The sequence below is a fragment of the Gossypium raimondii genome, chromosome 6 (assembly GCF_025698545.1).
Source record: "Gossypium raimondii isolate GPD5lz chromosome 6, ASM2569854v1, whole genome shotgun sequence".
NCBI lineage: Eukaryota > Viridiplantae > Streptophyta > Magnoliopsida > Malvales > Malvaceae > Gossypium > Gossypium raimondii.
The window spans coordinates 51273763-51345851 of NC_068570.1; the positions used below are offsets into that span (position 1 = coordinate 51273763).

A 72089-nucleotide genomic window follows, 5' to 3' on the forward strand; every position below is an offset into this window, starting at 1 on the left:
AAATTCAAGACCTAGAACTTAAAAGAGAATACCTTTTGAAATTAAAATCCTCATTAAAAGATAAACCAAAAAAGAAAAAGAAATTATTTGTAGTCAATCACAAATGTATAATATACAAGATATAATATTTAATAAATATGAAAAAATAAAACCAAGACAAATTACAAATTCTGAATTACAGTTGGAAATAAAACAAATTAAATTAGAACTTTCTCAACTTAAAATAGAACAACAAGAAATGAAAGAACAAATGTAGACCTTAAAACACGAAACCTTAGAAAAAAGTTCGTCAGAAACTGAACCTGAACTTGAAGAAAATACACAGGAATATATGATGGTTCTAACTGAAGTATCTATTCAAAGATATTTAATAAAAATAAATATTGTCGTAAACAATGAATTCCAATTAGTAACAATAACCCTTTTTGATACAGAAGTAGACCAAAACTACATTAGAGAATGGATAATTCCAACAAAATATTATAACAAAACATCAGAATCTCTTAAAGCTGCAAATGGTAAAAACTAAAATTGCTTACAAAATTCCCAATGCGAAATATCTAACAAAGGTATAAAATATCAAACATATTTTTAATGGTAAAAGATATTACCCAAGATGTCATATTAGGAACCCCATTCATATCCTTACTCAAACCTTATAAAGTAACAAATAATTCTATCTCCACCAAAGTTTTAAACACTAAAGTAGAATTTCCTTTTGTAGAAAAACCAAAAATAAGAAATCTCAACTTATTAAAATCTTTATCCATCCATAATGAGCAAATTAATAATTTAATTAATCATAAATGTAAGCAGATCTCTTTTCTAAAAGAAGAAATATGCTTTAAAAATTGATTGAACAATTAGGAATAAGAGAAGTACAAAAAGGATAAATCAAATTAAAGAAGAAATAAAATCAACAATTTATTCTGACATTCCTAATGCCTTTTGGAATAGAAAAAACACGAAGTAATATTACCATATATGAAAACAATTTTGATGAAAGACAAATACCTGCAAAAGCAAGACCCATACAAATGAACAAAGAAATGGAAGAATTTTGTAAAAAAGAAATACAAGACTTTCTTAATAAAAATTTAATTAGGAAAAGCAGTTCTCCTTGGAGTTGTTCAACATTCTATGTAATAAAAAATGCAGAACTCGAAAGAGGAACGCAAGATTAGTAATTAATTACAAACCTCTCAATCAAGCCTTAAAATGGATTAGATGCCCAATACCAAATAAGAAAGATTTGCTACAGAAACTTTGTAATGCAAATATTTTCTCAAAATTTGACATGAAATCTGGATTTTGGCAAATCCAAATAAAAGAAGAAGAAATATATAAAACGGCATTTACTGTACCATTTGGACAATATGAATCGAATGTAATGCCTTTTGGGTTAAAAAAATGTTCCATCTGAGTTTCAAAGAATAATGAATGATATTTTTTACCAATATTCTCAATTCAAAATAGTATACATCGATTATGTATTAGTGTTTTCAGAAAATTTAGAAAAACACTTCAAACATTTATCGATCTTTATAAAAGTCATAAAAAATAATGGTTTAGTAGTTTCTAAATACAAGATAAATTTGTTCTAAACCAAAGTAAGGTTTTTAGGTCATTACATTACCCAATGAACCATTACCCCAATAGAACGGTCTATAGAGTTTGTTAGCAAATTCCCAGACCAAATCCTTGATAAAGTCCAATTACAAATGTACAACCCAAATTTACCCCAGCCCAATAATAACCCAACTAAACCCTAGCCCAAACCCATAGCAGAAAAAACAAAAAAATTTCAAACCCTAGGCGCCGCACCTAAGGCCTTCTACCTCCCTGCTGCCCGCCACCCTCTACCACCGCCACTGCTGCGCCAGACCGCCACTTGCACCTGCAAAATCAGAAAGAAGCGACAGAAAGCAGAAAAGAGGAATAAAAAATATGTAAAAATGGCTATATAAAAGCCATTTGAAAATGTATAATGAGAGATTTCTTTTTTGAAAATAATAAAAGAGAAAACGTTTCAAAAAAAAAAGATCAAAGATTCAAGGTTGTTTTCTTGTTTTTGTTTTGTTTTTATTTTCTTCTTGATTTTTTATTTCGAAATATTTATTAAAAACAAAAAAAGAGAAGCCTTTTACCTTTTTTGTTGTCACCAGAGCGCTAAGGAGGCCGAGGAGAGGCGTCGAAGAGAAAAAAAGGGAAACTTTTGGTCTCCTCGCAGCCGTGCACCACGGCGCCGGCGTCAGCGACCGGCGGCCAGCACGGTGGCCCATGGTCGGGCCCTTGGCCGGAGAATAGAGAGAGGGGAGAGTGTTTTTTTGAAGTTTTTTTTGAAAAGGAGAAGGAGAATGAAAATTTAAAAACAAAAACTGACTTAAATGCTTCCAAAATGACGTTATTTTGGGCAGCCTTCTCAGGCACCAAAACGGCGCCGTTTTGGTCATGACCCGCGCGCCGACCCGATCCACCCGGAGGATCCGCGTGTTTTCTTAAAAGGGGATATTTGCGCGCGCAATCCCTCTGACTTTGCAACCCGTTGCAATTAGGCCCTTTTATGTTATTTTCTTTTATTTTAATTTAGCCACAAAGTTTTATTTTTGTCTCATTTTGGTTCATTGCAGCACTGCGTTTTGGGGGCTTTGGTTTATTTACCATTTTGGTCCCCCCTCTTTCGGCACGTGTCACAATTTAGTCCTTTTCGTCTTTTTAATTTCGAATTTTTTTTTGTTTTTACTTCGATTTAGTCTTTTTAGCAATTTTATTATTTTGTTCATTATTTTAATGTTATTATCATTATTATTATTATTATTAATTATTATTAGTTTTATTTTCCTTTTATTTATTTGTTATTGTTATATTAATATATTAATTAGTTTTATATTATTTTTAGCTTTATTTTTATCCTATGTAAATACATATATGCATTATGCATGTACATATTTTTATAATAACTTATTTTTACATACATACAAACGTATATATATATATTTTTTTATTCTATAATTTTTATACATATATATATGTGCACATCTATATACATCTATACGCATTTTTTATATATACATGTATATAAAAATATGCTTTTGTACACCTTTATATATATATATATATATATATATATATATATATATATATATATATATATATATATATACTTACGTATTCTTTATACTTTGAAAATATATTTTGTTTGTATTCTTTATACTTTCAAAATATATTTTGTTTATATTCATTATATTTTATGATTCATATATATACCTACTTATATATACTTTTATATATTTGATGATGGTTCCATACGTATACATGTACGTGCATACATGCTTACATATATTTTCGTGTATAAAAGTTTTAAATATGTGTACATGCATATGTTTTTCATATTTTATGATTATATATATATGTATATGTATCTTTTATATTTTTATAATTTTGTTAATTTTGTTCATTTATTTATTCACATGTCTCATTATTGTTATTTTCCGCTTTAGTTTTTACTGTTTATTATTTGTTATTGTGCTTGCACGATTGCTCTTTATATTAGTCTTATTATTCGTGTATATTTTGTTTTGCTCATGTTATTTTATTCACATTATCATCTTTATCATTATTTTACATCCATCTTTACTCGGATTTGTCAAAAAAGGGAAATTTTAAAAATATAAGTAATACTTGGTATTTGGGATCTTCGAGAGAATCGAGCCCTAACGTATTGAGTTCCGATTTTCTTCATTGAATCTAAATAATCGAGATTACTCTTTTAAAATATATATAATAAAAAACTCATTATCGAGAATTCAATACGTTGTGTCCTAACGCATTGGATATGACACGTTGTTTTCTCGAGACGAGGATTTTTCTAAAAATGCAATATTCAATGTTTAATATTTTGAGAAGTTGTACCCTAACGTATTGGGTTTCAATTTTTTCACATGACTTAAAACAATTGAATACCCCTCTAAATTTTATTGTGCAAGTTTTTAGACAAGCTCATTTCTGAAGAGGTAAAATACCATGCCCTAACGCATTGGGTGTGACGATTACTCTTTCTGAAAGGAGAGGGTCTTAACGAGCAACTTGATTTATATAAGTTTTCTTTTTTTTTTTTTTAAAATAAGGATCATATTTTTAAAATTCTTCAAAGTTTTCAATTTTCGACATTAAGACATTAACTAATCAACTAGGTACCAATTTTTTGGGCGTTACGAGGGTGCTAATCCTTCCTCGTACGTAACTGACTCCCGAACCTGTTTTTTCTAAATTTTGTGGACTAAAATCGTTGTTTTAATAAAATTAAATCGTTTATTAAAAACAACCACTTTTCAAGGTGATCCGATCACACCTTATCAAAAAGGATTGGTGACAACTCCCGTTTTCGTTTTCGTTTTCGAAATCCAAGTCGACCCCGTTTTTAACAAAAAAAATGGTGTCAACACATAAACTTTTATCCAGGTCTTAGCAAATGATGTAAATCATCATATGATAGGCTCAAAAAGAATCCACAACCTTGGACAAATAACCACACCGATATTATCACCCAAATCAAAAAACAAATCACTAAGCTTCCTTGTTTATATTTAGCCAATCCAAATGCCTTCAAGATTGTAGAAACAGATGCTTCTGAAATAGGATATGGTGGGATCCTAAAATAAGTTAAAGGAGGAAAAGAGCAAATAGTCCAGTTTACTTCCAGACATTGGAATCCTACTCAGCAAAATTATAGTACTATTAAAAAAGAAATTTTATCAATTGTTTTGTGCATTACAAAATTCCAAAGTGATTTATTAAATAAAAAATTTCTTTTACGAATCGATTGCAAATCAGCAAAAGAAGTTTTACAAAAAGATGTTCAAAATATTGCCTCAAAACAGATTTTTGCAATATGGCAGGCAATTTTGAGCATATTTGATTTTGATATTGAATACATCAAAGGAGAAACTAATTCTTTACTTGATTTTCTCACCAGAGAGTTTCTTCAAAAATGCCACCCAAACTCCGAGACAAAGGAAAATAGAAAATAAGAGAGTCATCCAAAACCCAAATTTCTTCAAAACCAATTAAGTCATGGTATGAAATTTGCCATGGAGAAGAAAATGAGAAATCATCATCATCGTCAAAATCCTCCAAAAATACAATAATTCAAGATGCACAAGATCCAAATGAAATTGATTCTCAAATCAAAAAATGGATTGAGTCCCTTTCTCAATCCCGAGAAGTAGCATTGGCCTTTTTACAAATGAAAGAGGAAACTCCTCTCAAACAAATTGCTACTGAAGCAGCAAAGATTTCAAAAAATAAAGAGATTGTTTTACACAAACCAAAATCTCTCAAAAATGTTTTAAAAGGGACTTCTCTCCAATATGTTTTTTCAAAAGAGATAGTAGTGTCTCCACAAACTGCTACACAAAAATCTTCACAATATTTTCCAAACAAATATTTTGAAAAAATTCTTGTTATGGAGGAAGAATTTTCAGAAAAACCTCCACATATACTTGCAAAAGAACTTTTCAATGGATGCCATTTCAAACCATTGGATTCTCAAAAACCCCAATAGTATTATGAAAACATACTGGTTCAAACTGAATAAGTATTGTTCAAACATTACACAGACCCAAAAGATCTAAATTTTATTACCCATTCAACAACCTAAATACTAAAAATTCTTCGACCAAGAGATTGGAGTGAAAACCCAAATTCTCCAAAGAATTTCCCGCCAAATTTACCACCAAAATAGACCACTACCCATATTTTAAATATTGGGATTACCAAATGGCATGGTACAATGCCTTCTTAATAAACAACCAACAAATGAGATACTCTGGGATCATATATTTCAAATACGACACCCAATTCAAATTCCCAAACTGGTTCCATGAATGGTGGAATTGGTATGGACCATCATCCTTTGAGATACTATCAGAAAAAATTCAAAACTTATGGCCCAAATTCTTTGACAAATTTTAGCCTGAACCAGACCAAAAACATATTTACAGGACAATCTATTTTTTCTCAAAACTGCGCATTTCTTGGATTGTTTCATGGAATTATTCTTATGAGCAAGATCAATATACTGGAATTCCATTACTAGTTCGGAACTATAGGGCTAAATGGTGGGACAAATTTAATGATGAAAAATATGATTCAATTTTCAAAAAGAATCCAAGATTATGTAAGTCTGTAGCCCCGGATCAAACCACAGCAAAATTCCTTCAAGCAAAGTCGACAGCTAGTGCGATGTTAGCTCAAGCCAAGACCAAAAAGGAATACAAAAAACTCATGGTTGAAATGCTCAGCTCATTGGATTCCGAATCCAAAGATGAGAAATCTTTAGCATCCTTAATCAAGACGGTGGATCTTGCAGATGATACCACTTCAATGACCATCACCAGGACCAAGAAAAAATGATGCAAGAAAAGACAAGTGAACAGGAAATATTCTTTGACGAAATATTCCTACAAGAAAAGACGAGTGAACAGTAAATATTCCCTTACAAGGAAAGATGCATGAATAGTAAATATTCTCTGTAATTTGTATTTTTGTAATCAGAGAATATATTCTCTGAAAAGTTTTAATCAAAGTCTTAAATGTAATGATGAAAGGGAAAATTTCCTGGTTCAAATGATGTAAAGAGATAATAGCCCTCTATAAAAGGCTATCAAATTCAGAATGAAAAACATGACTCGAAATACCCATTTCAGAAATCAAAACTCATTTCTCCAAAGTTTCAAAGTTTCTCCAAAATTTTAAGTTTTCAAAATTTAAGTTTTAAAATTTTTATTACAAATTTCAAATTACGATTACAGGACTCTAAATACCCATTTCAGAAATCAAAACTCGTTTCTCCAAAGTTTCAAAGTTTCTCCAAATTTTAAGTTTTCAAAATTTAAGTTTTAAAATTTTTATTACAAATTTCAAATTACGATTATCATATATTTAAATTTTTAATTTTTTAAAATTTTAAATATATTAAAAATGTTAAGTATAACCAATTTTAAAATTTTAAAATTTAATATATTTTAATAGGTAAAGAGAAAAAGATTTTTAATATATTTAAAAATTTAAAACTTAAAACTTAAAAATTTTAAATATGTTAAAGAAAATGTTGAGTATAATCAATTTTAAATTTTAATATACTTAATATATTAAAATTGTAAACATATTAAAAAAAATTAAGTATAACCAATTTTAAAATTTTAATATATTTTTTAATAGGTAAAGACATAAAAAAAAAGGTTTTCTTAATATATTTAAAATTTTGAAAGGAAAAAATGGCGAGCAACTTAGGAAACGGGTGCGCCAATTTATTTGGTTCCACAAAAAAAGGAAAATTTTTTAAAGTCCCTCTATTTTCTAGAAATTACAGTATTTTGCTAGTATTTATACAGTTAACGTCATTCTACATGACTTTACTAAAAAATTAATTTTTTTTATCCTGATTGCTGACGTGACATGTTGGTGGTGTCAGACTCTTTGGCTCCACCAACTTTCACTATAAATTTTAGGTCATTACGTGTTTAATTAAAAAATGAGTCATTTATGTAATTAATTAAATTTTTTGAGTTAATTTTATAAAAAAGCTTGAATAATATTAAAAGTTAAAATATTTAGATAATTTTATTTAATTTTCAAAACACTGAATTTCAAAAACTGTATTCATACAAGATTAGACATCAATACTTTGAGAAAGATATGAAACTTTATTAAAAGTATCGATATATATTTTTTTGTTCAATTTTCCTAAATTTTGAATCTCAAATGGGTATTGACAAAAGCGAATCTAGAGGGCTGGTAGGGACCGACCCCCTAAAATGAAAAAATTTTTAATTTGGTCCCTTAAAATTTTTAAAATTTTAAATTAATAAAGATAAAATTATACTTTGACCCCCTAAAATTGATACAATTTTAATTTAATCATTTAAAAATTATATTTTTATTATCGTAAAAATCACAATTTAATTTTGACCCCCTAAAATTTTTTTTTTGCTTCGCCCCTGAGTATCAATATTTGGATTGTGATATCGATACCTTATAGAAGGGATCGATACTTTTGATCTTGACAACAGTTTCACACGATAAAAAGCATTTGAAAAAAAAATTATCATTTTGAAAGTTAAAAATATTTTCTAAGCATCTGAAAGATAGATTTTAAAAGTTTCTCTCTTATTATCAAGTTTTATTAAAGAAAATTATATTTATTATATCAAAACATTTATCAAATAAAACTGAAGAATAAGATTGAGAATAGATTTTGCTCATTCAAGAAGAGACTCCACTTTCATGAACCTCCGTTGATCTTCTTTCCAAGCTCATTGTCCATCATCAACTGTAATAAATCAAAGTGTAGAAGTAAAGGTTTAATTACTAAACAAGAGTCTGAAAGTTTACAATTAAAACCAAAGTAAAAAAATGCAGAGAAACTAAAACCAATTCTGATTTCTATCTTCTCCCCTTTTTTTCTCCTTTCCTGTTATTCTACTAAGGGTAATATTTGTACTAAATGGATTAAAAAGAGTTGAAATAAAGGCTAAAAAGTAAAAAATTTCAACAAACGTGGAAAAGATAAAAGAGTGCTACAAATCAACTATATAAAATGAGGAATGCCAACTACAAAACTGGACCTTGTATGAAATGAAAAACAGAATTTTATGTCAACAAATTGATGCGTATAATGGCAGCTAGACTGTGTCTTCTTCTGATCTTTCTAATATGAAGATGTTCTCTTTATCATCTCTCCCTATCCTCATCGTGTCATCTACATACCTGTAGTGTTCAACCCAACTCAAGGAACAACAATGTGAAGTTACAATATTAATAGCACAAAACATCCACCAAAGCACTAGGAGAAATAGTAAAGGATACGTTATCTCCAGCCACCCATCCGGATTGAAGATAGCAAGCAGAACATCATAATTTTTCGAGAACACATTCAACAGCTATGCTTTCACCAAAACAAATTAAGCTTCAAGTTTGGGAAATTTTGAGTATTTCTCTGTGATGTACACAACAGTTTACAGCTTACCTGATCAGGAGTGACTGTCGAGTTATCGTAACTTACATCAACTCTCTGCAGATTTTGAAACAAAAATACACTTGAATCATGATCCAGGTTTTGTATGTTGGTGGAATATATAAGGAAAAGGCAGAAAGAAAGAAGGTTTAACTGATTTGGATGCGATCTTGAAGGAAGCTTCAATTGTGAGCTTCCCATTTAACAATTTCAATCCTCTGGCATTGAACTTTATCACGTTAACTGCTTTGCTCTCCATTTTCCCATCACCAAATGCTAATGTTAGTAAAACACGAATCACATCACAAATCCAGCTTCATATAGAAAAAATGGCACACCAGTTTTTATTTCACTACTAGGATGAGAATCTGGATATTTAAATCATTCAGTTATGGTATAAGTCCCAGAAAAGGTTTAATTCATAGTTTAGTACCTAAGTTTGGCATTTTTTTCTAAACTGGTACTTGTTTTTTTTTTTTGAGTTTAACTGGTAACTGTATTTGACAAAGTTATACAATTTGATACCTGAAGAAAACAGTGTGTTAATCTTTTAGTATTTAATTGGTTTTAGAGTTTATTTCATGAAAATTCATAATTAACTAATAATATTAGCAATTAGCTTTCATCAAATCAATCCTAAATCCTGAATTAAACCACATCAATTGTACTGTATTTGACAAATTAAACAAATTCACAATTAACACTAAATTTATTCTATTACCAAAATCATAAAACATTCACACCTAATAGTATTAGTAATTAACTTTCATCAAATCAACCTTAAAACATGAGTATTTAGAGTGCATAAGAAACTCAGGCACCAAATAATATATTAAACTTTCTTGAAATTTCTCAAGCAACTCAGTATTTAGAGTGCATAAGAAACTCTTAGATGTATACAATACCTTTTCAATATCAATGATCTGGAAAAACTCTCCCAAAGTGATGAAATCCCTCAACCCAAGCTTTGTTCTCTTGGAACCCAAGATTGTAATAGTACTATAAAGTAGCTTCCAGCAACCACCTACCTTCATCCCATTTATAGAAAAAAAAAAAAACTCTAAAACCATATCCTTAACTTTATTTCAACAAGTAGAATATAAGTTCAAGTTCACCTTTTCTAGATTCAAGATAGGATCTGGAGTTGGATTGTGAGATTCTAGCAGCTTCACCAGAGCTTCAACGTCAGATTTCTTTGAGGATGGGACTCCAAAAATCCCTCTATTGATTCCTTGGAACACATATACAGAAAAAAAAAAATTATCTCAGGAGTTGTTCACCATGTTATCCTGAGGTAAATATAGAGGAGGACCATACCTTTGAGTTGCTGTAAGAGTTCAGTTTTGAGGTGAGAAAGTGTGTTAGGATCCTGTAATACATCATCCTCATCGCCGATTAAGTCAGCGTTAGGTTCAGCCACTTTAGTGATGAAACAGGGGTTGAATCTAGAGGTGATAGCCATTGGATATGTGGTTGAGATGGCCCTGCAGCAAGCTTTCATCTTTCCATTGATTCTGGATATGGAAGGAAGCAAAGGGGGAGCATGGAGTAGTGGAGGGTGGATAAGCTTGTTGGAAATGGGTGGTGCAAACAAGTTTTGTTTCCTTCGTGTTGTGGAAAGAAAATGAAGCCCAGAGCTATCGGAATCCTCGGGGGAAAACCCAAGCTCTGGCATCAACTTTCTAACCTTAGCATCAACCTCATCCAAATTCACAGCCTGAGCCCTCCTCTGCAACAAATCAAACTCATCCAAAAGCATTCCCATCAACTCCAAATCCTCGGTAGCCCCTTCTATCGCCTTCTGTACCCTCTCTAACCAGTCAGAAATCTCCATTTCTTCTTTAAAAGCACTCAAAAACTCCTCCCTCACCGTCCTGCTCATCGAAACCTCAAATTCTTGGTTCAAAAATGCATTTTTCATGTTTGATTTGGCCTTTATAACGTTCCCCGAATCGGGTTCTTCTTGTCCCGTTATAATTCTCAACCGGGTCGTTTTCCCTGCTGCATTTACTCCAACCAGTCCAATTTTCTCGCCTTTTTTCACTTCCCAACTCACATCTTTCGAAACAGTTACTCCTTTATAGCTCTTGCTAATGTTTTCAAGCTTTACACCGGAGGAAATACCCGAAGCACCGGCATTGGATTGCTTGTTGAAACGTTTCCGATCAATTTCTTCTGTATTGGAGGAAAACAGTGATTCAATGTCGCTTTCTGGGTCCTTAACGGAGGTTTCAACGCTGAGAGTGGAAACTTGGGCAGTTATTTTAGTTGGTCTAAATTTAAAGGTTTTGGGGGAGACTAAAGAGGAGGAATTGGGAGTAAACGAGGGGCAAGGAGAGGTGAAGAATGTTGAACGAAGGTCAAAACGGTGGAGTTTTGTGGAGAGCACCATGTTTGGGCGGTGGGAAAGTGAAGGAAAGTATGGAAATGAAAGGAAAAAAGGACAAAGAACAGAGGTGTGAAGAAAGGCAATGGGGGAGTTTCTCAGCCAGTAGAGTAAAAGAGAAACTCTCAGCCCACCAGTTGAGATGAGATGAGATGAGCGGGGGAGACGGATGATATACAGGTGAAAGAGGGAGATTTCTAACCTCTATACCTTGCTATTTGTGTTGCACGTAATACACAAATAAATAAAGATAAGTATCTAATTTTTGTCTGTCACATATGTTAGAAAAATATAAAAAGATGGGGGCAATTTACCAAAAAAGTCGTTTTTTTTAAATTTATTGAAATAGATCGATTTTTTGATTATTTACCGGAATAGGCCATTTTTCGGAAAATCGCGTCCACGTCGGTAGCGATGTCGAGTGCGTGGATGCGATGTCGACACGCACCACGACATCGCTATTGATGTGGACGCGATTTACCGGAAAATAGCCCATTCCGGTAAATAATAAAAAATCGGCCCATTTCAGTAAATTTTGAAAAAAACCGACTTTTTTTGGTAATTTGCCCAAAAGATGGATCACTTTTTTACAAGTGAAACATAATATTTGAACTTAAAATTCGGTAAAAAATAAAAAAAAAAACTCATTAGTTACTTTAATCCATGCTTGAACTCTTCATTGAATTGATATTTTGTTTTTTGAATAAATAAATTTAACCGATTGATGGATTACTTAATTTGATTTTACTGTTTTAATTCAATAAAGATAACTATGAAAATGTATGGTTTTTTAGGTTAAAATGGAAACGAAAAGTAAAAAGAAAGAAGACCAAGGATTCTTTTTTCTAGTTTAAAGATTAATTTGATGCATAGGTTTTGATTATTTTGAGAAACTAAATTAACATTTTCCTTTAATTAATTTAGAAAATTTAATTAATTAAATTTAATTAATTAAAAAATCAATTAATTTAGTTGGTTGGACATTTAAGTTGACATTTAAAACTTATTTTAAGTGTCACGTCAGATTGTCATTTGGGAGATAACATATCTTAATGGCAGAGTGACCATTTCGTAACAAAATGATAACGTAAGTGACTAAAACGTAACATTTCAAACATAGATGACTAAAATGTAATCTGAGGCAAATAAAAATAACTATTTTGGTGGTTTACTCATAAATAAATTAAAATATCTACTTTTATTTTTCTCATAAACAAATATACAAATATAACTAAAATTTTTCACAATGATGGTATTAATTAAAGTTGACCCTCAGGTTTTTTTTTTCAAAAAAAGAAAAAGAATATAAGTATGGTTTAAAAATAACATACAACAAATAATAAAATGTACTATTTAAAATTAATAATAATAACAACACACATGTAATATCTATGAAATTAAAAAAATAGTTTAAATTGTGAGTAAAAATTAAATAGACCAATATATCATATTAAGAATAATAAATACACTCCAATTATTTCATGGTATTGTCATATTTCTAGCACATAAAAAGTTATCATTCCAGTGAAAGGAAATCAATATTACATATCTAATTATAAAAATTAAATATCTAGTTGACTTTTGACACTGATTTATGAAAATATTGGTGTAGTGGTAAAGAAATTATTTATAAATCTATTGAACATGTATTGGATCCTTGGATATGTTAGTTTTAATTTTTATTTAAAATTTAGTTTTAATTTTCTTTTAAAATTATATAAAAGTATGGAAATATAAAACGTTATCAAAATAATAATAGCAATCATTTAAAAGAAAAGGTAAATTAGTCTTTTTCCAATTGAGTTGGTATCTAATTAACCCATAACACTAATTTAGTCACAATTTAAATATTTTATAGATACGGGATGAGGGTGAGAAAATATTTTTGTAAAAAAATCATTTGCTTAAAATGTATTTAATAATAAATATTGGTGTAGTAGTAAAGAACTTGTTTATAAATTCATTGAACAAGTGTTTAATCATTGATATGCTAATTTTTAATTTTATTTAAAATTATATAAAAATATGAAAAGATAAAACCCCATCAAAATAATAGAAATGATAAATTAGTCTTTTTCCAACTGAGTTGTTACCCAATTAACCGTGACACCAACTCAATCGGAGTTTAACTAATAGTGAATTTAGATACACAATGTGAGTGAGAGAAAACATTTTATATAAAATATTTTTTTAAAATTACTCAATAATAATTATTGGTGTAATAGTAGAATTTATGGCTAGCTCAAAAGGTAAATGGTATCTTTTCATTGACATTGCATTAATTATGAAATAGGAATATGGTCATGGGTTATTCGATTAGGACAAATGATTGTTATTACTGTTTGTTAGAAATAATCTTTTTCATTGTGGAAGATGCAATGCTGATCATGAGATAAAATATGATCATATTGTGTAAATGAATTTAATTAAAATAACTCAAGGATATATTATGAGAGTAACACACAAATGACAAGGCCATTGAATAAAGCATAAGTCTAAGTTGTTTTCGTAATTGTATATAATGGGGAGTTCATTCATGACACTTTTAGTGGATTGACTTTATGACTAAATAATGTTGTAATTAATAGATGAAGAGTAGTGTAACAACCTGATTTCAGTGGTATCAGAGATAGTGGTTTTGAGATCACAATTTCAACGTATGAGTCCGTAAATATTATTTATTTAATATTTACGAGGGTATTAGAGTGTCATATTAAAATTTGGTTCGATAATTTTGATGTTTGGATAGTTAATTGAGGAAAAGAACTAAATCATAAAAATTGCAAAAATTACTTTATTAATTAAATGACTTAAATAGTAAAAGTGGGAGATTTTATGTTGAAATTAGACCATAATTAAAATATTATGGACAGTTGGTGATGTTTTATTTTAAAGTTTATTAGTTAAAATGTAATTTACAAAATAAAGTAATTAAAACCATAAAATGAATGATCATCATCTTCCACTTACACCATGTTTGGTTCTCTATAATGGAATAGAGCTGTTGTAATGGAATAGAAGCTGTAATCGATAATTCAATTGTTTGGTTGAATGGAATGGAATAGAACTATAATGGTATTCTTGTGTTTGGTTGAATGGAATAATGTTGTAATAGCATAAGAAAAAACTAAAATGACCAAAACACCCTTAATAGAATTTTTTAAGTAAGATAATTTTTGTTATTAAATTTGTAATGGCCCAAATTCAAGTTTATCGGAATAGTGGTTTCAGAACCACAAATCCAATTTAAGGATAAATTTATTTTAATATTTTTGCATGAATATTGGTATGATAGGAAAATAGTGTGAAAATATAGATAGAAAAATTTTACCGATTTAGTGGTTAGTTAGAAAAAGAAATTATAGAAGAAATTGGGTAAAAATAAGGTATCGAGACCTCAATCTCGTAAAACCGAGTCAAAAATATTTTTATAAATATTTATGAAGTGTTAGTAATATGGTATTAAAATTTCGTTAGAAATTTTAATGTTTGGGTAGTCAATTAAGTAAAAAGGACTAAATTGAAAAAGGTGTAAAAGTTACTAGAGGGATTAAATAGCTCAATTGTGAAATGAGGAGGGACATAAATTTCAAATAACCCCAAAAGGAGATATTTTGGGCGGCATACGCTGAGAAAAATCAGGAGAATTGAAGAAATAAGGGTAAAATTGGAATATTACAAAATTTGCTTTAAAAGTTAGGACTAAAGAATCTAGATTTCTCTTTATTTTTCTGCATTCTCATCAGCCAAAAAACGTCCTAAGGGTTTCTCCAAGCTGGTTTTTCATATTTTCTGCACCAAGTGAGTTAATCCTTGCCTTTTTCTTGTAATTTATGCGTTTCTAAGACTTTTACAACTAGGTCCTATTACTAAATTCATTAGTTTTTGATTTTATGAATGATATTGAAAGTTGATATGAATATGTGCTGGAAGTTTATGAGGAAATAGGATGAAATTGATGCTTTAATTTGTTTATGAGATGATTTTATTAGGTAATTCCAATAGAAATTGATTTGTAGGACCTAATTGTGAAAAAGTTTGGAATTAAAGTTTAGTGCTGAAATTCTGATTTTCAAAGGTTATAAGGTAGTTTAAAGTGATATAATAAAGTGTTGATTGAGAAAAATCAGCTCAATTGAGAGGTTAATTGAGCAGGGACGAAATTATCATTGTTGAAAGTTAAAGGGAAAAATGGTAATTAACACCATGCACTAAAACAGTTTTAGACAGCAGCAGTACTCTGACTTTGAAAATTCACCAAAAATTGTAGAGATCGAATTAGAGGATGAATAAAATATTAAATTAAAGCTTATTGAGTCTAGTTTCTTATAAAAGAAACGGTGTAAGCAATGGAATTGTAAATCATGAGATATAATAGATTTTGTGAGACAAGGTCAGAATGAATTTGGGTTCCCCTGTTCTGACTTTGGAAAATCATTAAAAATTGTACAAAAATGATTATGAGTTATAATTTATATTCTTAGAATTCTTAATGAATCTATTTTCTGAATAAATAAAGGGAAGCATCATCCTAATTCTGTACAATGAGATAATTAATTTTTAGTGAAGAGGGGTCAGAACTGTCATATAGTGAAACAAGGGAAACTTTAAGGAATAAACTGTACTTATTGGCTAAACCAAAAATTCTGAAATTTTTATGGTAATAAGATATGTGAGTCTAGTTTTAGGTAAAATTAACGGATCTTAATTTGGAGTTCTGTAGCTCAAGATATAAATAATTTAGTGACTGTGACTCAGTGAGGCAGCTTTGAATGCACTATAAATAATAATGGAATTGTAGAGAAAGTTACATATGAACATGAAATGTATGAGATTAATGATTAAATTTATTTATTTAGATCCGGAAAATTCAAATACTGAAGCAAGATCGAGGAAAAGAAAAGTTCGGGATTAGTAGATTTTGGTTACGAACAAGTGTCGAGGTAAGTTCGTGTAACTTGAATTATATTCATAAATGCTTGAAATGTTTGTTATTGATGTGAAAATGAGTTGGATGTTTATTGTATGATAATTGATGAAGTATTGATATTCTTGATGAAAGAGAAATAAATCCCGGTTGAATGAAAGGAAAATTCGATGGATCTCTGAAAAGGAATTGACGGTAAAAAGGATCTAGCCCGGACGGGTGATCCTATCCTGATATAGCCCTCCCGAAGAATATGTGGAAAATGGATTTAGCCCGGACGGGTAATCCGAATTAGGGTCTGAATTTAGCCTGGACTGGTAATTCAGATCCAAGCTCATTAGAGTAATTGTCGTTGCAGGGGATTTAGCCTGGACTGGTAATCCCGACAATACTCTGTGAGTTTATATTACAGGGGATTTAGCCTGGACTGGTAATCCCGTTGTAAGGATGAGGTTCGCGGGAGTGTGCTCTCTGAAATGGAAATGTGCGCACATGAATATGAATTGACGGACCTGGATTTGTACACTTAGGTGTACCCCTGAATATCCATCGAAATTCCAAGTATTTCAACGGGATAAATATGGAAAAATAACAAGGAAATGGAAATCATGGAATTGATGAGCTCATCAATCATTTATCTTTGTAATGAATTTGTATGAGGTTGAGTTTGTATGTGATAGGTATATGTTTATGTGAATTGGATGTGTGCTTGTGTTATTAAATGATGGATGTATAAGTATGGTAAGTATAACTCCTGTTGCATGAACTTACTAAGCACAAAGTGCTTACCCTGTTTCTTTTTCCCCTGTTTGTAGAGTTAAGAGCTCGGAAGTCAGATTTGGTCGGAGACACATCACACTATCAATCTCGAGATCTCGGTACATAAATGAACTTTATTTTGGAAATCAATGGCATATATAAGCTAGTGAATTAGATGTTAATGTGAAATGAATGTATGGTTAGCCATTGGTGTGGCTAACAAATTTTGGTTTTCGTATGTGATGAAATTACCTTATGAATATGATAAATCTATCTTGAAAAAAAAAATTCGGTAAAATCTGGTAATACCTCATACTCTATTTCAGCGACGAATACGGGTAGGGGGTATTACAAAATTTACTAGAATTATTATTAAATTTAATAATAAATAATTTACTTATATTTTAATATAATTATTACCAAATATAATTTAATAAAAATAAAAATAAAAATAAATAATTTAATAACATTCTTAATATAATTATTATTAAAATATGAATTAATAAAAATCATAACATAATCTCATGGGATCATAGTTGCCAATATTACAAATATTGATCCAAAAACAATAATTATTCTCATTTTTATATATATGAAAAATATTAAACATCTATACACCAAACAAACCCCAGCAAGCAGAACTCTATTTTAACTTCTCTATATTTTTCCCTAACCTATTAACATCAATTCCAAAAATATTCCCCCAAAAATATCAAAAAAGAAAAAGGGTCATGTTGCTGCCATTGATGTATCTTCAATCTAAATCACTTTCCATACTCCCCATGGCCTTCAATTAACTTGATCTCTGCATCTTGCCAAAACCCCACATCAGAAACATGAATCGGCTTTTTCCACAAACCTATAATAGAAAGCAAAATGTCAAATCATGGCACCTTGCTGGCAAAAAAGCAATGAAGAAAAAAATCACCTTTAAAATATATACACATATATATACACACACAAAAATAAAAAGTGGGTGGAGGATAACAATAAGACTTAAGCTAATTTAGAAACAAACTACAATGAAATAGTTCTAAATAGAAGTCAACAAATTTAAGTTAATAGTAGTAATAAGATATTCATGCCAATGAGTTTATAACAAAAGATCGACAAAAACACTATGATTTGTCAATAACCACAAAATTGTTATAAGTGACACTGCAATTAGCCTCAAAACAAATCTTATGCCACCATAAAAAAAGATACAAGGAGAGGCTCTATCTACTTGGTTCTAGATCCAAATGGTAAGAATAGAAGACATGATAATGGATCACATTAGGAATGAGGTGCATTTTAATAGAGTTTGAATTGCCAAATTTAAGATATATTCTTATCACATCGAGTATGAGGCGCATCTTAATAGAGTTTGAATTACCAAATTTAAGTTATAAATCAGGTTGCTAAATCAAGATTAGATACGATTTATCCATCTAACAGTGCTAGGATTTACTTGTATCAAAAATCAAATCAGGACCAATCCAGAAAGAACTAATAACTTTCATAATAATATAAGCAAATCCATACTCCTAGGGGTGTGCAAAATTCGGGTAAAACCGAAAAAATTCAGTTAACCGACCGAATTCGGTTAATCGGTCGGTTAACCAAATTTTTTTGATTGGGGTCGATTAATTATTTTTTATTTTTGGTTAACGATTAATTGATTCGAAACCGGTCGGTTAACCGAATTTTTTTGGTTTAACCGAAAAAATTAATAAATAAAATTATAATATATAAATAGGTCCACTATTCACCTAAACCCAATCCAAACCCAATTACCCAACCCAACTCAATTACCCAACCCAACCCAATCATAAAAATTACAAATAATTTAATAAATAAAAAAAAATTCTAAAACTAAAACTAAAACTAAAACTAAAGTCTAAAAATAATTTAATTATGTAGTGATTCAATTCGGTTAATTCGGTTAATTCGGGTAATTCGGTAATTCGGTTAATTCGGTTAATTTTTAACCAAAAATAAAAAACATATACTTTTTAGTTAATTCTGTTAACCGATCGAATTAACCGAAAAAATTTTGGTTCGGTTAATTTTTTTGAAAAAATTTCGGTTCGGTTAACGGTTAAAGATATTGAAAGGTTGGTTAATTTGGTTAATGTTATTTCGGGTCGGTTAACCGGTCAGTTAACCGAATGAACACCCCTACATACACCATGCTCAACACTTGTAACCAAGTTTTTCTTGCCTATGTTTAGGTTGTTTAAAAGGTTGCAATTTTGAACATGTTTTCTAGTATAGAATTTTAAGAAGCAATAAAAAGATATAGGACCAAAGTGCCCTGGCAACAAAATACCAGTAAACGTAACTAATACAAGTTACAATGAAGCCCATCATACTGGAGGCAGAACAAGTTCATCTTCATCCTCCCATGATTCCTTGATATCAGAGTCATCAATATCTTTATCATCCCATTTGCTTTTAAGTTGTTCCTTTGTAAGGAGAGGTGGAATCTCATCCTCTGCAACAATAGCATACAACTTCTTGAGCAAAAAAAGGGGGGGTTTCAAGAAAATGAAACCATGAATAAAATGAATGACATAATGCAATAGGTTCTCCAACTAAGATTGGAAACATACCATAATCTTTAGCACTTATTAACAACTTAGAAACATATGAAATACATAATAGAAATGAATCTTCTTTAAGGTCTCTTTACACTTTAAAACTCCTATACAAAACTACGAGGCGACCATCAGATAATGTTTCAAGAAAAGAACTAGTGAATCCCAGCAATTGAAGCCAATACTAAATTCCTAGGATGTTGCCACAATTACTGATCTTCCACTACATGCAGTTTTTCTTTTTAATCGAAAGAAAAAAAAACCCTAAATTTCTCTTTTTGGTCTGGTAACACCATAGCCGATCTCCCAAGAAACTCAAAGCAAACACCTTTGAAACATCTCAACTCAACCTCATAAAATCCAAAACCAAAAACAAGTAAAAGCCTTAAATTTCAATAAACCCAATAAACATTTAGCTCTAAAAAAAAAAGAAGTTTCCCACATTCAAGTTCATACATAATAAAACATACAAAAGAAAATAGAATCACTTATCAGTCAAAGCCCTAAGAATTAACAACAAATTCGGGCTAAAATTAAAACTTATCCTAGTCTTCCATCTTTACTTAACAACAACTTGCCTTGTTATCTTTCCAGCATTTGTGAAATAAAAGCAATGAAATCAAATAGGAGAAATCAGAAATGCAGTGAAAAAGTAAAAAAAAAAAAAAGAAGGAAAAAAGGGTTGCAACTCTGCAACCAAAGGGTTTTATTGGCTTAAAAGGAATGATGGCTTCAATAGATTGACCTAGGTCTCCTCTGTAATCAAAGGGAAAAAAAAGGAAACGTAGAGATGGGAAGAAAAGAAAGTTACAGTTTCTTCATTATTTCGGCAAATGTGAGGGGAAAAATTAAAATTGGGGGAAAAATAATCTTATTCCATGCATTGAATGACAATTCAGCGATGAGCGAAGGGAATGGCTATTCAGCCAATTCCTGTAATAGACCCTGAATCAATTTAGGCTCGTAATACCATTACAGTTAACCAAACTAATATCAGGTGATGGGACCGCCGGGCTAGAATCTACTCATAAACCCCTAACCAAACATGTTATTAGTCTTTCACCATTGAAATAAGAAAAAAAAAATCTTGAGAAACCATTGTTAAGCCTCCAAGGTTTGGCTAGGACCTTTGCATGTAAGTTAATTTTATACCCATTTTTTATGAATTTTATATTTTTGAAATCATTGTATTTTAATTTAGCTAGCCCATGGACTATTTTGAAATATTGTTAAAGTTTTTAAAGTTACTATTGATGTTCTTGAAGCTTTTTAGATTTTAATGGTTGAGTTTGAAGCTTGGTGTTGAAATAAGACTATTTTGTAAAGTGGATTTGGATAGATTTAAGTTTAAGGACTAAATCGAAAGTATGTTAATTTTGGCATGAATTTCTTGTAAAATTTCAGTACTTGAGGGTTTTATAAGGATGGTAATGAATTCGACATGATGGTTTAGGGCTTAATTGTGAAAAGTAAGCTTGTTTCGATTTTAAGGGATAAATTGAACAAAATGTAAAATTTTAGGGAATTTGTGAAAATGTTAATAGGAAGTCATAGGCATTAAATTGAATGTTATAATGTAATTGAGGCTGATGAATTGAAATAAAATTACTGTATAGATCAAGAACTGGTAGGTAATCGTGGAAAAGAGAAAATCGCATACTAGTCCCTGATACTCCTATCTTTATTGGTTGGCCTTGGTAAGTTCATAAAATATTGTCTTGTGTATTTTAGTAATGTTTTTTTTATTGAATTTTGTATTTTGGGGATATTAAATGTGAACTTAAATGCTACAATTGATACAAGGTGAGAAAATGAATTGAGATGGAAATGTCTGTTATATGTAATGAGCTCGGATGAACATAGGATATGATACAATTGGCATGCCAATAGGTTATATTGTGTGCTTTACGGGATTGATATGTGCTGAGATGATGACAGATGATATGATATTATACATTAAATGTATCAAAATCCATCATTTGTTGTGGATTACCGAGTTATATTTATAGTGATCTAGGGGAGGATGTAAAGCCTACGAGCTTGGCAATTGGTGCCCAGACGTGTTTCTAAAGGGATGTTAGCCTTTGGGCTAGGCCTAAGCGCCCAGGCATGTTCTCGGTTGGATTAACTCGACTGAGCATTCTAGCGTGTTTTTGGTGGATAGTCGCGTATCGATAGTTCATATCAGTTCATCGGGCTGAATCTTAATTGTTAAACAATTTAATGACTTGTATGGATATATGGTGATGAATCTTGATGAAAAAAATTGAAAATGTGTTTATATTTATAGATGTTGTATGATGATTTGATATTGAATTAACTCGTTTACTTGAAAGTTCATATGGCTTGAATATGAAGTACCCACCTCTTGATATGGTTGTGGTGACAGGGTTAAGTATAGTTAATTGTTTGTTATTTAAAATTTAAATAAAAGGTATGTTATATTGTTTTAACCTATGAACTTACTAAGCTCAATTGAAGCCCACTTTGCTTTGTTTTTCTTTTTTTTTTTGTAGTTGTTGTGTTGCGGAACCAGGTAATCAGATCACACTATCCAGCCATTTTTTAGTAGACTTTGAAAATGTTATATTTTGGTTTTGTGGCATGTAATAAGAGTAATTTGTATATGAACTTGTGTGGTTGTAATGTATATATGTTGGTGTTTGCACAAAATGAAGTGTGGTTAATGGTTAAATGGTATGGTTGCTCATGGTTTGATGTGGTAATCTTGAATGTGAAATTGAGCTTAGTATATGATGAAATAAAATAGGTAATCGGTCGGTTGAAATATGGTATGAAATGAATTGCTAAGTGAGATTTTGGTTGAACATAAGGCATAATGGTTTTACATTTGATCTGGATGTTATTTAGGTGTTATGTATAATGGTTATTTTGTTAGCAAATGCATCGGTGAATATACCTTGGTATGTGGTTGTTGGTTAGTGATAGAAGTTATGATATCTTTGATGATTCATATGGTAATTGCTTAGCTATGCTTAATCTTGAATGATGTTTGTGATGATGTCTTATGGCATATTGGTTAGGCAATACTAGGATGTATTATATCATGTTTTGGATTGAGTTCATGAAGTGTTTTAGGTAAGAATTTAAAGAAATTGTAAGGTGCTATATGTGTATGTATGTATCCTTAAAATGGTATGTGATTTGAGCATAAAATGAACTTTAAAACTCATGATTTTGACAATTTTGATAAAAGTATCGATGTTAGGGACTAAGGTATCGATACTGGACCAAATGAACAATTTTAAAATCGACAGAATTCTAATTTGGCGTCGGAATTTTTCAATAAGTATCGATAATTCTTTAAAAACATCGATACCTTTTAGAGGTATCGATAAAATGATTTGAACCAAATTTTCCAAATTTGACAGAATTTCAAACTAGTATCGATATTTAATTTGGTATTGATATCAAACTCAAAAATACCGATACCTATTACAAAAATATCGATACCTTATCCAGTTTTTGAAAATTTTATAATTTGGTCATTTTTCATGCTCAAATCTAACCCTTTGTATTTAAAACTCGATTTTAGTTCCGTTCTCATTTGTAATAATTATTGTGTGTATAAATAGAATCATTCAATGTTTTAAATTTTACATGATTATTTCGTTTTATTTGTAGCATCTTATAGCTTAGGTCCAATGACCAGACCGAGTATAGGGTGTTATAAGTGGGAACTTATTACAAATTATTTAATCCCTTGTTATATATGTCTAATTGACCCCAAGTTGAATTTATCCTCGATCTATTTATGGATTCATTCACTTGTGGCGTTCATGGTGTGACCTACTGTTAGCTCAATCGATTAACTAAAATAGCCAAGAAGGGGTGAATTGGCTATTAAAATTTTTTGTGGAAGCAAGGATAAGAAAATGAGACCTAGAACACAATGATTTTAGATTTGTTCAGCCCCGATTGCCTACTCTACTACCTTAGCTTTCCACCACTAAGGATTGTCCTAAATTCACTAATTTGATGAACCTTTGAGGACAATGCTTAACCTTACAACTCCCATAGGATTTGTACCAGCCTGTTTTTCAGTGGTGTCGGAAACAGTGATTTTGGGACCAAAAATTCGATGAGTAAGTTCATATAATTAGTATTTAAATTATACGAGTCAATAGTAATTTTTATATTGAATTTTGATTTGATGATTTTAAATAATTGAATTAAAGGTTAGTTTAAGTGATTTAGTTCAAAAGTCAAGTGGTTATTGAAAACGAGCTATTAGGACCTCGTTTCTGTAATATAAAGTCGTAAATATTTTTATTAAATATTTACAGAGTCATATTATACATGAATTGAAGTTGGGTCCGGTAATTTTGATGATTTTTTTGCTTAATTGAGGTAAAAGAGATTAAATTGTAAAAGAAGTAAAAGTTAATTGCTATAGATTTAAAATAGTAAAAGGATCAAAATGGAAATTGAACCATGGTAAAAGAGTCCAAGCGGTGGTGGCATGATAAAATCTACTAACTTTTGGGGCTATTTGCTCATTTAGTCCTAATTAGTTTAGGATTAAATTGAAAATAAGCTAGTTTAGTTAAAATTTAAAATAATTGAAGAACCAATTGTGCAATTAAACCCTCATTAATTAGAAATTATACCATTTGAGTAGATAATGCACAGTTTGCAAGGCTAATTACATGAAATTTTATTGAAATTGTAAGGTTATAATAGTAATTTATGAAATTAGGTAAAATGAAAATAAAGCAAAAGCCAAAATTGGCTATCATATTTTTGTTTCTTCCTTAAAAATTTGAATCTACCATTGTTGAGAGGAGAAACCTTCGACCAAGCTAGGTTTCGTCAATTGAGTAGGTAAATTTTGCCCCTTTTCAGTAATTTTTATGTTTTTGATCTCGTATTAGCTTAATCTAGCTAACTCGGGGATTAATTTGTAAAGCTATCAAATTTTTTGGATTATGCCATTGAATCTTGAAGTTTTATGGTAGAATATGAAGCTTGGTTTCTAGATAAGACTATTTTGTAAAGTAATTTTTGGTAATTTTAATGTTTAAGGACTAAATCATTAAAGTGATAAAATTACAGAAACTTGTTGTGTAATAACAGAAATTATAGGCTGTAGAGAGGCCTTATATAGTTCAGATAAACTTTATTTTATTCGAAATTGGTTAAATTGCTTGTTTTGGGCTTAGGGACTAAATTGTATAAAAGTAAAATGTTGGGGGCAATTTTGTAAAAATGTAAAAAATAACTTAATTGCATAAAATGAATAAATGTTGCTGTTAGAAGTAGTGATTTGTATGGAATTATTATTTTATATCCTATACGAGTGGAAAATCGAGGATAAGAGGATATTACCAAATAGCCCCTGTACTTTGTCGTTGTTATAGTTTAGTCCGCTAAGTTCGTACGGTTTAATTTTAGTACATATTTAAATCTATTATAGGAACTTAATTGCATAATATTGGATTATATTGATGTGTGTAATTGGAAATGGAAATAATGAATTGAAATGACATTGATCACTAATTTAGATATTATGAGTCGTTACTGTAAATCAATCCTGTAAGTTCAAGCATTTATAAATGCTTCTAATAATCCTTATACTCTTTCTTAGTATACTATTATTGAATGTTATATTATATACTGAATGAGATTAGCAAGCGTTACCCACTGATATATTGATTGGTGCTCAGACGAACGATACCTACTGAATCTACTGAAACGTATGCGCTTTCGAGCCATACCTACTGAATTTACTGAAACGTATGCGCTCTCAAGCCATACCTACTAAATCTATTCAAAATAATGCTCTATTGAATAAAAGAATCTACTGATATACTGAATAAATCTCCTGTAACGTTATCCACTGATATACTGAAGAAGCTCAATCGAGCGAAATCTAGTGATATACTAAGTAAAGCTCAAAGGAGCATTATCCACTGAATATATTGAACTACTATACTGATAGCTAATTTATGATAAATGTTGTGTTTTATGGAATTTTAACATTTAATTTTAATTGATTACTATGTTTAATTGGAAAGGTTTATCAATATATACAAATGAACTTACTAAGCTTTATTCAAGCTTACCTGTATTTGTCTTATTTTGTAGATTACGTTTTGAAGGCTTAGAAGTTCAGATTAACACAAGAAATCACACTATCCGGGAGATCTTTGGTAGACTTTGTTTTAGTTTGGTATATAGGGTGTAACACCCCAAACCCGGCCTAAAAGTTATGGCCGAATTTGGCGGTGTCACATTGAGTTGTTTAGCGTAAAACTTGTTGTTGTTGAAATCTTTAAAATCAATTAATCATTTTGTTATTAAGCGGTGACTCCAAAACGAGTTGTTCATTTCCAAGCGTGCACCATTAAAAACTAATCACGGTTAAAACGTTATAAATTTTCCAAAATCTCATTTATTGCGAAAATGTGGTGTCTTTGAAAACGGTTACCTTTTGAAAACCCGTCTTATTCTACAACTATCAGTTTATATCAAACTAAATAAATAAAAACCCCAATTTGAAGTTTTAAACTTTAAAGAGGCCTTTTTACATGAAAATATCCGAATTTAGTTACTTATAAATCAAAAGCTAAAAACAAAAGTTGATGCGGTTGTGTGGCCACCTCCGAGTCCCTCGCAGCACCAAATCAACTATGGCTGAGGATTACCTACACAGTTAAGAGGAGAGGGTGAGTTTACAAAACTCAGTGTGTAATCCCTTATCAAACAGTTGGCATACAAAATATAATCAGTCTAGGCCAGAGCCCTTTAACAGTAACAGTACAGTGTGGGCCTTAGCCCAATACAAAAACAGTGTGGGCCTAAGTCTGATTCAGTATCAGTATGGTGCAAGTATGCAAACCCATCCCAATCTAGCCAACACACCTGTACCAACCCAATACACCATGTGGGGACAGAGTCGACCCACTCAACCCTTACACCAATATCGCAGCATAGCTACCAGTAGTAATAATGCCGCAGCGCTGCCAGTAGTCAGAATGGCTAAGATCCGTAAATAGGATAGTTATAAGCTATAAATAGAATGGCTACAAGCCAGTAGTACAATAATGTGATTGGCACAAAGCCATCAGTAGCAGTGATATGATCGACACACAGCCATGAGTAACGGTAACATGATCCGCACAAAGCCATCAGTAGCTGTGATATGATCGGCACACATCCATCAGTAACAGTGAAATGATCGGCACACAGCCATCGGTAACGGTAATATGATCGGCACAAAGCCATCAGTAACAGTACTATGATCGACACAAAGCCATCAGTAACGATACTATGATTGGCACAAAGCCATTAGTAGCATCGCGACAAAGTCGCGACAACGATATTAAACAAAAGCGCGACAGCGATATTGCAGCAAAGCTGCCAGTAATAGTATATGTGGCCAAGCCACCAGTAACAGTGATTGTGGCAGAGCCACCAGTACAATACTTCCTCCATAATAGTATCCCAACCCCATGCAGTATGTCGTGTATGTAGAATGCGCTGCTTAGAATTAGTCATTCAAATCACAAACAAATCAGTCATACCAAACACAGACAAATCAATCATTTGACCTTGAGGGGAAAAAATAGTCATTTACCCACCAGGGCATTACGGTTATTTTACCTTACAGGGGTATTACGATCATTTGACCCTACAGGGGCATTACGGTCATTTTATCCTACAGGGGCATTATGGTCATTTTATCCTATAGGGGCATTACAGTCATTTTACCCTACAGAGGCATTACGGTCATTTTACCCTATAGAGGCATTACAACCATTTTACCCTACAGGGATATTACGGTCATTTTACCCTACAGGGGTATTATGGTTATTTTACCCTACAAGGGTATTATAGTCATTTTATCCTACAGGGGTATTTTGGTATTCTACCCTACGGGGGTATTTCGGTTATTTTACCATATGGGAGCATTTCAGTTTTTTTACCCATCGAGGGTATTTCGATTATTTTACCCTATGGGGGCATTTCAGTCATTTTATCCTACCGGGGCATTACGGTCCAGATATTGACCTATCGAAAGGTTCGCAGTTGCCTTGAGCGACTCAGGTAACCTAATTGGTCACAACAGTGTAAATTGACCCAAGGCCCATTACTCGGCCCAAGTGGGCCGACACGCTTGTGTAGCCTGTTCAGCCCAGAATTCACCATGGTTATGAGATCTACATAGTCCAATCTAGTATTTGCCACAAATAGTGGGTTTCATCTGTGTGGGGCCCACAAGCCCATTGAGCCCACACGGCCCAACGTGGCCCATTACGGCCTAAGCCCATTAAAATGCTCATGGAGGCCTCCACAGTTTATCGCCCAAGATTCAGAACAAGGAACAAATGAGATGTGATATATAGTAGCTCTCCACAACAACAACCTCCCCAAATCCCAATATTCTCTCCTCAAATCTCTCCAAATATCCCTCATTGATATCCTCCATAACAACCTCCAAGACCCATTCAAACTCTCACCCAATAGAGTTCGAAACCACCTCAAACTCCTGCCGCCTCATGCTAGCAAAATAAATATCCTTTTTGCTTGCAATGAGATTCAAACCCAAGCTCTAACATTAGCCAATTCACTCCACTTGCCTCTTTGCCACAAGCTCTTTTTGTGTCACATTTTGTCTTCAATTAATTAAAAGGTCAAAAGGCCAAAGTCCAGGTTCCTTTAAAAGAATAACCAAAATAAATTCCAAGAGCCAAGACTTGAACCCAGCCTCCCTTGTAACCTTTAATGAGGCCACAACCACTAGGCCACATGCTTCCTTGTGACTTTTTTTAACACAATAATTTAAAAGGCTTACATCCAAGCATCCAGGGTTTTATGCACTTAAAACCAAAATTTTTGCTAAAGCCTAGGTTTGAACCCAAGACTTTTCCAACTCCTCTCAGGACCTTTAACCACTAAAGCAGACATACTTTTGCACACAGTTTCCAAATTGTTCCCTTGCTCAAGGCCCAATACTTCTAGGCCCGAATTCTAGGGCGTTACATATGGCATGTACTAGGACCTCTTTGTATGTATGATGTTGAATCCTAGTTTGAGCAAGTTTACTTAAGTTTGTGGTATGTGTTGTGACAAATGAAATTATGCATGTTTCATCTAAGTTTAAGTGTTAAGCTTGATGGTGGAAAACATTAAAAATATGTGAGATTATGGTTTGAAATGAATTGATGTTTTGATGTGTAACTATATCTTGTATATGAAACCTTGAAGATGAAATGTTATGAAATGATTTGAGGTGTCAATGAGGGCACACTGGTTTGATAAATAGGTTGAATCCATCGACATGTTTTGAATGTGTTTGAAGATGGTTTTTAGCCTATGAAAGTGTGTATTTGAATGTGTTTAAACTCTTAAGCAAATAGGTGAAAATTTAGCTTGGAATTGGTCATTTTTGGTCTCACACGGCTTGGGACACGGGCTGTCACATGGCCGTGTGCCCAGAACGTATTTAAAAAAAGTATAGGTGTAGTTCTCACATGGGCAGACACACGGCCTGAGACATGACCGTGTGAGGGTATTTCGAATGTTACATGGGCTGGCACAAGGCCTACGACACGATCGTGTGATCCAAATTAGAGAGTTACATGGTTCATGCACACGGGCATATGAGGTCACACACGGGCGTATAGGTTAACCACACGATCATGTTTGGAGCGACACGGGTTGGACTCTGTCACACGACCTAGACACATAACTATGTGACCTCTGACTTGAAAATTTTCAAAATTTTCCTAAAATTTTTAATTTGTTCTGATTTGGTCCCTGAATGTTTGTAACTTATTTTTAGAGCTTCGAAAGCTCGATTTAATACTTGAAATAGAATGATCTCTTTCATTGACTGTTCCAACTTGACTGCTAACATCCGGTATCCTATTCCAAAAACAAAAACGGGGTATGGATGTTACAAGATTTCTACCCAAACCTTAAGACACAAACCATTTCAAAAAAGCAAACAAATAAGCAAATAAAGAAACAATCCTTACAAGATTAGACTGTTTGCAAATGAAGTACACACTCAATAAAAACACTTGATCTAAGAAAATACAATGAATGCTCGCAAGAAAAATTTAAGCACAAATGGTTGGTTATAGATTTCTTGATGTTTTTTGATAGCTCTTAAACCCCTGTAATCTCTCTTGTTTTTGTAGAAGCTTTGGAAGCTAGTATTTATAGACTTTCATTGATTTCCAACTATTTGGGTTGTTGGAAAAATGAATTGATTCTTTAAAGGTGTAAAAACTAAAGCATTAATGACTCCTGCAACAAAAGGTATCGATACTTTAGGCATTTAATGCCCAAATTTAGTGATCGTTAAGCGCCTATAGTATCGATACGATAGGGAATGTATCGATACTTGATGTGAAATATCGACACCTTGGGGAGGGTATCGATAATTAGGAAATTTTTCTTTAATTTTCAAAACATCGAACCTCAAAATGGTAATGATACAAAGCATTTCAAACCATAGACATGATATATAACATTTCTCGGGTCTTATACAAACTTATGTATGCTCTAAAGTTAGTCTTAGATTGAGCAAGGACTAATTTGTAAAAGTTTCAAAACTTTAGGTCAACGTCGTGACATGAGAGAGTTCCTCGTTGCAATTTGTCACGACGTGACATACTGACTTGGCCTCATTGTGATGATAGGTGTAACACCCCTGACTTGTATTTGACGCCAGAACAGGCTTACGGAACACTACCGGACTTATAACCCAATCAAGCAAACATTTCATGTACATTTCTCATTCAAATAAAAAAACCATTCTATTTCATTCATATAGTCCCTAATATGAGCCCTCGAGGCCTCAAATAGACATTAAAAATAGTTCGGGACTAAATCCAGCACTCAAGAAATTTTTCGAAAAGCATGTAAAATTTTCAAATGTACAGGGGATACATGCCAGTTAGGGGTGTTCATTCGGTTAACTGACTGGTTAACCGACCCGAAATTGTTATAACTGAATTAACCGACCTTCCAAAATTTTTAACAGTTAACCGAACCGATTTTTTTTAAAAAAATTAACTGAACCAAAATTTTTTCGGTTAATTAGGTCAGTTAACCGAATTAACTGAAAATTATGTGTTTTTTATTTTTGGTTAAAAATTACTCGAATTACCCGAAAATTACCCGAATTACCTGAATTACCCGAATTACCCGAATTGTATCACTACATAATTAAAAACATTACATAAGTCTTTGAATCACTACATAATTAAAAACATTACATAAGTCTTGAAATTAACACATAATTGAAATGTAAGTCTTTAATATTCTCCATTTATATCCATTTCATCTCTCCAAAAGATCTCCATTTGCATTAAACCTACAAAAAACATATGCAAAAATTTAGCATATAATAGAAATATACTGGATTTAAAAAAATCAAATAGTATAAACAAACGAATAGATTATAAATTAACAAGAATAAGATAGTAAGCATACCCTTCAACTTACAAAAGCTCATGAATCTAGGGTAGGCTCTACTGCATTCCAATAAATGTCTAAACATTGAATCAATTAAATAAGTAGGAGTGATATGGTAAAAAAATTGAAACTATTAAAATAAAACAATAAATATACCATTTTCAATCTTGTCAAGCTCTTGGATTTTTTATTCAATCTTTTTTATGTCTTCTTGTGATGATGATTTTCGAATCCAATCTTGAGTACACACAAGAGCTTGTACAATTTTAGGAGTTAAAGAACTCCTATATTGATCAAGCACACGTCCCCCGGTGCTAAATCCAGACTCTGAAGCAACCGTAGAAACCGGTATAGCTAGCACATCTCTAGCAATTTTTGAAAGAGTGGGAAATCTAGGGCTATTCACTTTCCACCACAATAAAATATCAAAATCTTCAAAAAATTACTCATTAGCCTCAGCTAGATATTTATCCAACTCAGATGGTTTATCCTCACCACAAATTTCCAACTCACGCTTTTTATACAAAGCTTGCATTCGCCTTTTCATTTTTTGTTGTGGTTCACCGAAAGAAACATGTGTTGGCACACTCGATTGGCTACAAGTACTATGAAGTGGAGGCTTATACTCATCAAATAATTCATACAAAGATTCTTTCAATTTTTGCATCATGTCACAATCTTTTTCAAAATTAGACATTTCACTAAGTGCAAATTCAAGATACTTTAGTTGTTGTCTAAGATCTAAAATAAAAGCAACAAACATAATCAAATTCATCTTATCAATATAACCCCAATACTTATCATACTTCTCTTTCATCTTGATGGCCATAACATTGAAATCAATATTACTATTTAACTGAGCATCTTGTAAAAGAATATCAATTTCAGAAATCTCATCAAAAAAATTATTGGACGTGACATATGAAGTGCCAGATATACGCAAAGTGACTTCATAAAAGTGTTCCAAGAAATCCCTCAAGTTTCTAACATTATCCCAATCATCCACACTAGGCCAACCCTCTCCCCTTTCAAGTTCAGCCCTAAAGTTTGTATCTTGCTCCTCAAATCTCTCAAAAGCTCTCTCAAAGTTCTGAGCAGTGTCTAACATTAAGTAGGTCGAGTTCCACCTAGTACAAACATCAATACACAACATCTTCTTGCATTTTATCTTTTCCACCACAACACACTTCTTAAACTTTTGTAATCTAGCTGGAGATTGTCTCACATATCTAATAGCCCCCTAACACGTTCAATAGATTTATTCATTTCATTTAAGCCTTCAACAACGATCAAATTCACAATGTGTGCCATGCATCTCATATGAAGATATTTACCAATTTGAACTAAACCCCCTCAAGGGTTAAATTTCTTTCTCAAATAACCAATAGCAACACCATTTGAACTTACATTATCAACAGTAACAGTAAACAACTTATCAATCCCCCAATTCAACAAGCATTTCTCAATCACCATCCTAATGGACTCACCTTTATGACTAGAAATTGGACAAAAGTTTAAAATCTTTCTATTCAATTTCCAATCGTTATCAATAAAGTGAGCAGTGATACACAAATAATTAACTGTTTGCAAAGAAGTCCATGTGTCAGTAGTTAAGCAAACTCTAGAACAAGAACTTCTCAAAAGTTGTTTTATCTTGACCCTTTCATCTAAATACAATTGATAAACATCCCTAGTCATAGTAGTTCGTGAAGGAATATGAAACCTAGGACACGCCACAAACATAAAATTTTTAAAACCTTCACTTTCAACAAACTTGAAAGGTCATTTATCAATCACAATCATTTGTGCTAATTCTTTCCTACATGCTTCTCGATCAAATCTCCAAGTTGAAAGATTCCTTTCCCCCCCTTCAACTCCCTTTCTAGGTAAAACTAGTTGTCCTTTCCTACAATTGATAAACAGTCCTAGTCATAGTAGTTCGTGAAGGAATATGAAACCTAGGACATGCCACAAACATAAGTTTCTTAAAACCTTCACTTTCAACAAACTTGAAAGGTAATTCATCAATCACAGTCATTTGTGCTAATCTTTTCCTACATGCTTCTTGATCAAATCTCCAAGTTGAAAGATTCCTTTCCCCCATTCAACTCCCTTTCTAGGTAAAACTAGTTGCCCTTGACTAGGGTCAACAACATTACTAGGATTTTTCTTACATGAACCAATATGATATTTCAATGACCCTGTACCATTTTTTTTTCAGATCGCAACAAAATTCCTTTTGACAATAATTACATTTAGCCTTACTTGCACCCTCACTATTAATAATCTTAGTGAAGTGAGACCAAACTTCTGACCTTTGAGGAGTGGCTTTTCTTTTCCCGGTAGTCCCCTTTGTTTGGATTGAAGCTCCAACTCCCGAATTTTCAAAATCTTTCGAAGTAAGAGGTGTAACACTACCCTCAATAGATGTTGGTTCGGTTGACCTTCTGCAAGAAAAAAATGTATATAATAAATTAAAATAATACGACAAACTTAGGATCAAGGACAATATTATTTACAAAATCCAGAAACTTAATTAAATTGATGCAATATTATTTAGATCATTATGGAACACATGCACTGCACCCTTCGGTATTCAACTTAATCAATTAAATTAGCTGATCATTATGTAACACATGCACTGCACCCTTAGTGAAATGATTTTGCAATGTTAATTAATATCTGTGTTAATTTCAACTTAAATTAACACACAAGTGCAAACATTATATATATAGATTCCTTCGGTATTCAACTTAATCAATTAAATTAACATTTGGGATGTCTGATTTTGCAATGTCTAGTTGGAATAATTTTGGTGAAGCTGATCTATCGAAAATTTGAAGCAATTTTTGAAGTGTTATTCCCCAATACCCTATCTGCTTGAACTTTTTATATCTAGAATAACTTTTTATTTCTGTAGGTTCATCTTGAATTTAATCTTTTAAAAAAAATTATAAATTTTAAAATTAATAAAAATGTTAAATGAAATTCAAAATATAAAATTCTTTAAATGATTAAGTCCAAAATGATATAAAGTTTTTTTAAAATGTAGTTAATGATTAAGTCCAAAATGATCTATTATAAGTAATTATATGTATAGGTCGGGCTCTCATTATGTTTACAAATTTTAGTTTGATTTATTGGGTTTAATCTGAATTATATTAGTAATCAATTATTTGTACTATAATGATTTGATTTTACTTAATAATTACTCGATAGTCCGATTATAATAATTTAATACTTTGAAAGAAAATTATCATATATTTATAAATAACCCATGCTAAGAATATTTTTAGTGACAATTCAATTAACTTTCTTTTTCCATAACCTTAAAATAATTTTTTTGTATAACTCTATTGTATATTAATTTCAAAAATTTAATAATTAAAAATTAAAGAAGTAATTAAATTAAGAAATAGAGGAAATTAAATTAAATTTCGAACAAAATAAAAGAAATTAATTTTTTCTTTAGGTTGAATATTCCTCCATTTTCTTTTTTGTAAAATTCAAAAAGAGTTGGAAACTAAAACGATAAAAAAAAGTCTATGGTAAAAAACGACATCACAAATTGAATAAAATGAAGAATCTTCTTCTTCTTCTTATTCAAAGCTCCTTGTGTTTATCAACCTTTAATTCAATCTTAGAGGGAAATAAATTCACGGCCGTGTCACCTCACACACGGCTGAGACACACGCCCGTGTAGACAAAAAGAAGCCATTTTCCAAGCTATATTTCTCACCCAAATTGGTATCAACCTAAACACAACAATTTGCATATAACCATGGCATAATTAGACATTCAAAACCAACAAATATTAAGCTTATAACATCACACACAACCATGATACTAGTATACACCTCAAATGGCCACTTTAAAACATACCAATAATGCCTCCAAAATCTACCTAAATGATCAAACACATATATGAGACATTGTGCCTAAAACTTAACATGCATGCAATTTATCAATCTCAACCATTTGGTACCCAAAATACCACTTCACAACCAAGGCATTCACATGGAAAACATACAACATATACCGTAGGGCTATTTACATATTTACATATAAAAAAGTATGTCCATAATATAAGCCAATTCACATGGCTAAAACACAACAAAACATATAGGCTACCATTAGCCAAAATGACCTATACAGGTCATTTAACCCAAAATTTATAGTCAAAAGTACCAAAATAGCGTTTGATAGAATGATGAGATCCCTGACGACTTCCAATCTGAACGAGCTTCCGAATCACTATAAAACAAAGAAAAATAAACAGAGTAACCAATTAAGCTTAGTAAGTTCGTATAACATAGAATTAAACTTACCATTTAACCACAATTTAGGTAAGAAATTCAAAGTATAATGCAATTCAATTTGGCCAAAGCCTATCACATAATCAATAACCAAGTTAGCCATGTATACATATAAAACGGAGAATCATATATGAATTCATAAAATATTTGAGTTCCATGTACATGTAACATCTATGCCGTATATACATATATTATATATAAACCATTTCCATGTAAATACCTGTACAAGTTCGTATCGAACTCAAATAAATCCATAACAGAGTTGTGTCCTTTGAACCACTTAGAATATCGTTAGATACGCGGGTAGTACACACAAGGTGTACTGAATTTAATCCGTCAATTCTTGTACATGTATGCTCATACGAGCGATAAACAATAAGCTCCGCTGAGCTGAATAACGGTAAGGTCATACAAGCTGAGTATCTGTAAGCTCATAAGAGATGGAATCGGTAACCCTAATGACATGTCATTCGTATCCTACGAATTCCTAAGGTTGAAACGGGGCTCCGTATTCTTCGTACATCGTCGGTTATGAAATTGATAATTATGCATAGGAATTATAAAATTCACATACATATATTTCAATTAAAGCATATAAATACGCAATTTAAATTACACAAACTTACCCTAAACTCGTACGACGGAAATACGATCATTTAATCCACGACTTTATCTTTCCTCCAATCTAATTCCATACGTTGTTTTTCTTGATCTATATAATAAAATTTAAACAATTTAATCTTTATTCAATTCAATTAAATTAAAAATTCATGTTATGGAAAAATTACCATTTTTCCTCTATACTTTTGATTTCTTTACAATTTAATCCCTAAGCTCGTAAAATGAAATTCATGCAATTTCATCTACATCTAAGCCTAGAAAAATTTAATACATGCTCATAGCAGTCCATAAATTTCACAGTTTCACATATTTACCATAAAACTTTTCACATTTCTCAATTTAACCCCAATATGAAAATTTTGTTAAAAATTACTTAACTAAAGTTATTTATTTAACAACAAAGATTCATTTTGCTCCATTAAAATTCAAAACCCTAACTTATTAGTCCCCTAGTTAGCTAGGTTAAGCTACAACGATTCCAAAAACATAAAAATCAACAAAAACGAACACCAAATTCACTTACATGCAAGGACTTCTCTTGGCTGAATTTTTAAGCTTCAAAAACCTGTATTTTTTCTGAAAATTTTAGCAGGTTGAAAAAGGAAAGATGATGGCTTTTTGTTTTTATTAAATTTTAACCTTTAATTATCTATTTACTAAATTACCCTTACCTAACTTTAATAATTTCATAATTATCAAGCCATGCACATCCACTAACTTATTTAATGGTCTAATTACCATATAAGTGCCTTCACTTTAAATTTATATAGCTATTTAACACCATTAGCTAATAGAACACATTCGTACTTTATGCAATTTAGTCCTTTTTCACAAATTGAGCATACAAACGGTTAAATTTCTTAACGAAATTTTTATACTATAATACTATCATGCTGTAGATATTAAAATAATATTAAAATAAATTTTTAGACTTGAGATTTTTGGTCCCGAAAGCACTCCTCCGATTTCACTGAAAACGGGTTTTTACAACTCTCCCCCTTTTGGAATTTTCATCCCCGGAAATATTACCAGAAAATAGGTTAAGGTGTTGTTTTCTCATAGCTTCCTCGGGATCCCATGTAGCCTTTTGAATCCTGTGACGTTGCCAAAGATCATTTACTAAGGTTATACTTTTGTTTCTTAACTCTTTAATCTTTTGTGCCAAAATTTTGATCAGTTCTTCGTTATACGAAATGTTGGGCTAAATCTCAACCTCTGTCGGAGAAATTATATGTGAAGGGTCTGATCGGTACTGTCGCAATATAGATACATGTAACATATTATGAATCTTCTCAAGTTTTGACGGTAAATAAAGTCGATATGCCACTAGCCCTATTCTCTCGATAACCTTGTACAGTCCGATAAACCGCGGACTCAGCTTTCCTTTGCGACCAAATTGGAGAATTCAATATCTTTACATTTCAAATCCGCATACAATTTCTGCCGATCTGAAGCTGCTTTCAAACTGTCACGAACCACATTCAATTTCTCCTCGGTCTCTCAGATCAAATCAACCCTGTGTATCTTTTTGTCACTAAGCTCAGCTCAGTACAATGGAATTCGACATTTATGGCCATATAAAGCTTTATACGGTGCCATTTTTATTCTTGATTGAAAACTATTATTATACGCGAATTCAACCAACGGTAAATATTTTTCCCAATTACCTTTGAATTCTAAAACACAACATCAAAGCATATCTTTGAGAATCTGAATCACTCTCTCAAACTAACCATCGGTTTGAGGATGAAATGCGGTGCTAAAATGCAACTGCGTACCCAAAGCTTCTTGTAACTTATTCCAAAATCATTATGTAAACTGCGAATCTCTATCCGAAATAATAGAGACTGGCACTTCGTGTAATTTGACGACCTCAGAAATATACAACTCAGCTAACCTATCAAGTGAGAAGTCTGTACGCACTGGAATAAAATGTGCAGACTTCGTCAAACAATCAACAATGACCCAAATAGCATGTTTCTTTTTCGGAGATAGAGGTAATCCCAATACGAAATCCATCGTAACTTTATCCATTTCCATTCTGGTATCATCACTGGCTGTAAAAGTCCTGAAGGCACTTGATGTTCGACTTTGACTTGTTGACAAATCAAACATCTAGACATAAAGTTAGAAATGTCGTGTTTCATACCCGACAACCAGTACATCTGTCTCAAATCACTGTACATTTTGTTACTCCTAGGATGAACAGATAAGCTGCCACTATGAGCTTCATGTAGAATTTTCTGTATAAGTTCTATATTTTTCGGCACACAAACTCTACCTCGAAACAACAAACAATCATCAGATCCGATCTGAAACTCTGAATCAGTAGTCGACTCACACTATACCCTTTTAGCTTGCAATTCATTATCACATTTTTTAGCCTTGTAGATTTGCTACAGAAAAATTGATTTAGCTTTTAACTCAGCTAATATCGAACCATCATCAAACAAAACCAATCGCGTATTCATCCCTCGCAAGGAAAACCAAGATTTTCTACTCAAAGCATCCGCGACTACATTCACTTTTCCCGGATGGTAATCAATAATTAGCTCATAATCTTTCAACAGTTTTAGCCACTTTCGCTGTCTCAAATTCAGATCTTTTTGTGACATCATATACTTTAAGCTATTGTGACTGGTAAATATGTGGCATTTTTCACCGAACAAATGGTGTCACCAAATTTTCAGTGCAAACACGATTGTAGCTAACTCTAAGTCGTGTGTCGGATAATTCTTCTTGTGCGACTTTAATTGTTTGAAAGCATACGCTATCATTTTGCCTTCTTGCATTAGAACACAGCCCAAACCATTTAATAACGCATTATTGAAAATCACAAACTCTTTACCAGACTCAGGCTAAACCAATACTGGTGCTTTGGTTAACAGTGCTTTGAACAGATTAAAAGTCTGTTGGCATTTCTCATACCACTCAAACTTTACATCTTTCTACAATAACCGAGTCATCAGTGTAGCTATCATTGAAAACCCTTTTACAAATCTCTGATAATAGCCCGCTAATCCCAGAAAACTTCTGACCTCGAATATGTTTCTTGGTGGTTTCCAATCAACAACTGCTGAAATCTTGCTCGGATCAACTCTAATGCCTTTCATCGATATAATGTGTCCCAAAAACCCAACTTCTCGGAGCCAAAACTCGTATTTGCTGAATTTAGCAAATAGTTGTTTATCTCTCAGAGTTTGTAACACAATTCTCAAATGCTCGGCATGTTTAGACTCGTCTTGAGAATAAATCAAAATATCATCAATGAATACAACAACAAATCTGTCTAAATATAGTTTGAAGATTCTATTCATCAAGTCCATAAATACTTCAGGAGCGTTAGTTAACCCAAATGGCATAACAAGAAATTCATAATGCCTTTACCTGGTCCTGACTGCCGTTTTCGGCACATCCAAATCTTTAACCCGTAATTGATAATAATCGGAACGTAAATCAATCTTTGAAAATATTGTTGCACCTTTCAGCTGATCAAAAAATCATCAATTCGCGACAATGGATACTTATTCTTAATCGTAACCTTGTTAAGCTGTCAATAATCGATACACAATCTCATTTATCCATCTTTCTTCTTTACAAACAAAATTGGTGCACCCCTGGGTGAGAAACTCGGTCGTGCAAAACCTCTATCTGTCAACTCTTGCAACTGAGATTTCAACTCTTTCAACTCTGTAGGAGCTATTCTATATGAAGCTATCGATATCGGTGATGTTCCTGGTACTAACTCAATAGCAAACTCAACCTCTCTGATCGGTGGCAACCCGGGTAACTCTTCTGAAAACACATCTAGATATTCACAAACCACTGGCACTGACTCAATCTTCAATTCAGACACTTTAGTATCAAGTACATATGCAAGGTAAGCATCGCAACCTTTTCTCACATACTTTTGCGCTAACATAGCCAATATCACAATAGGTGACCCAATCGAATCAATTGGATTCAATACGAAGAGTCTCATCGTTCTGACATTTTAATACAATAAGCTTTCGTCTACAGTTTACAACCACATCATGCAAAGTCAGCCAATCCATACCCAAAGTCACTTTGAATTCATCAAACAGTAAAAGCATCAAATTGGCCAGAAAACTGTAACCCCGAGTCATCAAAGGACAATTCTTGAAAACTTTATCAATTAGGATATACTGACCCAAAGGGTTTGATACCTTAACCACGAATTTAGTGGACTCTACCAGTAAACCCTTACTAGACACTAAATTCGTACATACATAAGAATGGGTTGATCCGGGATCAACCAAAGTAATTACATCAGTGTTATAGAGAGAAAAAGTATCAGTGATAATATCTGGCGCCGATACATCTTCGTGAGCGCGTATAGCGTAAGCTCTGGCTGGCGCCTGTGCCTCAGATCTCACTGCAGGATCTCTCGTTGCACCTCGACTACCACTCATATTTCTAGTATTTCAGGGTGGTCTTCCTCTAGCAACTGTATTGCTCGGCCTCATGGTTTGAGCTTTTTCTTTCTCATACGTCTTAGGGCAATCTCTAAGGTAGTGGTCGAAGGAACCACATCTAAAACATGCTCCGCTTTTCACTCAACACTCGGCATAATGTGGCTTGTTGCAGTGTTTGCACTCGGGTCTAGAATTTCCAACACTACCCACACTCGCTACAGATGTAGCCTGGGGTTTAGGACTGGAGTGTCTTGCATCTCTATCTCTATTAGGATGAGCCAAAGAAATAGTAGGACGGTAGTGATGTTCTTTAGATTTCTTCGAATCTGACTGATGAGACTTTCCCATAAATCTCTTTCTCGAATCTCTACTTCAAATTCAGTTTTTCTCTTTTCTTTACTAAGCTCCTCAGCTTTGTGTGCTCTGTCGGTTAAGACAACAAATTCTTTCAGTTCAAGTATTCCAACTAAAATCTTAATGTCTTCATACAACCCATCTTCAAAACGTTTGCACATAACCAATTCGGTTGGAATGCACTTTCAGGCATACTTGCTCAACCGGACAAACTCTCTTTCATATTCAGATATGGTCATACGACCCAGTTTCAACTCTAGAAATTCTTTGAACTTTTGATCAAGGAACCGTTGACTTATATACTTCTTTCTAAATTATGTCTGAAAGAATTCCCATGTAACATGTTCCCTCGGTACCACAGAAATTAAAGTGCTCAACCACTAATATGCAGCATCTTTCAGAAGAGATACGACACATTTAACACATTCTGTTGACGTACAAGACAATTCATCAAAGACCCGAATCGTATTTTCAAGCCAAAACTCAGCTCTGTCAGGGTCATCATCAACTATAGCTCTAAAATCTTCGGCCCCATATTTTTAAATTTTATCAACAGGCGATTTGCTCATGCGTACGGGTTTTAAAACTTGAGGAGCTATGAGGACCGGTTGGGGAGAAGGCGAAGGTTGAGGTTGTTGAGCAGCCGAATTAGTTTAGACAAACTCAGTGAACTATTCATTCATCATATGGAAGAAGGTTTTCTTAGCCTCTCCTCCATGACCTTCAAATATGGGTCTCAATCTAGAAGAAACAGCTCTACGAACGGAGGCCGGCGTGTTACTTTCAACATCATCGGAGTCTGCTCAGTTGGAATCCATTACTATATGAAAACATGATTTTTAAACTGTCAGGAGACATCACACTATCACAGGTTATATAATGACATGTATAGCTAGACTCACATATGCTACATTAGTTAGAGAATTGACTAAACCATAGCTCTGATACCAATAAATGTAACACCTCTAACTCGTATACGATGCTAGAACAGGGTTACAGAGCATTATCACTCTTATAACCTAATCAAGCAAACATTTCATGTACATTTCTCATTCAAATAAAAAACCATTAAATTTTATTCATATAGTCCCCAATACGAGCCCTCGAAGCCTCAAATAGACATTAAAAATAGGTCAGGACTAAACCGAGTACTCAAGAAATTTTTTGAAAAACATGTAAAATTTTCAAAGGTACAGGGAACACACGCCTGTGTGGCCCGTGTCCTAGGCCGTGTCCAAACTAGTGAGCATACTGACTTGGGTCACACGGCCAAACCACACGCCTGTGTGCCAGGCCGTGTACCCTTCGAAATGGCCTCACAAGCCCGTGTGCCAGGCCGTGTGAAAACTGGAGGATATACTAACTTGTGCCATACGACCAAGCCACACGCCCGTGTGCTAGGCTGTGTGCACCTACTAACTTGATTTCTCAGGAAGTTATAGGGGACACACGACCGTGTCACCTGGCCGTGTGTCACACACGACTGAGACACACGCCCGTGTAGACAAAAATAGGTCATTTTCCAAGCCATATTTCTCACTCAAATTGGTACCAACCTAAACACAACAATTTGCATATAACCATGGCTTAACTAGACATTCAAAACCAACCAATATTAAGCTTATAACATCATACACAACCATGATACTAATATGCACCTCAAATGGGCACTTTAAAACATACCAATAATGCCTCCAAAATCTACCTAAATGGTCAAACACATATATGACGCATTGTGCCTAAAACTTAACATGCATGCCATTTATCAATCTCAACCATTTGGTACCCAAAATACCACTTCACAACCAAGGCATTCACATGGAAAACATACAACACATACCATAGGGCTATTTACATATTTACATACAAAAAAGTATGTCCATAATATAAGCCAATTTACATGGCCAAAACACAACAAAACATATAGGCTACCGTTAGCCAAAATGACCTATACATGCCATTTAACCCAAAATTTATAGTCAAAAGTACCAAAATAGCGTTTGATAGTGTGATGAGATCCCTGACGACTTCCAATCTGAACGAGCTTCCAAATTACTATAAAACACAGAAAAATAAATAGAGTAAGAAATTAAGCTTAGTAAGTTCGTTTAACACGGAATTAAACTTACCATTTAACCACAATTTAGGTTAGTAATTCAAAGTATAACACAATACAATTTGGCCAAAGCCTATCACATAATCAATAACCAAGTTAGCCATGTATACATATAAAAACGGAGAATCATATATGAATTCATAAAATATTTGAATTCCATATACATATAACATCTATTCCGTATATACATATATCATATATAAACCATTTCCATATAAATACCTGTACAAGTTCGTATCGAACTCAAATAAATCCATAACAGAGTTGTGTCCTTTGAACCACTTAGAATATCATTAGATACGCAGGTAGTACACACGAGGTGTACTAAATTTAATCCGTCAACTTTTGTACATGTATGCTCATACGAGTGATAAATGATAAGCTCCTCTCAGCTGAATAACGGTAAGCTCATACGAGCTGAGTATTGGTAAGCTCATAAGAGCTGGAATTGGTAACCCTAATGACATGTCATTTGTATCCTACGAATTCCTAAGGTTGAAACGGGGCTCCGTATTCTTCGTACATCGTCAGTTATGCGATTGATAATTATGCATAGGAATTATAAAATTCACATGCATATAATTCAATTAAAGCATATAAATACGCAATTTAAATTACACGAACTTACCTTACACTCGTACAATGAAAATACGATCGTTTAATCCACGACTTTATCTTTCCTCTGATCTAATTATTTACGTTGTTTTTCTTGATCTATATAATAAAATTTAACCAATTTAATCTTTATTCAATTCAATTCAATTCAATTCAAAAATCATGTTATGAAAAATTATCATTTTGCTTCTATACTTTTAATTTCTTTACAATTTAATCCCTAGCAACCCATACATTTCATAATTTCACATATTTATCGCAAAATTTTTCACAATTCTCAATTTAACCCCAATATAACAGTTTCATTAAAAATCACTTAACAAAAGTTGTTTATTTAACAACAAAGATTCATTTTCTTCCATTAAACTTCAAAACCCTAACTTATTCATCAATGGAAAAACTCAAAATATTCAATAGTTTTGCAAATTAGTCCCCTAGTTAGCTAGGTTAAGCTATAACGATTCAAAAAACATAAAAATCAACAAAAATGAACACCAAATTCACTTACATGCAAGGACTTCTCTTGGCTGAATTTTTAAGCTTCAAAAACCTTTATTTTTTTTTGAAAATTTTGGTAGGTTGAAGAAGGAAAGATGATGCCTTTTTGTTTTTATTAAATTTTAACCTTTAATTACCTATTTACCAAATTACCCTTACCTAACTTTAATAATTTCATACTTACCAAGCCATGCATATCCACTAACTCATTTAATGGTCTAATTACCATTTAAGGACCTCCACTTTAAAGTTCTATAGCTATTTAACACCTTTAGCTAATAGAACACAACTTTCGCACTTTATGTGATTTAGTCCTTTTTCAAAAATTGAGCATACAAACGGTAAAATTTCTTAACGAAATTTTTATACTATAATACTATCATGCTGTAGATATTAAAATAATATTAAAATAATTTTTTTAACTTCGAATTTGTGGTCCTAAAACCACTATTTTGGTTTAACTGAAAACGGGCTATTACAATAGGGTTCCTTGCCATGCTGTGGCCTGAAGCCCAGAGCTCGTCGCGATGACCACTACTTGACATCACAATATGGACTCTATTTTTGGTGCAAGTTGGGCCATTTAGTACCTATTTCATGGTTACCTTTCAATTTGAACCTTTGGTGCATATTCATATAACTTCTCATACACAAAAACATCTCAAACACATATCTAAACATGTTTAAACATCTACAGTCATCCTTACATCAACTTATACTACCAATTCAACCATTGAACATAACATTCCTTTATAAAAGCATACATATCAACCATTAACCAAATACCATATTTGGCATTATCAATTCACATCCAAAATACCATTCCAAATTCCATATACTCAGCTCAAACCATTTACCAAAAACATACCATATCAACAAGCATTACCATTATGCAAATTCATGCATAAAATAAATGACAAGTTATGTCATTATTCAAAATTAACCAAATACATAACACCTATGTACATGCCACAAAGTCGAGCTTTAAAACATATAAAAGACTACTGAGTCAATAACGAGACAGTGTGAGCTTCTTGTTGATCCGCTTGACACGTTTCGCAAGTCAACAATCTACAAGAAGAAAAATGAGGCAACAGAGTAAGCATATTGAATGCTTAATAAGTCTATATGAGAATCACTTAACTTACCTTGGGAATACAACAAATTAAGCAATTAAAACACATTAGTATATATCATGGCATCCTTTGGCATCCTTATACTTTCATATGTAATTCAACAATACAACCAATAGGTTAGTTCATTTGCATAACAAGGACTTCTAACTTAAATCATATATGTATACAACAATTCCATCTTATATCAAATACTAACCAATTCATATTCAAATTGCAAACATAAGCAACTCAATTCATGTTCAATCATTTCAACCATTACATTTTCATTAGGTTACCATTTTCTCGCCCGAGAGAACCTTAGTAAATCAAAATCAGATACACAGGACTATAGTACTCACACAAGCTGACAGTGATTAGGGTTGCTCACACAAGTTGACATTTATGAATTTGCTCACACAAGGTGACATTTAGGAATGTTCTTAAAAAAGCTAATATTTATGAATCGAGAATCCGAAACAAATTTTGGATTTCAAATAACCATGTAAATCCCAGATCGTTTTCATATTTGACCCTAATGGCATGCCATACGTATCTTAATCCTTTATTAAGTTCACATGGACATTATTAATATATTGATATCATCTCAATCCTTGTAACATCATATACATGTTATACCATTCATATAAGAATTTCATTTCATTTACGTATCTTGTACTTATCCATAATTGTCATATATTTCACACCTTGCAAATTAGTCCATTTGATGCCAAAAGTCACTAAATTCACATTAATAAACTATAGGCAAAATAACACAATTCAAACATAACATAAAAAACATAGTAAGTTCTATATGAACTTACATGGAAAAAACAACAAACGAACAATTCTCTAAGGACTAATCATCAATTTTGTCTTTTCCTTGATTATCCTCGTTTTGGTACAATTCTATATCTATACAATAATTCATTTCAATTTATCAATTTCAAACATCTTATATCATCCTATTATATCCATAAATAAGTTCAATTTCATTTTTAAATGCCCTTAAAGTTTTGCATTTTATTCAATTTAGTCCTAAAACCAAATTTGTCATAACTTTCAAATTTGAGCTTCGATTTCAAAATCGATCTCAATTACATTCTTTTAGGACCCTATATTATAAAAATTATAGAAATTTTACTCTAATTTTAAAATCTATACACTTTAGTCCCTATATTCAAAAATTAGCAAATCAATTTTACAATCTAATCATTTTTCACATCTAAGCTTAAAATCTATCAATTTAACATCAAATTCCTTAAGAAATCATCAATGGAAGCTTTTAGAAACCTTAAAAATTTTGTAAATTGTTACATGGGCTAGCTAAATCAAGTTCCCACAACCTCAAAAATATAAAAATTACAAGAAAATGACTAAATTAAACCTACCTAATTAAGGTCAAAAGTTTGAAAGCTCAAACCCTATTCTTTCTTCTTTTGCTATGGATGGAGAAGAAGATGAATTGGAAATTTTTATTTTATTTTATTTCATATACTTAGCTTAATATTTAATTAATCTACAGTAATTTAATTAATTATAATTATTTAACCTTCAGCAAAGTTGGTGGATTACAATTCACATCCACCATTGATTGTCATATACTAATGGCCAAATTACTCTATTGGTCCTTCGGCTATTTAAAAATTCATAGCGATAAATTTTTATAATTTTTACAATTTAGTCGTTGTACCATAATTATCTATCAATGTGACAAAGCTAAGGGACCAAACTTTAATTAACCTTTACACTAAGCTCTTAAATATTAAATATTAACATTTAAGGACTCGAACATCGTAAATGGGGTTTTGAAACCAACGTTTTTTACATTACTGAAAAATGAGCTGTTACAGTTCTCCTTTGATTGAGTTTATTGAGGAAACCATAGTGGTTTCCTAGATTCAGTAGAATTAGGGTTGCAAATGAACCAAGCTTGAATGAATGGACCTTTATTCATGTTTGTTTGTTTATTTTAAATTTGTTTGTGTTCGCTTCGTGTTCCTTAAGAATTTCAAAATTTTTGCTCTTTTTTGTTTATTAAAAATTATGTGTATTCATAATCGTTCGTTTAAATTAAATGAACATGTTCATGAATATTAAACGAACATGTTCTCAAACATGTCCAACATGAACATATAATTGAAACAATGGTCATGAATAATAAACAAATAAACAAATAAACAAACAATAAACGATACACGCATATTATTTTTAGATATACAATAATCAAATATAAATATTATAAATAAAAAGCATACAAACCATAATAATTTTATTAATATATACTAATGGAACGAGAAGCGAGCTTTAAATGATTTATTAAACGAATTTTAAATGAACATAAACTAGTTTGCGCATGAATATAAATGAATTGAATAAACTTTGTTTGTGTTTGGTTCATTTAATAAAGCCTCAAAATTTATTTATGTTCGTTTATTTAACTTAGTAAACGAACAAAAACCAAACTAATCATAAAGTAACCGTAAACAGAATAGAACAATCATTAATTTTCTTATACTGGAAGGAGCGCGCTCCTATGAAGAACAACCTTGCTAGGCTTCACAAATATTAGTAATTACTAAAGCCATATATTGAAGGTAAAATAATATTTAGTATTTTAGACTATGCAAATGATGTTAGGAGTTGATAAATATGGTATAAGGTATAGTAAAATATTAAAAAATAAATATTTGTTTTGTATAAACCGAAAGTTTCGGATGGTAGGAGTAAAAATTTATATAGTAACAAAACTTAAAATATTTTTATTTTAATTTATTATGGAAACAGAGTATTGGGATCCATCAGGTGTGAGTACAGTACCATGCTATTAATAGTTCTTGTTATGATCATGAATCTAGTGCAACATTAAAACAAATTGCTTGCAAATTCATCAATGGGGATTCCTTCTATACGAGAATAAGTGGATTTTTTGGCTAAATTTCTCAACTGTGATAAGCTTCTGCCCAATTGCAATGCTACCTTCATTTCAAACAACGCTCCATGTTCTCTTTTCTTCACATCACTTTCATCCAAAGTCGATTCAATCGATTCCTGCATATATTTAAAGAAGCCGGCGTTGTTCCTATACATCTCAAACACCATACCAACTTGGCCGCCATGCTCGAAAGTGTTAACAGCTGAAGCTAAAGCTCCCGTAATGGTTGCCACTGTTGCTGCCCAAGGTCCGATATTGGAAGACCCCATGAAAGTAGATGCCAAAGCTGCAATTCCAGTTAGTAATGTCCCTGATGTAGCTAAAACTTTGTTTATCTTCAATGCTTTGTTGCCTAATCTCTCATAATCTTGACTGTCTTTTCTCTTAATCACCTCAACGATTTCCCTCATTTCCGATTCGAGCTCCTTAGTCCACCCATTGCCCATCTCCACCTTTCTATTGATATTTTCTTTCTGAGACTCGTTTCTAGGCCACCAAACAGCATGCTCTAAACTTTCCGGGAATTTTTCAAGCATTGCACCACCTAGCAGGGCAAGAGGGTAAGCTTTATCAATGACCAAGATTTTCGCCATAACACCTTTCACATCTTCTTTGCTTGGGGAACCAACAGTGATTAGGGTTTGTACTTGGCTCCCAAGCTGTTTAAACAATTTCGTTGCCTTACGTTGCTCTTCCACAAGCTGTGAAGGTTGGATCTTGTTCATAATCACCAACGTTGCAGTGGCTCCTGAGAACAAGAGAATGGAACCCAACTTCAAGCCCAAAACAGAAACACCATGGCTAGTTGCTGTAACACCAGCCATAGTTGCAGCAGTAAGAATCATCATGTTAGTGGAGTTAAGAAGAAGGGTGTTCCAGTTTTCTCGTTGATTGCCGATATTCTTGTGCATCTCCACTCTATCAGCAACAGTTTCTAAGATAGCATAAAGTTGCATGGTAGCCATTGAAACAGATGGGGTTTCTTGAAGCAATGGTGTCGTAGTGACGGCACACTTTTCATTCGGGATTGTGTTGATAAACCCATCCCCAGTATTAAATTCCTCACTCAAATTTTGGTTCGATACTTTTGGAACTGATGGAGAAGAAGACATGTGACAGGGTTGTTCTTCTTTGAGATGGGAAACAAATAAGGTTTTCTTGTAGAGAAAGCCAAGGGGAAACTCTAGAGCCTCATTTATAGCAACCGAGGAGCCAATGACGATAAGTGATCTAGTACTACAGCAAAGTTTGAATATAAATCCATAAATAGACTCTTTCATCCCTAATATTAATATAAAAAAATCTAGAAATATAATTCAAAATTAGAATCTATTTATCATTAGTATTAAATTCAAGTATTACAACACAAATATGTATTAATTAAATTATCTATCATATATGGTATATGTTAAACATCCCAATCTAGTAAGTTCAATTTTATTTTGAAAATTTACAACAATGAATTTGAATTAAGTATGAATAATATATATTTTGGAATGAGTATTAAATTTATACATGAATTTTGGGTCAATGTATAATTTGATATATGAACTTTAATTTAGTGTCATTGTATACATGAAACTTGAATTGTGATTTATATATACACATGAAACTTTGATTTTGATTTAATTATATACATTTAAAGAAATGAATACCCCACATCTATTTGCATATTATATTAATATAATATATCAATGTAAAATTGTGCTAATTAGATAATGTTGTTAGTAATTTGTGAAAATTGAATCAAATCAAAATGTCATGTATAAAATCGCACAAAATCAAAGTTCATTTATGACATTACACATTGAACCCAAAGTTAATGTATGAGTTTGATTTTTATCTCTATAATTTGATTTCAAAGTCATCATTCTGTAAAGTAAATTCGGATAATTTATACTACCCTCCGTTCCGAGGAAGAATTAAAATGTGTAAACCCACCTGTAAAAAAAACAATGAATATAAATATCCAAATCTGTACTATCTATTGATCAATGATCCCAAGGTCCTTCGCCGTTGGCCGACCCTATTGGCTTCCATAATCTTCAAGTTGAGGATTGTTTCCTCTTTGGGGTATTAGCAATGGAAGTGGTAAAACCAAGTCCATGGCGACTTTTGCGTGGCGTGTAGGCGAGTTTGATTCTATTGGTTCAATAGGAAGTAAGGTCTCAATAAGCTTTCTCATAGGCAGTTTATTTTTATTACCGTTAACATTCTTTTTGAGACTGACCTCAAACTAACTGACGTAATCTGCTCTCTCTTGCATAACTAAATCAAGTAGAGTCGAGTTTTTGAATATTTGGGTTTTACTAAAGGGATTTTTTTTTTTCTTTTTTGAAGTATTTTTATCGAAATCTTTCTCCATTTTCATATAAATAACATCATCCTAGAAAAATAAATTTTTGTCGCAATAAAAAATTTGTCGCATTATTAATTTTTTTTCAAAAGATGGGTGTAATAGCCCATTTTTGCCCGGGGCCCAAATTAATCAATCTAACCCAATTACATTTGGCCCAATAAGGCCCAAATCACTAAACCAAACCCCAAATCCCAGTCTAACCCTAAACAGTGGTTAACAACAGCTACCCTAACGTCGTGCACGCCCCACATCGCAGCAATCAGCAGTCGCACCCCACACACGTCGCAGTAACCGCCCACGTTCAGCCCTCCGCGCGCACGTCGCACATGTCTCCTCTAGTACGCACCTGCAATAAGCCACGAACGATATCAGCAAGAGAGACAAGGCAAAAACTGGTAAAAGGATTGGGGGCTATATAAAGGAATTGATTTATGTAATAGGGGTTAGCAAATTTTGTATTGAAATTAAAGAAAATAAAAAAGAAAAAAAAACAGAAAAGCAAGGATTTTGAAGGTGATTTTCTGGGTCTATTTCTTTTCTTACTCACTGATTTCTTTGTTTGTTTGTTTTTTTTCTTTTCCTTTGCACACCAAACAAAAATAAAAGGAGGAGGAGAAATCCTTACCAAAAGAGGCGCGCCGTCGACATCTTTGCTTCTCTTCGTCCAAATCGAAGTTGGAAGGGGGGAGTTTGGCTTGAAAACAGAGGAGAAGGTGGAGCAGTCCTTGTGGTGGCTGCTGTTGCAGAAAAGGGAAATAATTTTAGGGTTTTAAAATGGGATTTTATAGGGTTCAAAATGGGCCATTTACGCAATTGGTCCCCTTGTTTTTACATTTTTTTAAATCATTTTTTATTTCTTTTAAATTTTGTAATATGTTTTATTTCTGTTTCAAATTGATCCAAATGATGTGCAGCGTTTTGGGCAGTTTGGGTAAATTTCCCTTTCGGTCCTCTTCCTATTGTGCGTGTTTTGAATTGCTCCCTTTCTCGTTTTCTATTTTTGAATTTAACCTTTAAACTCTGTTTATTTTCAAATTAATCCTTAATTTATCATTTTATATATATATATATATATATATTTTAAATACTGTTAAATTGTATTATTATTACTGTATTATTGTTAGCATTTATTATTATCACGATTATTTCCATACCAATATATATGCATATAGTTTTTATACTTTATTATTAGCATTTATTACGTATCTATATTTATACTTTATAATATTCATATAGTTTTTTCGTATTTTATAATGCAAAATATATACATTTTTATAATATGTAAGTACACACTATTCAAAGTTGTTATAAATATATTTTTGTATTTTATATATATATATATATATATATACACGTTTTCATAATTTATTAATATATTTTACTTATATGTTTATATACCTATCCATATTTTATAATTTATTTTCATAACTTTCATACATGTTTTCATATATGCATATACATATCTTTAAAATTTACTTATATATCATATTTTATTTTGTGAATACGTGTACATATAATTTAAATTAAGGTAATGGTTTCATGTTATGCACTAACATTTTAGCATATTTTTAAAGAAAATATCTTTTGGTTTAAATCAAATCATTAAAATCGTTTTTAAATTTTAAGTATTTGGCATTCTTGATTCCCGAGAAAGATCGTGTCCTAACTTACTGGATTGTGATTATTTTTCGATGAATTTGGAAAACTAAGTATTTATTTTGTAATAAATTCACAAAGATTTCGAATAAAAGCTTATTCTCGGGAATCCAAAAATGTCGGGTCCAACTTACTGGTCGTGACATTTCGTGATCATGAAATAAGAATTTCTAAAACAAAAGGCAATGTTCCGCATTTGGGAAATTCGAGTGATTGTGCCCTAACTTAGTGGGTTTCGATTTTTCTCCTTTAACCCAAATAACCGAATATCCTCTTAAGTTTTAAATACATGAGTTTTAAAAATCAAAAGACTCACTGGGTGTGATGTTTTATTTCTTTGAAATAAGAATGTTTATCATTTTAATTCATTCACGAGTTTAAAATTTTTTATTTTAACTCTTTTCAAATTTTCGACATCAAGACATAAAATAATCAAATTTGGTACCGATTTTTAGGCGTTACGAGGGTGCTAACCCTTCCTCGTGCGTAACTGACTCCCGAACCTGGTTTCTCAAATTTCACAGACCAAAATCGTTTTTAAGGTGAGCCGATCACACCTCAATCAAGGATCAGTGGCGACTCCAATTTTTATTTTTAAAGTCAATAACTTATTTTTGTTCTCAAAAAAATGGTTTCGACAATGGGTAGTTTTTATTATACACTCGTTTATGTTGAATATATTCTCTAGTTCAATTTATGTAATATTTTATACTCGTTCCGATGATCCATATGAATAAGAGATGCTATCGAAATATTTTCTTAGCTAGTATATAATAATAATTATTTTAATAAAACATCATTTAAGGTTTTAATAAAATTCTTCAAAACAAATCTCAACATTTAGGAGGTTTGAATACCTTTTAAAAACCATTTTGAAACACTTCTTAGAGGTTTGACATGTAACATAAAATAAATGCCCGATGTTTTCTGGGTTAAAATGAAGTCGTTTGGATTGAAGAAAGTACTAATTTGATCATAATTTAAAATTTTAAAAATTTTAAATAAAATCATAAACTATTTTTTTACTATTTTTTTCAGGTGATTAGAGGTGCCTGAGGTCACGTATGAGCCTCGGAGGGCTCAAAACGACCAAAACAATGCAGGACCCTTGCCCAAGGGCTTATGTATCGGTACCTAGGGTCTAGGTATCAGTACCTAGGTCCCTGTACTGTAGATTTTGGCATTTTGCCAAGTTAGGGTGCGATACCCTTGGCAGGGGTACCAGACCCTAGGCCCCTGAAGCTGAGAATCAATCCAAAAACACTTAAAATCATGCCTAAACATGTCCATATCATTTTCATTATGTTCCAAAACATAAAAATCTAATTTAAAACACATTTTAACTCATAGTTCAAAGCATAAACATCCAAGTCAAATAATGAAATAAAATTTAAATAATTACATTAAAACAACTTAAATTTTCAAATCAAATTTTACAAATACCACAATCAAATTAGGTCCTTATGTATATGCCAAAATCCTTATAGAATAACACTAATATAAATATGTTACAACCTCAAGTGAATTGTGATATGAAGCTCCCAAGCTTGGACCTTACGCTTTTAACGCGTATGTTACCTACGTGTTTTAAACCATTAACACGTGAGCTTTAAAAAGCTTAGTAAGTACTCAAGGATAAGTATACTTATCCTATCCTAATATAAATGTTGAGTCTCTTATCAAGAACTATTCAAGATTCATTTCCATTATACTATGCCATTTTCTAACTAATTCAAATTCGATTATCGAATTATGGAACTAAACATACCGGTCAATGGTTCTTTAACAATTCACAATAGAAATTCATGTTCAAGATCATCATCAAGGTTACCGATATTGTCCATTCTAAGTACATAGCCCTTTTCACTTAACTGTCTAACTTATTCACATGTGAGTTCCACTTATGGCTATGAGAAGTGGGAAAACACACATGCGAATAATTTAGAAAGTTAAGTTTATAAAAAAGAAAATTTATAAGTCCAAAAACCAAATAAATTTAGGAAAAATGTAAGCATAATAATTTATAAGTCCTAAGTCCGTCGTATGTCCGCATGCCATGATGGATCCTAGTCTCAAGCATTACTTGAGATGGTTGAAACTATGGGGTGAGCTAACTAGCTCAATGTGAGTTTAAGCAATAAGAACATTTAAATATTCATTCAAATATCATTCATCATTAATAACATTGTAACACAAACATAGCATAAACATAACCATTCGAAAGTGTCATGGACAAAACATAATGCATAATGATTTCCTACCCCAACCATCCGCTACATACCACAAGTTCCTTAGAACTCGTCTGCCAAACTCCATACATTGCGAGCTAAGCTCGATGTGGTTAAACCACCATTATATGTAATGAAGATATACTGCCATTCAAAATAAATATGATATAATCGTTGTTCTCCTCATTACTCCCGGTGCAGTGCATTGACAACATATATGCGGGCTTACTATGCCTTCATTACTCCACGAAACTCCTTCATCATCCACATAATCCCATCCCATGCACACATAATATATCATACAAATTTCAATCAAAATCATGTTTCCATTACATTCCCATTTCAATAGCATGTTTTACATGCTCTAATAACAACATTCACTGTCATTCGATAATAACATTTATCAATCATTCAGTTTCACCATCAATACAGTGACATTCCAACATGACATAATTTCATTATCATTCATAAGAAATTTTCCAGTGCATGTGTAGCAGTCTTTCATATATTTCACAACATTTTACCCAAACATACATTTCATTTTCATTCTAATACGTGTTACTCATACAACTAGCATACATTATATCACAAAAAAATTCATAGTAATTCATATCAATACCAGACATTCAAACATTCAATCACTCATGCAACATTGGAAACATGCCATTTATCTAGGGTTCGAAACGTACCTGATTCAGCCACCTTAAAATCACTTACTTAGCCATTTAACTAAGTTCGACCAACAAGCTTAATCATCATTTTAAGTACTAAAAATATTATTTAACATTTAAATTTTATAGTTTAAAACCCACACCTTATTTTCGTATAACTGTAGCACTACTTGCAAAACTTGTGATTCCTCCTTTAGACTTAAACTGAACCTAAACTAAAATACAATACTTATCAAGTTAAAATGCTGCCAAACCAGCCCTAAAACAACCTCTTAAAGGTTCAATCAAATCAACATTACCATAATAATTTTTTGATCCAAATCGACTAGGCTACTTACACTGATTTGATGCGAAACATATGTGCAAAAGAGATCTGTAGTCACTGATGATAAGAGACATTTAAATCAACACCTAAACATAATTAATCCCCAAAAATTAGTAGCCAAAAATCCCCATTCAGACTTTAAAGCAATCGACCAAAGAAGAAATTAGTAACAAAGAGAAACAGTGCAAGATCTCGCACAAGTTTACACTTTGGACTACCCATTACCCTGATCTGAGTTGTTGGATGAATATATTAGTCAATTACTCAATTAGGAATGTTTAAGTCAGATCCAAATAGAGGGAAAATCCAAAAATTTAAAATAGTAGGGGAAAAAATTGAAGAGAAACAACAATCCCAAAACAATGGTGCTCTAAGGGGGTGGCAACACCATTTGAGGCGACAAAAAAGGCAGATCTGGGCTGGCACAAGGAGGGATCTTTGGACAACCAAAAATAAAAATTTTAAGGGCTGAAATGATGACTTATTGGATATGATAGTAGCCAAAAATCGGCACACAAAGCATAAGAACAGAGAAAGAAAAATAGGATTTACCAGCCTTGATACGAACAAGGGAGAGGGGGTGGCAATGGACAGTAAAGGAGGCTATTAGGAGCCGAAAAAAAGGGAATTTTAGGGAAGAAAATAAGGATGGTTTAGGAGGTCTAGACGTTCAATAGGGTGGCTGGATAATAAAAACTAAAGAAAAAAACTCTAACAATGGGGCGACACAACTGTGACGAAATTCGAAAAAAAGGAAGAAATTTTGAGAGAAAAATAAGAGAGGAGAGGAGAACAGTTAGGGTAGGCGAAAAATAGACTTAAGGCTGAAAAATAAGTGAAAAAATGATATTTGAACCTAGGTTAAAAGGCATGGTCGGCACAAAAATAAGGGGAAGGAGAAAAATTAGCAAAATTAAGCTATTTTTCAAGGGAAGGTTGTTGAACTCGAGTTTCTAAGTAAATTGCACTGGCTCATTGTTTTCTCTTAAAGACTAGGCCAATTACTCATTACTGAAATAATTTTACCAAATTTAAACAAAAAAATTGGGATGTTACATGTTTGAAGAAAAATTTGCAAAATAATAAAAATGGTATCAAGGAAGGAATTTGAACTTGGATTTCAAGGACAATTTTAGCAACATTTAACCAATAGGCCAGTAACTCATTTGTTCCCCAGAAACAAATAGATAATCTCAAAATTTTCGGCATGACCTCTCTCTCTCTTTCTGTTCACAAAGTCGATTCTACTAACCCTCGATTTTTGGGATGTGACATAGTCCCCCCCCAAAAAAAATAAAAATTTGATTTAATCTTTTAAAAATGATAAGGATATAGATTATTAAAATGGTGAAATTGTATTTTTACTATTGTAAAAATACACAATTTAATTCTGCCCCACAAAAACTTTTTTGGCTCCGCCACTGGTTGTGAGCTCATTAAGTAAATCTTATCATCCCTTGTTTGTTTCTCTATTAAAGGCATACAGAGACATAAATTTTAATCACAATTTCATGTTTTATAGGTCATAGTTAACCTTATTATATAAATATAGTCTTTTAACTTATTATTTATCTAACATATCCCACTTTAGAGTACATTTTGAAATTTATAGTCATAAGCACATCTTATTATCAATATTTTGGTTCAAATAGCCCATAGTAAACACTAAGGAAATGAATTACATACACGAGACTCCTTCCAAAACACACCAAGGAGCACATAGTGTTAGGTACCAAATTACATTCCTCCCAAACACACCAAAGGGCACTAAAGTGCCAAAACATCAAACACACCAAAGAGCACCAAAGTGCTAAGCTCAAAGGCAACAGAGAATACACGTAATGTGTGCAATGCCCGAAGGTAACAGAACTCTAAGTACAAGACTCCAGATACAGAACTCTAGGTACACATAAATCCCCATTGGCATGCCAATCCCTATCATTCTTTTCCTTTTTGATCCAAATCCTTTTTTCCTTCCTACAATGGAATGACTTTCATTCATGTTTATTATTATTATCATACTTATCCAAGATGATGACATCATCACCATTGTCTCCATTCTCCTTGTTTTGAAGACAGCAGGTTTCTAAGCCTTCTTCCAATACTCACTTTTACTGTTGAATCTAGCAAAAGAAATATAGATTTTGCTAGCCATAAACCTAAATCCATTCAATATATACATCTCCCTTCATGCATTGGTCATTGATGACAATCTAACAAAAAAAGAATTTATCCATTTTTGTTCATTTTTTGCGAGATAAATACATCAACAACTCTACCATGGTATTGGAACACCAATCATAGTCTTTTGTAGTGAAGCCTCAGTGGAAGATTGTTGATAAAAAAAAGTCACAGAAAATGATTTCATTCTTATTAGATAATGCTTAATTTTTGTATCATAGCTTTCTCTCGACTCTTTTTTCCCTACTAGAAAGCATCTTTAAAGCAAAACACCTCAAACCTTTCTCAATCTCTTAGGGTATGTAAGTTACCAATGAGATTATTCCATTTTGTTGTCAATCACATTTGATTAAAAAACATTGCCTTAGGTTAATTTTTTTATAGTTAAGCCAATGATATGATATTATGAAAAGTGCGAAGATTCGGAAATATAGAGGTAATATAAATATTATCTGTATAATAGCTAGTCTAGAAACCAATATCTTTAAGGGTAATTACCTTATCCAACCTACAAGAATATAAAGAAATATAAAAATGAATGAGAAAAATCCCAAAAGCACACTAGGTAACAACTTTTTTCGAGAAAAGAAAAAGAATAAAAATTTAAGGGAAAATGAAAAGCCCTAATGTAATAACCTGATATTCTGTATTGTTAGAAACAGTAGTTCGAGGACTACAATTCTGATGAGAGAGTAATAATATTTACGAGTTCATTATATTGTTTTATTGATATTTGAATTAGTAAAATTCTGTTAGCAGGTTAGAAATAAAAATGAACAGGCTAAACCGTAAGAATTAGCGAATAGCTAGTCAAATAAGTTTAATAAAAAAATTTCAAGGTTCAAAGTAGTAAATAACCATTCTTGCATGGAAGCACCGATTATGTCAATGTTTAGTGGGAACACCTGTTAATTTTCATTTAATGATGAAACTAAGATGTTAAGTATATGTTGAAATGGATGGAAAGAGAGTCTAATTCTCGTATTCCTTCACCGAAACCATTGTTCTCTGTAGAAGAAAGAAAAGCTCTAAGCTTTCTTGATTAATTGGTTTTGCATATAAGTGTTTCCAAAGCCTATTCTTTATGAGTTCGTGTTTTTGACATTCTTATATCTCGATCTAGCTACCTTTCATGTCTAATTTTAAAACTGTTAAAGTTTGAAGTGTTGTCATTGATGAACTGAATGTATTAATATTTATATCAAGAATCAAATCAACCCTTTGATAACAGAGGGAAAGGAATACTCTTGGAATAGTCTCTAATATCATGTTCTACTGCTGTACCAGGTAAGTTCATAGGGTGTTGTTATGTTTATTTATGATATGTTTGAATGTGAATGTAAATGGAAAATTGTTAGTAAACTTGTATTGGTAAGATGAGAAAATGTGTTAAATGGTAAAAAGAAAGTTTAGTTATGCGTGTGTTGCTCGAATGAACAAATGATACAATTGGCATGCCAATAGGGGTACTTGCCCATTGTTCGAGAAGAAGGGAAATGTGAAGAAGATGAAAGAAGTTTACTGAAGGTTTCCAAAATCCTGTATTTGTTGCAAAGTTCCAATTTAATATCTTCGAAGATTCTGGCGTGTTATCGGTTGGAAAACTCTTATGAGCAATCTAGCGTGTTATCAGGGGCGAATATTTAGCCTATAAGCTTAACACTATGTGCATCTAGCATGTTATTGGTTGGAAAGCTCTTATAAGCAATTTGACGTGTTGTCGAGGGGAATATTTAGCCTACGGGCTTAGCACTATGTGCATTTTGCGTGTTATCAGTTGGAAAGCTCTTATGAGCAATTTAGTGTGTTATCGGATGGTCACCTACGTATTCCTTTCTATTCATGGTGATTCATCGGGCTGGATATTTCTGAAATATAAATGCCGACGGTAGAATTTATATGAGTTGAAATAATGTGTGAATGAGTAATGAAATGTTTGGGATATGTTATATGTCTAAATGCAATGCAGTTACCTTGTACATGTGAATTGTGTTGACAACTTAAAGAATTTAGTTAAGTTATATATATGTATGAATGTTTTGTGAGGTGAGTTTAATGTTTAAACCTATGTACTTACTAAGCATATTTAGTATTTATCCCGTTTAATTTCCCCTTCCCGATAGAGATTTTGATAAAACTCGATAGGCGGGTCGATCCACAACTCACACTATCCAATTCTTGTTTCGGTAGAATTATTTTAACTTTACACTGGGTCAAGTGGCATGTATATAAGGACTATTCAGTAAAATTGTATGTGAATGAATGGTGATGTTTTGAGCGTTAAGTATATATATATGTATATACTCTTTTATGATACTTGTTCAATGTTGGCGTAGACTATTAGTGCGTTTGAAATGGAAATAATTGCATGTATTAAATATGTTAACTTATTTTGAATAATTGGTGGACTTGCAAATGCAGACTATTTGGACGAATAATAATAAAGTAATAAGAACACATGGCAGATAGACTTTGGGCAGACATTTTTTTGACGGACCATCTTGGCATGTTTTGTTTAAAAATTTTCGTATAGATTTGTAAAATACCGGAAACTAATAATGTTGTTTAAAACTTGATCAGTCTCATTTATGTTATAACATCTACTATATACGCGTGTGATCTAAATAGAATTATAACGACTTTAAAAATAGATTTCTTTGTTGGTTTTGTATGTGAATGCTTCTGTTCTATTGTAGCATCTCGTAACTCGGGTCATCGACTGGGTTGGGTGAGGGTTGTTACACCTAAAGAGAAAAGAAAGCTTGGAGATTAAATTTTGGGTCCTCTAATTAAAAAGAATAAGATAATTAAATTGTCTTATTTGAAGTACAAAATCAATATTTTGTTAGATTGCAAGAATCGAGAGTAGTTGATTAATGAGAAAAAATAAATACATTTCTCATGATTCTTCTTGATAGATTAGGTAAATTTATTGGGTTTTATTCTATCACGTATAATATATAATTCTTAAGATTCTTTTATTGGATTTAAGATATGGTAGGTAAAGAACTTAAATTGTATATTATGAATATAGAAGAACGATATGAAATTTTTGTCTTATCAGTATATATGGATTATATGTTTAGGAAGGTCCTAAGTCTACTTAGTCATGAAATAAACATAAGCGAATCTCGAGTTTTGTAAGTAAAATAATCAATTTATACTTCTAGAAAATAACAAGAAAGGTAAATTGCTAGAATTATTGGATCTTATATAAAACTTAATTAGGATTTGAGCCATCTCTAGTTTTAATCGATTAAACAAAACAAGGATCCGAATTTTGAAACTGAAGATATTTTATTTTTAGTAAGCATTGTCTAACAGTAGCACTAAAGGTAGTTTCAATATTTTACTAAACAATTTTAAGTATAATTTCTAAATCGGTCATGATTTCATGTATTTTAAACTCAAAATATGACTAATTTAATACATATTACGCAAGTTGGTAAGACTATTATCTAAAAGATTAGGAGTTACTTCGAAGAATATGGTTAGTTTATTTTTCTTATATGGTTCTGGATAGGAATTTACCTATCTTGGGGATGAGCTAAGTTATTGGAAGTAAGGAGCTCAAGTAAGTGACTTGATATCACCTTTAAAATCAACCTAATCTTGTACGTATAGGATTAAGTACAGTTGTTTGTTTTTTTGCTCAGCCACAAGGATTTATTAAGATGAGCTTCCAAAACAACAATAGAAAACATACAAAGGTGCAGGACGAGAAAAGCACCAAACTAAAATAGAGAAATATAAAAATAGATAGCCAAAATCTATAATAAGGATGTAACGACCCAACCTTAGTCTGTGTTGAAAAATATGGTTCGGAACCAAATTCCGTGAATCAAGTTTGTGAGATTATAATAGGAGGATTTATGAAGCTAGTATGGAAGTATGTTAAAGAATGATTAAGTAATTAAATATGGAAAATCATTAATTAAAGTTCAGGAACTAAATTGTAAAATTTCAATCACTATTGAATTTTAAATTAGAAAATGATTGAGGACTCAATTAGCAATTAATTAAAGGACCTAATGGTTATTTAACCATTATTAATGCATGAGTTAGTGGGTGAGACCAAATAAACTCTTCCATTTCTATTTTACTAATTTAAGTTGGATTATAATTATTAAACATTGGTTAATCAAGTTAATTAAGTTTAATTATATTATTAATCAAAGTATAAATAAAAATAGTTAGTGGAAGATGAAAACATTCATCTTTTCCAACTTAGCTGTGCCGTCCCAAGTTAGGAAGAAAGAAAAATTCCCAAGTTTTCATCTCCATTTTTGGTCCCAACTAACTAAGGTAAACTTGTATTTTTAAATTTTATAAATTTTGAAGCATGGGAGCTTGATTTAGTTAACCCATGTATTAATTTCTTCAATTGTTAGATGTTTAGCAAGTTACCATTAAAATATAATTGATGAATTTAAGTTTGGATTTGAAGAGATTTTAGTTAGTAAGCTTGAATGATGTTAAGGATTTAGAAATTAAGTTAAGCTTTATAAATAATTTTATGATATTAAGAACTAAATTGAATAAATAGAAAACTATTAAGAAGTTATGCTATATATTAAAAGTATAAGGTCCCTAATGAAAAGTTATGAAATAATATTTTGATTCAATGTTAAAGATCGAAAAATATGAGTATTTTAGATATAAAGACTAAAATGAATAAAATGCAAAATATGGTGATTATATGTTTTCATGAGATTGAGTGGAAACTAATACCATTTTTATAATTGAATTATCGAATGTAGCTAAAGACGATGTCAGGTTGTCTTAAGATAAAGGAAGGACGAGAGTCGTAGACAAGTAGCTAATACGGTTTGTACTTTAATGATTTAAATTCAATATTTATATATACGCCTTATTACAAACTAGCTTAATTAAGGTAAGAATCTTACTTGGCTCATGCTTTAGTATGTATATGATGATATGAAATGATATGGATCAAACTTAGCTTGATGCAATTTATTATGTACGAAATTATGATTTGTGGGTCATACATATACTTAAAAACATTGGTTACCCTATTAACTGTCTCAAACGGAGTCGGGTATAGTTGGTGTGCCATAAGATTAGTGTACGGGATTTATTTTGGTTTATACCAATGAGGCACAAAATGCATATTATACTTCGGATGTTCTAATGAGGTGCGGAGCGCACATTACTTTGGTTTATATCGATGAGGCGTGGAGTGCAATTTATACTTCGGGCATATCGATGAGGCATTGGTTGTCAAATATATTAGTGTGATGGTTGGATGATTTGTGTATCTAACTTGAGTCCGTGTCCAGTTAATAGGGATTATGAAACATATACCATGCTATTTGACATTTGATATGAAATACCAATATTGAATGGTGTATATTGTACGTTATTGTTAAAGTAATAAAAGATGACATGTGAAAGATCATGTGAACTGGTTAAAGCAAGCTCTGAGGGCTGATATGAATATAAAACAAATATATGGATTTAAGATAAAAAGGAGAAAAGAATGGACTTAAAGTATGACATAACATATATGAAATTGAGATATGATGATAAAAGAAATTATGTGTTAATGTATGAAATTTCAAATGGAATTTTATATCAGGTTATGCACTTGTGACATGGAATGTAAAATGATTTATTTGATAGATGAGTCATATATTGATTGTATTATGTCTTGTTTCTATTGATTATTTATTTAAATTATGAAAGTACCACTGAACCCTATTACTCAACGTATGGTTTGTTTATTTTCGTGCGCAGGTATCGTCAGATCTTGAGGTCTTGAGGAGTAAAACAGAGTCCAAAACTCACTCTTGACTCAACAAAGTTCATATAAGTTTTATTTTTTTAATGAAAACTGACATGTACCTAAGGTCATGAATTGATATTAGGGTCCATTTTGGATGTTTTGGTACAAATGGTAAGAAAGTTACATTTTGTAAATGATAATATATATACTAAACATCATGGTTATGATCAAAATTAGTAAAACAAGGGTGTATATGCTCATTTAGTATATGTATGATGTATGAGATTCAATTGGATGGAAATATAAATATGATAATTTGTTTTAAGATGAGTTGAGTTAGATTTTGGGTCATTTAGACCATTTGAGTGGTGTGATTTGTAGGTTTGACTTGATAGATGCAAATCAAGGAAAACTGCCTTAAAGTCGTGACACTCTCTTTTAGTATTGCGACATTGAGCTTCTGTTCTCGTAGTCATGGCTCTCCCTTGTTGAAGTTACGATATTGAGTTTCCCCTACCTTCAAGGTCGCAATGTTTCCCTATTAAAGTCGCGACGTCGCGATTCTATTTTCAAGGTCATGACACATTCTATATGATGTCGCAACATCAGAATTCTGCATTTGGGGTCGCGACATTAATGATTGGTGTTGTGACAGTACACCCCGATTTTGATTATTTTACATTTAAACCCCTCATTCATCATCAGATTAATATGAGAGCTTTAATAAGCTCATTTATAACCCTTATTTATTTAAATAATGTATTTAAATTAGTTTGAAATATAATGGCTTGTTTATTTAATATGTAAATGAAATTGTAGTTTCACCGGTAACGAATGTGACATCTTGTTATCTTGAATCCGACGAGCGAGTCGGGTTCTAGGGTGCTACAAAGGGAACTATAAAAACAAACAACCAGACCAAGGAATATGCCAAAGAGACAAATTCACCAAAATATAATCCATTAGCCACCCCCGAGCTAGCATACTTGGAATAAAGAATTTCGATCAGTGTCACCGTTGACGAGGGCATCCACAAGATTGTTTGCTTCTCTCAAGACATTATCAAATGCCACACGGTTTAGCTTTAAACAGATGCCATCAATAGTTTTATATGGGTCCCAGAATTTCTGAGGTCGATTAGTGTGATTAAACGACCATGAAATAATCGTTCGATACTATACAAAATGCATGAACATATTGATAGAGAGAAAGATGAATCTACAAAGTAGTTTTTTATCATTATTCCTTATCTATTTGAGTAAATACATTGATGATGTTTATATACTCATATGAGAGTAACTACCCCTAACCAACTTCTTATCAAACTAATTAACAGATTTGATAACACACTAACAATCTTAACAATCTTTATTCTAATATTTTCTCTTAACATTCACTCAGCTTCTCAAATGGTAAGACCCGAAGTAAACTTTGAAATTGAGCAAAAGTAGAGACAGACAATAGTTTAGTGAGAATATCTGCAACTTGGTCACAGGCTGGCACTTCACTGACAACGATGGATCCATTAGCCACATTTTCGCGGAAAAAAATGTCAAGTTCAACATGTTTGTATTTGGAGTGTAAGACTGGATTAGCTGCAACAGCTACCGCACTTGAACTATTACACCAAACCGTAGGAAGATCGGCAGAACTGATTTGTAATTCTGTTAATAGAGAAACTAACCACGCAGTATAACTGGAAGCTGTAGCTCGACTTCAATATTCAGCCTCTGTCGTGGACTGAGAAACAACTTTTTGTTTCTTAAAACACCAGAGACAGGTCTATGGCCAAAGTAGACACAAAATCCCGTAGTAGACTGGCGATCATCAAAATCAAGACCCCAGTTGGCATCAACATAACCAACCAAAGATAGTCTGACGGATCGTCGAAAAACCAGCCCATGAGTAATAGTGCCATGTAAATACCTCAATATACGTTTTAAGGCTATCAGATGAACTGTAGTAGGTAATTGCATCAATTGACCGACACGATTTACAGCATAGGCAATATCCGGCCGAGTTAGAACCACATATGAAGAGCACCAGCAAGACTTTTGTATTCAGTAGGATCAACAAGCCGATCACTTTCTTTTTTAGACAAAGTTGATGAACTAACTATCAGCGTATAACACTCTTTGTATTAGTTAGAGAACTTCTGTCAAGAACGTCTTGAATGTATTTGCGCTGGCATAAGTGAATACTGCCAGTGGAGGACCTACTCACCTCAATCCCTAAAAAATAATGAAGCTCACCCATATCCTTTAGAGAGAATTTTTTATGTAGTTGCTGAAAAAAACAATTTATTTCATCAGTCGAGCTGCCAATAATAATAATATCATCCACATAGACCAAGACATAGACAATGGACTTGGTTGAAACTTTAACAAGCAAGGAAGCATTAGATTGAGATAAGACAAAAACAGTAGAGGTTAGAAACTGTTTCAACTTTTCAAACCAGGCAGGAGGAGCTTGCTGTAATTCGTACAAACCCTTCGTCAGATGACATACCAATAGCTCACAATTTGGTCCATATTGAACATAGCCTGGAGGTTGCTGCATGAACACTTAATCAGTTAGGTCTCTATTTAAAAAGGAATTGTTTACATCAAGTTGGCGAAGTTTTCAATCATTGGATACAACAACAGATAAAATGGTTCAGATAGTAACAGGTTTTACCACCGAGCTAAATGTTTCTTTGAAGTCACACCTAGGAACTTGGGAACATTCCTTTGCTACCAACTGTGCCTTTTGACGATCAACCGACCCATCAGGATTCTTCTTGATTTTGAAAGTCATTTTCACCCAATCGCTTTCCGACCAAGAGGTAGAGGAACAAGTTCCCAGGTAGAGTTGGATATTAAAGCATCAAATTCAGCTTGAACTGCTGATTTCCACTCTGTATGAGCAAAAGCTTCCTTAACAGATTGAGGCTTAAAATCTAAAGCGTCCACTGACAAAGCCTTAGGTTTAAAAATTCATAACTTAGACCTAGTAACCATAACATGAGTATTTCAGAAAAGAATAGAAGGAATAGTTGGAGACACAATGGTTTGACTGACCGGACTAGCTTCTGCAGACGGAATTGGAAGACAATGTTCCCTTAGATTTATCCTGAATTCAGCCGACGAATCAATTGAGACTGATTTACTGGGATGGCACGTAGCTGGTAACTCAACCGAAATAGACCAGTCAAAATTGCAACTTGGTGTAGGAGGAAGAGGTACAGCTGGTGGCAAGATAGTAGTGCTGCCGGGTTCTGCTGTGAGCAAGACAGAAGAGGGCCAAACAACAGGAACACATGTAGAAGAACTGAAAGAGGACTGAACAGTGGCCAGAACAGGTGAATGAAACAAGAATCGACGTTCATCAAACACAACATGATGAAAAATAATAGCCTTACCATCTAGTGTGAGACAATGATAGCCCTTATGTTGAAAGCTATACCCCAGAAACGTAAATGGTTGTGAACAAAAATCAAATTTGTGTTGCACAAAAGGACGTAAATACGGAAAGCAACAACAACCAAACACCCTTAAGTGATCATATGTAGGCTTACAACCATAAAGATTCTGATATGGAGACTGACCTTTGAGGACCGGAGTAGGCAGACGATTGATAAGATGAACAGCACTGCAGAATACATATCCCCAGTAATTCATAGGTAGATTAGCTTGAGCCAAAAATGTAAGACCAGTTTCCACAATGTGCTTGTGTTTACGCTCAGCAACCCCATTTTGTTCTGAAGTATGTGGACAAGAAAGACGATGAAGAATCCTATGACTAGCTAGAACTGATGTAAAGGCATGAAACTTACCTCCCTAATCACTCTGAAATTTTTTAATACTATTTCCAAACTGCATGACGACCATTTTCTGAAACTGAAGAAAACAATCAAGTGCTTGAGATTTACATTTAATCAAATAAACCCAGGTAAACTGACTACACATGTCTACAAATGAAACATAATACAAATTACCCCCATAGGGAACAGGAGCCGACCCCCACAAATCAGAAACAACCAATTCAAACAATTCCATATATTCGGTAGTAGAATGTGAAAAGGGCAATTTATGTGATTTTCCTTTCTAACAGGCAATACAAACATTATCAAGACATTTTTTATTTGAAACAATTCGACACTTATCAAGGACAAGTTTAACAACTGTAGTAGAAGGATGACCAAGTCTTTTATGCAACAGAGTAAAAATATCATCATCGGAGGAATGACGGCCACCCTTCCCATGAAAAGTCACCAGGGTAGTGCGTCAGAGTGGTCTCCATATGCTGCCCAGCTCCATCGAAGGTAGTCGATTAGCTAGAAAAGTTACCGGGCAGGCTTTGGCCAGTGTGAATAGAAGGAAATCGTGTCGGGGTTGGTTCGCTCGGACCGCCGTAGTCGCGATTGAACCAATAGAAAAAACGTTGTGCGAGATTACCGTATCGATCGCATAGCTAGCACTGCATCTGAGGACAAAAACCACGCCCAAGCAAGCCAGAAGAGGAGCGACCACTACGCCCAGCACATAGATCAGACTCAGTCACCGCCACAGCCGGAGAGGCTTCAGCCAAGTTCACATGCATCGACATGTCTTGCACCGCTTGTGTCTGGGGACTCTCAAACTCCATCAGCACATTAACCAATTTTTGAAACGGGAGTGTCTCTGACGAAAATGATGCAAGAGTCAACATTGCATCAAACTCCGACGAAAGACCAGCGAGAATCACTTGTACCTTTTCGACCTCCGAAATGATAGATCTAGAAGCCTCAAGCAGAGCACAGGTATTCTGAACCTTGGCTATGTTTTCGCTAACAGTCAACGTACCTTTCTTGAGAGAGTGCAATTCATGATTGATTCATGAGATTTTAGCACCGGTGGAGGCAGCAAACAACCGATTTGCAATGCTCCAAATGTCACACGCCGTTTTAGCGGCTGTAAAAGAAAATAATAAAGATGCACTAATAGTAGAGAGTACCAAGTGGCTAGAAGCTTATCTTGTTGAAGAAAGATAGATGCATCGAGATTTGGGGTCAGAACACCATCCGTAGACGCCACAAATATAGGCGGAGTAGGTAGTGTACCTTCTAAAAAACCTTGCAACTCATATCCTTCTGTGATCAATCTGATATGTTGCTGCCATTGCACAAATTCTTCTCATCTAATTTCACTGTGTTGTGACAAGGAAAAGCTTGGATCAATCGCGAGCTGGAAAAAGATGGAGTACAATGATCAACGGACGTGGAATCTTGTGAATTAGCCATGGAGCAGTAGCAGACAAAAGCACCAGGAGGTTAGGCGACTGATACCATGTTAGATACTATACAAATTGCATGAACATATTGATAGAGAGAAAGATGAATCTACAGAGTGATTTTTGATCATTATTCCTTATCTATTTGAGTAAATACATTAATGATGTTTATATACTCATATGAGAGTAACTGCTCCTAACCAACTTCATATCAAACTAATTAACAGATTTGATAACAGACTAACAATCTTAACAATCTTTATACTAATATTTTCTCTTAACAGAGTTCAATTCCACAATCAAACTGAACAAATTTCTCCACCGAGAACAAGCATAAATTTGCAATGCCATCACAATGGCCTTGAGTTCAGGCTCATTAGAGTCCATAATACCAAGAGATCTTGAGAATAACTCCAATATTTTCCCGAAATGATCCCTCAACGCTCCACCTAAGACAGCCAAACCTAGTTTTCGTCGAGCAGCGCTGTTGACATTGAATTTTGCTGCTCCAAAAGACGAAGCTGACCATTTGATACCCACTCTAGAACCATGCCAAGAGCTGGAAGGCAAACATAACCGAGGGGTAGTCCCACCATTGCGCTTCCAATAAATCCACCTCATCTTTCCTTACCTTCACCCGATAAAAAGATTTTAATTTAATAAGGAAAAAGATCTCATCCAAACTCAGCTGCATTATGTACGCAAATTATATGATTTGATATGAATTTAGAATGTGATTTCATTTCCAGATTTGATCTTTGGATATATTTTTATATTCAATTATTTGTATATACATAACTATGATTTATTATGTAAGATGTTTTGATGTGTTTTGTAAAATTAATTTCTGCTTAATCTAAATCTTCTAATATGAATATGCACTTTGTCAACTAGGTTTAAACGTTATGTCAACATCTACTTTGTGATATAAATATTGATTGACAATTATTGTTTTGGTTATGTTCTGTACAACCATTAAGGTTTTCTTTTTATATACTTCTAACCCATTGCCATTGGAGTTCCCGCTAAAGTTAATTGTAGTTTTCCACCTACGTCATTGGGGTTAAAACTTTGATTTCGAGTTAGCATATTCTTATAGTCCTTTAAACATCAGTAATATGTTAATTAGAAAAATTATTATACTTTTCATCAAGATGTAATACAAAATTTATGAATTTTAGCGTTTGATATTTTACGTTTCAGTTTAATACATATATCACTTTATATGTTTGTAGGATTCGTGTTATGAGTATGTGGTGTTGTTATGTTGGAATTACACCGATTGGTAGGCACTTACTGTGTGTTTGAATATATGGAGGTGCATCGGAAGGTGACGAAACCTTGAGGACTTATGGGCACCAAAAACTTTTTGGATATAGATCACTTGCTTATACCCTCAGCAAAATATTTAGTAAGATTCGATAACACTAGTAGAGAAAGAATGATTTCGCTGAGAAGTGATTTACTGACCTTTTCCATACCTCGAAATAATTAGTCAACAAAAAAAATTAACGAAATGGCTTTAAAATGCTTAAGTACTGTAATTTATTTATTTTTGGTAAGCACGTTTCACATACTTTAATACATGACTTCTAGTAGTTTCAACGAAGTTTATTTTTAACACGAAAATGTGGTTAGGATTTTTGTAGAATTTCTAATTCCCAGATATTGCTCTTGGGGGAGAATTAATTTATAGTGTACACATGAATAATTTGACTAAATTATCATTAAACAAAAATAAAAGTTTTGATTTTATATGGTCTTGTTTTCTTCAATCTACGTAGCAGTTTTGGCATTGGGGTTGGAGTTAAGACAAAAGACAGCCATGGTCAGCTCCCATGCTGTTGTCTGTTTCAACATCTGTTACTCGTTATTACCGTTGAAAGTCAGCGAAGGAAGCCCGTAAATCTTGTTCAAATGTTCAAGTTTCAATGATTAGACCATATCTACATATATATAGAATTCATTCCTATTAAAACTCAATTCACTTTGGTGCTCTTAGATTAAACTTAAACAAGCCATGGCAGGCATTCAAGTTTCAAGCAGCCTGTTGTTGTCAAAAAGTTTGCCTTCCTTGCGCTGTCGTCGTGAAATAGTTGGTGCGAGAGTTAACGCTCCAAGGGTCCACCTTGGTGTAGTCTCTCTCCCGAAGCTCCCTAGCAGATATTTAGTTGACGAAATGGAAACGAGAACCGGTTATCCTATTGCTAGACATGACACCAAATCATCTGATGATCCTCGGGTGATTGCCAAGCTTTATGCGATCATGGAGGCTGTTGCAGATAGAGTGGAGATGCATAAGAACATTGGAGAGCAGCGTGATAATTGGAATCGTCTCCTTTTGACTTCCATCAACGCCATGACCCTCAGTGGTGCCACCATGGCCGGGCTAGCCGCTTTAGCTGCGGAAGGGTCACCTTTGATGGCACTTAAGCTATCTTCCATTGTGCTTTACGTAGCAGCCACGGGTTTGTTGTTGGTTATGAACAAGATTCAACCATCCCAACTTGCAGAAGAACAAAGAAATGCTGCGAGATTGTTCAAGCAGCTTCGTGTTCAAATTGAAACAACATTAGCTCTTGGCAAACTAGATATAAATGATGTTAATGAAGCAATGGAGAAAGTTTTAGCTCTTGCTAAGGCATATCCACTTCCTTTACTGGGTTCTATGCTTGAAAAATTCCCTTCAAAAGTTGAACCAGCAAGGTGGTGGCCAAAACAAAGGTCAAAGCAAGGATTTGTTGGGAAAATAGAGGGAAACAATGGTTGGACCAGAAAGCTAGAGGAAGAAATGAGGCAAGTTGTTAGAGTTTTGAAGCAGAAAGATTTGGCTGAGTATATAGATTTGGGTAGCAAAGCATTGAAACTTAATAAAATGTTGGCAATATCAGGTCCCTTGTTAACCATTTTAGGGGCTTTGGGATCTTCCTTCGTGGGCACTACTGATTGCTCATGGCCTGTGATGATGGGAGTCGTAGCAGGTGCAGTAGCTACCGCGGTGAACTCGTTGGAACATGGCGGCCAGGTCGGAATGGTGTTCGAGATGTATCGAGGTAATGCCGGATTCTTTAAGCTGATTGAAGAGAACATAATGTCAAATATCAATGAGAAAGATGTTGAGAGAAGAGAAAATGGAGAAATCCTTGAAATGAAGGTGGCTTTGCAGCTAGGGAGGAGCCTATCAGAACTTAAGCAACTTGCAGCAATTGCAGAATGTAGTGAAGAATTTGCAAGCAAACTATTTTGATTGATATATAAGCTTATAAATGATTCTTTATTTTTTTGTACATCTTAGAAATGATTCTTTTGTATGTATATATGCATATGTAACCATTCAAACATAATTTTAACAGTTACTTGATCAAATGAACACCTTTGTTGAGTATTCACTAAAAACTGGTTATTAGAACCTAGAACATATGAAGTCATAGTTTGAATTCATATGAAGTTTTATTTTCATATTGCAAAGATAAGATGATCAAATTGATTTAAAAAAAGTGGAGTTTTATATTCATCCTGAGCTACCATGATGTAAGACATAAATTTTTTATT

General features: G+C 32.7%; 4 protein-coding genes and 4 long non-coding RNA genes across 12 annotated transcripts; 3 read left to right on the forward strand and 5 right to left on the reverse strand.

Annotated features, from left to right (window-relative positions):
* Nucleotides 1-5933: 5933 nt before the first annotated feature.
* LOC105773916 (ABC transporter F family member 2) lies at nt 5934-11622 on the reverse strand. 5 transcript variants are annotated; one of them, XR_008196913.1, is made up of 9 exons: nt 10334-11621; nt 10132-10247; nt 9922-10044; nt 9171-9269; nt 9029-9073; nt 8869-8942; nt 8628-8769; nt 8283-8332; nt 5934-6461 (listed from the first exon to the last, which is right to left on the reverse strand). XR_008196913.1 is itself a non-coding variant. In XM_012596117.2 (7 exons), exons 1-7 carry the CDS (start codon nt 11406-11408, stop codon nt 8685-8687), a joined length of 1617 nt encoding a protein of 538 aa, XP_012451571.1. In that variant the 5' UTR covers nt 11409-11621; the 3' UTR covers nt 8349-8684. The 5 variants fall into 5 exon arrangements, 1 of the variants encoding a protein (XP_012451571.1); XR_001127207.2 differs by lacking the exon at nt 5934-6461 and having other exon boundaries at nt 8149-8332; XM_012596117.2 differs by lacking the exons at nt 5934-6461; nt 8283-8332 and having other exon boundaries at nt 8349-8769.
* A 4703-nt stretch (nt 11623-16325) lies between these two features.
* Nucleotides 16326-25769, forward strand: LOC128041934 (uncharacterized). The gene is made up of 3 exons (XR_008197082.1): nt 16326-16345; nt 17145-17207; nt 21284-25769. It is a non-coding gene; the product is annotated as an uncharacterized LOC128041934 (long non-coding RNA).
* Nucleotides 25770-40008: 14239 nt separating this feature from the next.
* Nucleotides 40009-40488, reverse strand: LOC128041757 (uncharacterized). The gene has a single exon (XM_052632071.1). The coding sequence runs from the start codon at nt 40486-40488 to the stop codon at nt 40009-40011; it is 480 nt and encodes a 159-aa protein (XP_052488031.1).
* A 7563-nt stretch (nt 40489-48051) lies between these two features.
* On the reverse strand, nt 48052-49272 carry LOC105772359 (probable F-box protein At4g22030). The gene has a single exon (XM_012593644.2). It carries the CDS (start codon nt 49231-49233, stop codon nt 48052-48054), a length of 1182 nt encoding a protein of 393 aa, XP_012449098.1. The 5' UTR covers nt 49234-49272.
* Nucleotides 49273-50520: 1248 nt separating this feature from the next.
* Nucleotides 50521-51271, reverse strand: LOC128041832 (uncharacterized). The gene is made up of 2 exons (XR_008196721.1): nt 51106-51271; nt 50521-50826 (listed from the first exon to the last, which is right to left on the reverse strand). It is a non-coding gene; the product is annotated as an uncharacterized LOC128041832 (long non-coding RNA).
* LOC105772217 (uncharacterized) lies at nt 50729-51439 on the forward strand. The gene is made up of 2 exons (XR_001126643.2): nt 50729-50875; nt 51087-51439. It is a non-coding gene; the product is annotated as an uncharacterized LOC105772217 (long non-coding RNA).
* A 2076-nt stretch (nt 51440-53515) lies between these two features.
* On the reverse strand, nt 53516-56293 carry LOC105774579 (uncharacterized). Its single transcript, XR_008197095.1, has 2 exons — nt 55374-56293; nt 53516-53714 (listed from the first exon to the last, which is right to left on the reverse strand). It is a non-coding gene; the product is annotated as an uncharacterized LOC105774579 (long non-coding RNA).
* A 14218-nt stretch (nt 56294-70511) lies between these two features.
* LOC105772368 (probable F-box protein At4g22030) lies at nt 70512-71903 on the forward strand. Its single transcript, XM_012593646.2, has one exon. The coding sequence runs from the start codon at nt 70558-70560 to the stop codon at nt 71782-71784; it is 1227 nt and encodes a 408-aa protein (XP_012449100.1). The 5' UTR covers nt 70512-70557; the 3' UTR covers nt 71785-71903.
* Nucleotides 71904-72089: the final 186 nt, after the last annotated feature.

What these genes read in the sequence shown, in the direction of transcription:
- LOC105773916 (XM_012596117.2), bottom strand. Translation starts at nt 11,408, where the DNA reads ATGGTGCTCTCCACAAAACTCCACCGTTTTGACCTTCGTTCAACATTC. An exon ending in ACTCTTACAGCAACTCAAAG is followed by an intron (nt 10,248 to 10,333) that starts GTATGGTCCTCC and finishes ATGTGTTCCAAG; the next exon opens with GAATCAATAGAGGGATTTTT. An exon ending in TCAAGATCGCATCCAAATCA is followed by an intron (nt 9,074 to 9,170) that starts GTTAAACCTTCT and finishes CAAAATCTGCAG; the next exon opens with AGAGTTGATGTAAGTTACGA.
- LOC105772359 (XM_012593644.2), bottom strand. Translation starts at nt 49,233, where the DNA reads ATGTCTTCTTCTCCATCAGTTCCAAAAGTATCGAACCAAAATTTGAGT.
- LOC128041757 (XM_052632071.1), bottom strand. Translation starts at nt 40,488, where the DNA reads ATGAGTGGTAGTCGAGGTGCAACGAGAGATCCTGCAGTGAGATCTGAG.
- LOC105772368 (XM_012593646.2), top strand. Translation starts at nt 70,558, where the DNA reads ATGGCAGGCATTCAAGTTTCAAGCAGCCTGTTGTTGTCAAAAAGTTTG.